The sequence below is a fragment of the Haliotis rubra genome, unplaced genomic scaffold (genome assembly GCF_003918875.1).
Source record: "Haliotis rubra isolate DU_JTF1 unplaced genomic scaffold, ASM391887v1 Scf1670, whole genome shotgun sequence".
NCBI lineage: Eukaryota > Metazoa > Mollusca > Gastropoda > Lepetellida > Haliotidae > Haliotis > Haliotis rubra.
In genome coordinates this window covers 16,751-88,839 of record NW_025765637.1, presented here as the reverse complement: position 1 = coordinate 88,839, position 72,089 = coordinate 16,751, and the positions used below count along the sequence as shown (strand labels likewise).

Below are 72,089 nucleotides of genomic sequence, written 5' to 3'. Positions count from 1 at the left end.
ACTATAATCCAATCACTAATACGAAATTTACACTGAGGATATGATAACAAAACAGACTCTGTTATGTATTGTGATTATCTCTACTTCTTTGTTCACAGTTCTGCACCATGGCCAATGAAAACATGTAAGATGACTTTTAAAACACTCTATTCACGATCATCGTTAAATTGTTGCATTTAATACAAAATAAATTGTGTAAAGATGTGTGTGCTAAGATGATATTATATTTAGGTTACATGACCAGTCAAACTAAATTTTCATGAGACATCAGGGTTGTTTCTGTATAGTTAGTATGTTTATTTTCTTACTTTGCAGACTGAAAAAATTACTTGAAAAAAGTGAGTGAGGTGCAGGAACAAGTCAGGCAAAATACGCTCATCCTAAAGAGCCTTCATGCCAAGCAAAGTGCGGTCTTGTCTCCAGATCTTGTACGGGAGAACTTTCATCTCCCAATGAGAACTGGGGATGATTTCGCACAGGTTGAAGAAAAGCTCTCTGAAAGGGAGAGTGAAGCAATACTGGTAAGTAAATGTTTAGTTGGGTTTTTTTGTAGCTCTTTCAAAACATTGGTAGGCTCAGGGGAAGTACGGACGTAATACATTTTATGATAATGTTACAGTCAATAGTACACTTATGCAAGTTAATCTAAACAAATTAGTTTTCTTGAATAGATTGGGTTTGTTTTGTTATGAGCATTTGGGCATGGAATTGTTAATATCAAATAAATTCCTGAAATATGTAGTATCCTGTATGTAGTATTTCAGTGTCCTTAAATATTTAGAATGTTTTGTTTTATCCACGAAATGTTTCAGGTTATGATCAATCCAGGTATTTGAATACCTTGCACTGTCTGCTTCTTGTGTATGTGTAGTTCGATTATATGCATCTATCCCATATTCACCTAATGTTTCCTGTGCACTTGGTGAAAGGTGGCGGGGTTATGGTCCATTTCGCTTTTCTTATACTCTTTCTTAGAGTGCTTGTGGTTGCTTTTCTAACACTTTGAAATAATAAATACTAAAGACTGAGTTTGTTTGCAATAGTTTACATTTCTTGAAATTGGCATGAAGACAGATATAACTTGTTAGTGTTTCTCAAGATTTCGATGATGTGCTCACATCAATCTGGGGCCGTATTTATAAAAATTCTTAGAATTGTTAAGAATTCTTAAATGAAGGAAATTCTTAGAATTCCATGATATTTACACTTTAGTGTTAAGAATTTCTTAAGTCACATTTATAAAACATTTTACATATACAGATTTATTTATAAACACATTTTTGGATTAAAATTACTTGATTTACCTACCTTTTCAATAAATGTTTTTGCCAGGAAGCTCCTCTTCCGGTAACCGAACGTAAACAAACTGAACTCGGTTCGGTCTGCTATTCAACTCTTCTTAAATGTCAGCGCAAACGCCGCCATCGACATTTCATGAGCTATTAATAACCTCAGGGAATTCCCGGATTTCCCTTGGCAACAGCACTAAGTATTTTCTTAAGACTGTACTCCCATTCTTAGTTAAAAGTTATTCTTAGACCCTATATGAATAATTCTTAAGATTTACTTTTAGCTAAGATTTTTTTTTTGTAGATCTTAGAGCAAAACTAAGAATTTTCTTAGGACCAGGGGCCTATTTATAAAAATTCTATGTTTGCATATAAATGTCATGGGTTTTTGTAAAGTGAAAGATTTGTCAATTAACCACATTTCACTCAAAGTGAAAAAGTTTTTGTTTTGCATCCAAAAAGCATAGTCACCAAGCCATAACCATATACTTGAATAATAATGTGTAGCACTGATACAATGCCGTGACTTGAGTGTCATGTTTTACATCAGTTTAAGTGACTTTATTGCTATACACACATTAATTTGTAGTGTTTTTAATATAGGTCCGTCATATTGGTAGTTTGGGTGGAATCACGGCCAGAGAGGTTGTAGACAGAATAATGTCTACCCTCTTTACTCCAAGCCTGGCAGCTTCCTTTAATTGGAAAGGGAGGGGACACAAGATGGGACTTGCCAACACTTCGCTGGCAAGAATCATCAAAGGTATTGACTAGATGAAAAGGAACTGAGCCTAAATCTTTTGATGTCAGTGTTGCGAAAGCAGTAGTGCTATGACCTCATTTCTGAAGAGGCCAAGGCAGGGATGGAAATAACCCATTGCCTGACGTCAGAGTCCAGTGTTTTTTCTGTCGAGCACGCAGATATGTGTATCATGCTGTACTTGACTTTCCAGTGTTACTTATGCTGTTTATTTAAGAAATCAACAAGAAAATAGGCCTGTATAGTGGAAAAGTTATCAGGGCAAGTGATTTTACATGTGCAACTGTGCCGGAGTACACTAGCAATTTTAAATTTATTTCCACCCCTGGTATAGTTTAGTGCCCAAAGATTAATATTTTCCGTTTGAAGTTAATGAAGAATGATATTGGATGATAAATAGATTCTCTATGTATTCAAGAAAATCTTTCATAAGGGTTTCTAGTTGTCTTGTATAACAGTGTCTTGTCTGTTTATATAAGTTTATTTTTTTCATTCAGATGCATCAAAGATTTCCGGCTGCACGGAATCAGCTACTGAAATCCATATTAAGAACTGGCTGAAGTATGCATCAGACAAGGCTGGAGGGCACAAGAAGCGTGCAGACAAGCAAAAAGGTACATATTTCTCAGCCTTTGTATAGCTTTTGCACCCTGCAGTGAGATCAGTGACCAGGCAGTACATCGGATGTGTAGTTCGATTATATGCAAATTGAAATTGAATAATTCACCAAATATCATTTCTTAATAGTCATCATAAGAGAAAGCATTCAAATCAAATTGTGTTTAACTTCCCAAATTTCTACTGTAAACCTGACTCTACAGAAGTTACTTAATACAATTTCAAGCTGCTTACGCTTTTCAAAATCTTATTTTGATAGTATACCATAACATGTCTCTCTGTTTTTCAGAGAAAGAGAGGGAACTCAAGGCAAAAAAAACAGGCACTGTCCCAGCTGATGGACACTTCTGATGATGATGATGATGATGATGATGATAATAATGCTGTGATTTAAAGAAATTTGTGTAAACATGTTTTACTTTTGTTGTCAATCATCAAAAGACAAACTGAAATACAGTGGCTGAGTGATGCTGATATTCTTTGTAATTCTTTGGTTTGCTACACAAGATACTGAGCAAACTCAAGAAGGGTAGCTTGTCCAGCAAAAGTTGTAATCTGACCAATCAAAGATATACTTTTTTATAACATACAAATGTTATCTAAGCTAGTATCATTTCCTGTACAGTGTTCATGCGGACAACCCCAAGACATACAAGCTTCCTCAGATCTTGTGTAGCTTAACCTTGGGAGCCAGTCTAAGATCTGCTTTTAATGAGATTGTGGAGAGAATCTACGTACAAGTGTTGTAATAAACAAGCACAAACGTTACAGGAGTGGATAAGTGAAATATGTACAGTATAGTGCCATAAGTTAACAAAGGTGACATTTCCATGTTAATTTGGTGTAGCATAAATAATTTTAATGAATTTAATTTTCATAGAATCTTCATAAAACTTTGCATGTTTGTGAGGAATCATCTGAGTTTTCCGTTTCAATTTCGATTGACAATAATGCAACAAAACATATGCATTGTTGTATATAATCATTTAACATGGCTGTCTATGGGGCATGGCCTTTACAAAACGTACATATATGTTGGTAAATATGATGTCATTGAATAACTACTTGTCAGATAATTGAATTGAAATTATGCTCTTTGGGCTGGGATGATTTCAAATCTACCTGCAAATATTCACATTGATCCAACCTGAATTGAATTCATAAAATTATTTATGCTACACCAAATTAACATGTAATTATATGGAAATTACATGACTGTTCCCTCACTTATGGCACGATTCTGTATGTGTGTGGGGATTACAGGTGATGCTCTTGCTATTTGATAGGTTGGCCCAACGTTGGGACATCAGTGGAATAATGTCATATTGCCAACGTTGGCCCAACATATTATGAGTGCGACGTTGAGCCAACGTTGGACAGCTGGACAAAAAGACATTGGCCCAACGGTGGATTCTGACGTTGGCCCAACTTATTGCAATGGTTGGTCCAACGTTGGCTCAACGACGTTGTGCTATCTGGGTGGAAGCGTGATCCTTCACCCTGGCAAATTGATGTTTTTACAGTAGATTGGGGCACAGAAATATTTTATGCTTTTCCCCCATTTTGCCTTGTCAGCAAATGCGAGCAGAAAATTAAACAAGATACAGCTACTGGTATTATCATTGCACCTACTCTGACCAGGTTTACTACTCTTCTTTCACTTCTTATTGACAGACCAAGGGAGATAACCCAAGTCAGGAGGAAGCTTTCTCTACCTTGGGATTACAAAGCTCAACCGCAGATGAGCAACCTAAGACCTGCAGTCTTCCTGGTATCAGGTATGTCTGAAAGAACAGCGGCATTCAGCAGACGTTGCCGAAGTACTGTGGAATTCCTGGAAACCAAGCAGTAGAAAGCAATACAAAACGTATTGGGACAGATGGGACTCATTTTGTAGTCAGAGACAGACTAGTTCAGTTCACACCTCTATAGGGAAGTGTTAGACTTTTTGTTTATGTTATATTTGGAGGGACCAAGTTATAGTTCTCTGAACTATGCCTGAAGTGCTTTGTCAGCTTTTGATCTCACCGATACTAAGGGCATTGGAGACCACCCCTTGGTGACTAGATTTTTCAAGGGCATTTTCCTGTCCAGACCGGTTAAACCAAGATATTTGGGATGTGAGACCTGTTCTTAATTTTCTTTGACAACTTTCGCCTGTTAGAAAGTTGACACTAAAGAAGCTTTCGGTGAAATTAGTTTTACATTGGTGACTTCCCAGAAGGTTCAGACTCTTTCATTTCACAAGACTTACCTGTAAGTTGAAGTTTGATTGGAATTCTATCAGCCAGACAGTAGTGATAAGGGGTAACATGCCCGCCCGGAGTTCCCTCCCATGAATTTTACACATGGGGGACCAATCTGTCAAAACTTTCCTTTTAAGTCTGGTCTAGGCATGCGCAGTTTGCAATCTCATGTTACCCCCTTATCACTACTGACTGGCTGGTAGAATTCCAATCAAACTTCAACTTACAGGTAAGTCTTGTTTAATTATTAAATTATATATAATCTTTGTTTAACACATCCTGCACTACAGACAGTTGAGAGCATATATAAATGTCTGTAGTGTAGGTTCTTTTATTGTTTCAAGTCGCAAAGGAACTAATTTGTTTTCAGTTACACAATATTCCGCAAATCTGAGTGTTAAAGAGTCGCTTTGTAATCACTATCACACTAAATTGAGTTGTTGAAGGAGATGATGGACTTTGTGACACACAACCATTAAAGACTACAAACAAAGCAGTCGTGGTTGATGGGGAGCATAGGGAACTGCTCGCATACTGATTTAACATTAGATTAGCCGGGAAAACTGAACGAAAGTCTACCCCGGTATTTGAAATATTATCATTGTTTCTTACTCTTTAGAAACTTTTCACAATTTTTACAAATTACGACTGAAAACCTTGTCATGCTGTCTACTTTTCATGTGAAACCCACATGAAACATGACCCCATTTACATGAATATTGATGGTAATTATACTGCTTTAGCAATAACAACTGTGAATCTATGTATATCTCACTGTGTATTTTACTATGCATTTAACTATGTATTTTGCAAACAGTTACCAGGTCATTTGGCTCAGGTTGCAGTTGATGACACTTCTTGAGGGGAGACCGAAGACACTGGGGAAGCAAATTTTGTAGAACCATGACCAGTACACAAGTTATGACACAATTAATAAAATGGCCAAAGGACACAGATTATAGAAAAATTGCTGATGCAGCATCTGTACGAGCTGGGTTTCCAGGCGTAATTGGCATGCTGGATGGATCTTACATACCAATTCCAGGACCCAGCTTCTTCAGAGATTCCTACATATGCAGGAAAGGTTTCCCAGCAATGAACCTGCAGGGTGTGTGTGACGGCAGCTTAAGTTCATCGATGTCTATTGTGCATATCCTGGATCAGCACACAATTCAAGGGTCTACCGAACAGCCCGCTGTGTCATTACTTAGAATATAATCCGTTACCGAAATGTACCACCTACTTGGCAATTCTGCTTATGCTCTGTCCAAGTCCTTGCTTGTCCCATTCAGAGACAATGGACATCTGACAGCAATTGAAAAAACATTCAACAATGCACACAGTTCAACGCGTGTGGACATTGAAAGATGCTTTGGACTTTTGAAAGGGAAGTTCAGAAAACTCAAATACTTAGACATGAAAAATGTTCGGGGAAATGCCTGAAGTAATTATCACATGCTGCATTTTGCAAAATTTTATTTTGACCTGAGAATCCTTTGAGGAAAGTGACATTGACACTGAAGACATTGATGCAGTAGAAACTGAAGAACAATCAGAAAGGGATCCTCAAGAACTTAAATCTGGATGTTCGAAATCTAAGTGTATGTTTATTTTGTGAGGTATGCGCTGTTTGCTTTGAGGCAGAAGAGTTGCCTCCCTTGAGTGTTGGGGCAGACAAAACTCGGACACGGACACAAGCACATGGGCGGCTCGGCGCTAAACCTCATACAGGTATCACAATGTATTAATGAATTGCATGTTTGCACGGGAAAAACAGAAACGAAACAACATCATTGTATTTCCTGCAAATAAACTCTTGAAATAATTCTTTTTTGTTCTTTCACGAACAAAAAGTTTTTCCCCGACATTACAGAAGTGATTCAACTTTCGTGCATTCAAAATGGCGACCAGCAAGGCGGATGTTGTTGAGAGTGGTGAAGTTTATGAACATGACAATAAACACAGTGCTTCTGATAGTGGGAAAATGCAGAATTTGAAGTTTGTAAGGTGCGGCTGTGCTGCTCGTTTGACAACTTTAGTGAACTCTGCTAAACTGTATCTTGAGAATGAGTGTGGCGCTCCCATGTTGGTGAAGGCTAAAGAAGACATTGAACATGCTTTGAATTCACTTGAAATTTCTCAGGATAGATATATGAAGTCCTTACATGCAGAGGAGGATTATTCAGTGGCTGTTAACTGGTATGCGGACAGGAAATCACTTGCTTGTCAGTGTTTACAGCAGATAGATAATTACCTTCAGCATGGCACAGAAACTGCTGCTACTTCTTCATCAAAATCATCACAAACATACAAGTCTGATATAACTAAGAAAGCCCAACAACCAAAACATGATATTCTGGTGACAAGTACTGAAGCTGATGTGCATGAACATTCTAGTCAAAAGGGTCAATCAGATAACAGGCTTGATGGTAGAACACATTCTAGTAGGAGTAGGACACAACACAGTACCACCACAGAGGCACAACAGAAACTAATACTACAAACTGAGCAGGCAAAGCTCAAAGCACAACATATCCGACAAGCAGCAGAACTTGAAATTCAGCGTACTAGACAGAAAATCAGACATGACACAGAGAAGGCGGATCTGGGAGGTAAAGCTATTGCAGGATATGCTTGAATCAACAAGTTGTCATTCTCGATAAAGTATGGGATCTTCAAACAAACCTCAATATGTGAGACAGTGGTTGAATACTGTAAACAGTTCTCAGAACTTGGACACTGACATTAATGTGAGTGAAATACACACAGGACATCAGAGGATGTCAAGTAATATTGTGTTACCAACAGAATTATGCATGTCATGTTCTCAGCCTGCTGTATCTGTGACACAACTTGTAAGAAATACTACTCAATCTACTGGAAGGCAACTCCATGAGATGTCAGGTCATGTCCTTCCCACACAAACAATCTTATCTCACTCTACCACAACAGGACAAGTCTCTACAAGTGTGTTGAACCCACTAGCACCAAGCTTTTCTGGTCATGTGCAATTTACAACTCCAACATTATCGAATACAAATGCTAGGGCAGTAGATAGCGGGATACCTCCACAAGCAGCATCTCACAGCCCTCCAAATGTTCGACCCAGGTATTATCAGTATTCTCAAGAGAATGAACCCATTGATGCATGGATAGATAAACTCATTCCAGGACAGGAGACTAATCTCGTTACTCAGCATGGAATATCTCATTCTGATCAGTTGACACAAACTCTTATACATGTTGAAAGTGAGCGTGACTTACCAAAGGTAGATTTGCCTGTGTTCAATGGAGCAACATTGGTATGGCCTCGATTTATTGAACAATTCTATTCCCAAGTACATTGCAGACCTGGCATATCGGATACAAGGCGGATGGATTTATTACAATCGCATTTGAAGGGTGAAGCATCTCATCATGTGCAGGGTCTTGGTTACAGTGGTAAGAACTTTGCCTTGGTGTTGCATGAGTTAAAGAACGCTTTTGGTCACAGAGTGAGAATTGCTCGTGCTTTCTTGAACGAAGTGGTAACAGGACCTGTAATTTCAGCTTGTGATTCTGCTGCCCTCCGACATTTTTATGTGACCATCAGAGATTGTATCACAACTCTACAGCAACTCAAGCACATGTCTGACTTAGGAAGTTGTGATATTCTGCTAAAAGCTGCTAGAAGACTTCCAGCAGACAAGGTGACGCGGTGGAATGAACATGTGAAATCAGTTATGAAAACAAGGAAACTGACATTGATGGATCTTCAGCAGTGGCTGCGGGATCGTGTAGAAGCTGATTTCAACCCTTATGCCGTCTCTCATGGTAGCAAAAGACATGGTAATAATTCCAATAGGAATGAACAATCTGGCCTTTCACATACTCAACAGGAGAAAACAAGTGGAAGGAAGAGCACGCTGTATGCAGCAGTAAGTCGACAAACATCACCAAAACAGTCAAGTACCATATATGGTAGTGAAACTCAAGCACAGACAGGTAAACAAACTCAAATCAAGATTCAGGAGGACCTTTTAACTCATAATCAGCCATGGATTCAAACACAGACTGAAACACAAGTGATAATGCCATGTGCATTGTGTAGCGATGCACACTATTTATACAGATGTCCACTCTATGCAAACAAGACTGTTAATGAACGTCGACAGTTAATAAGGGATAGGAAATTGTGTTACAACTGCCTCAAACCCAATAATGTTGCATCGAAATGCTTTTCATCTGTGCGCTGTAGAGAAAATGGATGTGGTCAGCGACACACCACATCTCTTCTTCATGTGAACTCTGATAATACACACACAAATCACAACATACAGTCATCACCTGATGCAACTCGTGTGTATTTCCAGTTGGTTCCAATCTTTGCCTTTGGTGCGAATGGAAGGATTATTCGGACAGTTGCATTGCTCGACTCTGCAAGTGACATCTCTCTCATTAGTGACAAACTTGCCAAGGATCTTGGTCTTCAAGAAGGTAAACATTCACTGACTGTAAAAACTCTCAATTCCGTGGTGGAACAAACTGGACGCTAGGTTACCCTCAATATCAAGGCTGTTGATGACTATGATACAGCATGTCTTCATGTCAAAGAAGCATGGACAGTAACTTCAGATGCAATATGCTGTCCTCCACAGCATGTGCAATCTGAGTGGGAACATATAAGAGATTTGAGCATCTCAAATATCGAATCATCTGAAGTACAGTTGTTAATAGGACTTAATGTTCCGGAAGCACATTTACAAACTGATATTGTTTCAGGCCCCGATAACCAGCCACATGCAGTACGGACAGCACTCGGTTGGTCACTCATGGGTGTTTCTGGAGATGAGAGTGAAAACAAAATACTCAAGCTCAGGTTCATTTCACTGTCACCCAAACCAAGTGTTTGCATGATCAGATTGAAAATTTCTGGTTGACAGAGTCATTTGAAATAACATCGCGACAGTAAGCCGCCCATCATCGACTGAAGACAGAAGAGCCCAGCCTATTCTTGATTCAACCACATGTCTGATTGATGGACACTACCAAGTTGGAATGCTGTGGAAGCATGATGGTTTAACTTTTGCCAAATAATTTCACAACCGCGGAGAGAAGATTTAGGTCATTAGCTGTTACTTTTGTAATGCGATAGCGCTTACTTTGCTATTCTATATAGTGATACCTTGAATGGCTATATTGCTAAAGGACATGCACACAAGTTGACTGAAGAGGAAGCTATGTCAGTCTCTCCACTGACTTGGTACATTCCTCATCATGGGGTGACAAATATCAACAAACCAGGGAGAGTTAGGGTGGTATTTGATGCTGCTGCAACACACTTGGACACATCGCTAAATGATAACTTGATGACAGGGCCAGACCTGTTGAATAATTTGTTTGGAGTGCTGGTTCGATTCAGGCAGTTTGCGGTGGGCCTCACGGCTGATATAGAAAGAATGTTTCACCAGGTGAAAGTGCCAACTAGTGATTCGGACTCACCATGTTGTTCGAATTACGCTCTGAAGCGCACCGCTATGGACAACGCTGGACGGTTCAGTGACAAAACAGTTCAAACCGTCACTACAAAAATGACTTGGTTTCCTGAAACCTGGAAACCATCCGTATACTGGGTAATTTGGGAATCCAGTTGGTTTCCATTCACTGAAACTGAGTAACTGAGTTTCCAACTAGATTCCATTTTGGATTCTTTGATTTTTGCATTTCTGTAAATGGAAACCAACAAGAAACTAAGGTTAGAGGTTTCTTGTTGGTTTCCATTCCTGGAATTTGCAATTGAAGTTTTCATTAAATGGAAACCAACATAAAACCAGAATGTGTAGTTTCATGTTGGTTTCCTGTGCACTGTTTTGAACTGAGTCACTTAAAATTTGCAAGTATTTGGCATGAAGTTGTCCATCGTGGCATTTCATATGATGGGGAATTTTGAAAATCTAAATAGATGGATGATATTCTACGATGAGTAACAATTTTCACTGAAGTAATGAAAAATCTTAAACGTCAAAAAGTGAAATTTGAGGGGAAAATCGGTTTAATTATGTTTGCTTTAGAATGTAAAAGAGAATAAGCATTTAGGAAGTTAAGTATAATGTAATTCAAACAATTGTCAATCCGGTACATACATTACGGATTTCTCAATAACTAGAATATCAGTAAATTGTACTATGAATAGAGGTAGTGAGTAATGTTTACCATTAAAAGCATTTAAAGTTAGTATGCTTTGACAGTGAGTTCAAGTATTTGTCAAACAATCAGTGTCATGTCATTTGTATGTCGGGGTCTGTGTGTCGGCTTCCTTGGGGTTGTCTCGATCTTAACGGGCACCTATTATCAAAATTAAATTGCTGTTGAAGTAATGAGTCGGTAATCCGTGGGCACGCGCGAACTGGTGACATTTTATAAAAGCAATGGTTTTATGTACTGAAGTGGTCATTTTCGTCTTTTTTTGTCTTGAAATCACAACCAAATTGGGTCAGATAATGTTTTCATACCTGCCAATCGAAAAGGGATTAGGTATTTGTTATTACCCACAATGCCCCTACACACAATTGCCGCCATTTGATCTCATGAGAAGTTGTTTTGAAAGTGGGCCAAAGTGTCTCCCGTTATTCACACAACAAGGAACCCAGCACAATGAATTATTCCTTCGCTTGCCCATGTTGTCTGAATCAAGAAAATGGCAATGCGAGTTACACTAGAAGCTTTGGAGGCTCGGGTACGTGAAGACTTGAAGACAGGAGCAGTCGTCAATCACGGAGGGAGAAAGGGAACATTCCACGACTATGTCAGGTACAGTGTAAATTTCTTGAATTAAGCAATAGTTTATGTTATGTGTAACGTTTAATGTACATAAGGAGCTAAGACAATAAATATGAAATTACAATTTTAGAATTGATGGAACTTGATAAGCAATTGCGTGTCGAAATGTTGGCAAGAGATATGGCTTCCTTTACTTAGTCAACTCAAGAACTCGATTGTGATTTCGATCAGTCACATACGACTAAATGGTTCATTATCGTAATATATGAAATATTATCTTTGCAAGAACAAAATGAACCACAAATATATCCAGCAATGCCCCGACTCAAGATAACTTCCAAACGTATTTAGAAGTATTCGAATATTATTGCAAGGAACCCAATGATTGGAAGTACTATCTTAAAGTTTGTTATTGAAAATTGCATTTGATATTTGTACCACTGAAAAAAATACAGTGGGGGATAGTGAGTCATTTTGCCTTTATAAGAATTCTCTGACCAGATTTGGTGCATGGTTAGAGTGAAGTTTAAAATTCTTTGTCTAGTTTTTAGAGTTACAAGACAGCCTATGACCAAAAAAAATCGACAATATTTTTCAGCCAACTTTTAGACGATATTTATCATGATACTATAATGCTGTTGAGTGGATAAATTGTCAACACAATATTTTGGGAAACTGTTCTTTAAAAGGTTTTCAAGTCAGTATAGGATAGATTACTGATGAATGAGGTAATTTCAGTCAATCATCTGATGTAAACAATTTTACACTTAGAATGTCAAGATATTTAACTCTGAATGAAGAGATGTAGATTTTGTTAGGTCCACAAAAGATGTAGTTTGTAAAGAAAGTTGGATATATAGAACGTTTAATAGGATATGTTGGGGATACATTGATGTACATTGCCAACCTAAAATTATATGAAATTGTTAATTTTGCTATTATCTTTTGATATTAGCATATCTACCCTTTGCAAATTTGTATTTATTCTTTATTTTCATGCCTTATTGTTATCAAGAGTACAATATCACTTAGAAAGTTCCTGATTTTCCCTTTAATTTCTACATTTCCAGCATTCCATTGGGGCAGTGTTGGAAAAACTGAAGATGACTAACTCATCTTGACCTGCAACAGGTATGTGTAATCCAAACCCTTCAGTAAATGATGTACATAAAATTATCCAAATAATGTAAAAAAAAATAAGAAGAAAAATACATAAAAATGACACAACCACTATTTTCGTAACTTCCAACTGGAAATATTTTCCACTTATACACATCTCCTTTCAGAAGCAGTTTGGCGGTTTTGAACGAACAAGAGAGGGTTCATTCACCTAGAAGACAAAGAAGTGGAAAAGCAGAGGCCTTTGTCTGCAAAGAACAACAAAAGATTCAGATGTGTAAGTAAATTCTAATCGTTCTCAATTCTAATGTTACGCAGGTTATAATTTAAGGAAAACCTTATTTGAAAAAAAAAATCAAGTTAATGTAATTTCTTGAAAATGTACACTGATATTCCAAAGAACTTTCAAATAAACACTGTTTAATACGTGAAATGTATAATTAAAATTATATGCAGCTTGAAGAGTTATAAATAGTACATAGTAAAGCGCCAATGTACATTATGTTTTGGTCTGGACATATTTCACCTTGCACACATCAATTAACAATTTATTAATAACAGCCCACTAAATAGTAGCTGCAAACACATTGTCAATAGCAATATGAGATATTAGTTATGGAGGTCCGCCTATGACCCCATTCAATTTGTTGTCTGCTAGAATGACCCCACATTATTTTTTAAACCCAAAAATTTCTTTTCACATTATTTTCAAAATAATGGATAATTCGTAGTTCTATACATATAATATCAAAGCATAATGTATGTAACATTCAGAAAATAAGTTATAGCTTTCAAGTTTCACCTGCTAATTTCTCGGAAAATTAGGCAATGATAGTATGAATTTAGTGTGCATTCCTAAGAGATGTTATTAATTCAATGTCAAAGTTTTCTATAAGTCACAACTGCTATTTAGTGAAAGAAAATCTTTGTCAGTCATCAAATGTCCAACCCAAGCTAAGGAAATATGTCCTTCTCTCACTTGTCTCTCTACTCTTACAAATTTCATTAAATTCTTCTGCGATTGAAACTTTTATCACTTTTCAGGTCAAATGATCAGTTTTGATTTATTGAACTTAGTGCTTATTGGACAGTGATTACAGTTTATTTTTCCACAAGCTTAAGGAACATTGGACAGTTTTCCTTTCTCCAACTAGCGATATTGTTGTCGAATGCTTGTTTGTACTGATTGTTTATTGTTTTCTAACTTTCAGAAGCTGGAAAGCAGGAAGAAGGTCCTGACAACGATTGACTGGCCGGAGAAGAAGCAGAAAGTTCTTCCTCTCTTCGGGAAAGAGTTAACATTTCTCAAATTGGAAAACCAAATAATATGGATTCATCTACATTGATCTGTTTAGGAAAAACATTCCATACTCACTGCTATTTATTCCCTTATTGCTTTCAATTATTTATGCATTTTGAAAATTCAGTTTTTATTAATGTGAACATTCCAAATATCATTTGTTTAACAGCAAATTGTTGAATGTAAATAAACCTATCATGATTTTGTGTTTTATTCTGTTATTTGTCATCCTGACGGTTTTACCAGTGTGCAATTGTATAAAATACCCCATTTGGTATGTGTGTTGCATGAAACACAACCTCTTTTTCTGGACGAGCGGGTAAGGGGCCGGCACAACAGATTCAGTTTCACGGAAACCAGGTTATAAGCTGGGAACTTGGTTGGAAACAACAATAAACTAAGCACCAGCAGGAGTCTCCATGGACGAGTGGGTCAAGTCCCGACATGGATACCATCCAGATACTGGTGCAAAATGTAGTTTCAGTTTTAATGGAAACTAGGTTATAACTTGGAAACTAGGTTGAAACACACAACAAACCAAAACATGGAAACCAGGTTGAAACCTACAATAAACGGAAACATGGAAACCAATTTGAAACCTACAATAAACGAAAACATGGAAACCAGGTTGAAACCAACAATAAACAAATAAAAATGGAAACCGGGTTGAAACCTACAGTAAACGAAAAAATGGAAACCAGGTTGAAACCTACAGTAAACGAAAACACTGAAACCAGCTGGATCTGGCTTGGAGGAGTGGGTAATGAATCGCACTGGAAACCATCCGGAAATGGTGCAAAATTCAGTTTCAGTTTTCATGGAAACCACAATGAAACTATAGGAAACTACATGGAAACCAACTGGAAATGGTGGTTTCCATGTCGTTTCTTTTCAGTTTCAGTGTTCCGGAAACCAACTTATTTTTGTAGTGCGTACTTCAAGACTTCTATGCCGATGATTTAGTAAAGTGGTGGAAACACCATCTGAAGGGATAAACTTATCAACTGAATTAACCCAACTAATGACTCTAGGAGGTTTCCATCTACACAAGTGGATGTCAAATTCAGTTGACGTGCTTGACATGATTGCGGATAGTGAAAGGGCTTCTGGGTGTGTAAACTTGGACTTAAATCAAATGCCCATTCAGCGAGCTCTAGGTCTCAAATGGAATGTTGCTAAAGACACCTTTGTATTTGATCCCAACCCAAAGAAGCCGTTCTTTCTAAACGAGGAGTTGTGAGCATTGTCAGTTCAATCTTTGACCCTTGTGGGTTTCTATCTCCTTTCACATTTAGAGCAAAGTGTCTAATTCAAGAACTTTGGCGCCAAAGGTTTGATTGGGATGACCCACTGCCCACTGACCTAGCATTTTCATTGAAAGAATGGTTCTCTGAACTGCACCTATTGACCTCCTTTTGAAGTACCAAGACATCATCCAAATCTTACCAGATCGGTTGAACAAGTTGAACTGCACTTTTTCTCTGACGCTTCAGAACACGGGTTTGGTGCTGTATATACGATATGCACCAACATCGCAGAACATTAAATGCTCCTTTATGGCAGTTAAAACTCATGTGGCTCCATTACAACCTGCACTTACAATACCGAAGCTGAAACTACAGGGAGCAGTGTTAGCTGTGCGGCTATATTTAGCATTGAGAGATGAACTCACTGTGCCTGTGGGTGGTGGTTATGTTCGAAATCAATGTGTATGTTTATTTTGTGCGTTATGCGCTGTTTGCTTTGAGGCAGAAGAGTTGCAGAATCTCATACAGGTATCACAATGTATTAATGAATCGCATGTTTGCACGGGAAAAACAGAAACGAAACAGAACATCATTGTATTTCCTGCAAATAAACTCTTGAAATAATTCTTTTTGTTCTTTACGAACACTGGATCTGAAAAGAGAATGGAAATTGCCCATCTCTTGGTGTAAACAAGATATATAGGTTTCTTTGACAAGATGATGATTATGAAGGTCAGTTTTTCAGGAAATACATAGGAAATATAATCAGTGTCTAATGTAAAGACAAGGGCCTTAGATTATGTAGTTTTCATTTCAATTATGTCTTTTATACCACATGTAACTACTGAAACACAAAGAAAATGCAAAACAATCTTGACTGATATTGTTTTGCGTTTTCATCGTGTTTCAGTGTAGTTAGACAGTGATTCAGTGATTGTAGCACTCTGATAATCAACTGTTGAAATGGCTGAAAGTCTTAACCAAAATTAGGAATAAAAACTAGGCTAGTAATCCAGACGACTTTGGCTAAACAAAGTTTTGTGTTACCAATAACCCAGAACTTTTATTTACATATGTAATCAAATATCCCGAACAGATGTTTTAGTAAATCTCCTTTCCTGTAGCAATTGCTGTAACTGTATCTTTCCACTGTACTCACCAAGTGAGCAAATTGTATATTTATTAAACAATCATGCAGTAATAAAGCCTGACCGGTTTGCTCTCAGCAATGTATAAAGGTCGCAGTTTCCCTACATTGTAGATAGATTATCTCCAAATATTTTACTTCTTGGTATTTATATCATTTCGTGTGATATATCCCCTTCTTGGTGACATCAGCCTCTGGTCGTTTTTTACTTTAAATGTATATGTATATATGTGACTGAGTGAGAGTGATGTATATGTTAATATTGTAACCATAACTGTATTTTAGTGTCTCATAGGCCAAAATGGACAGACATATCGTGTACATTCCAATAGTATGATAAATGTCCTTACATGTACAAATGCATGACACGTTAATAAATTAATCTTCTTCTCTTGTTACTACCAGCCATGTAATAATCAAAACAATGTTCCATGCCATAAAAATAAAGTTCTTATTAATAATCTAATCTTCTTCTCTTGTTACTACCTGCCATGTAATAATCAAAACAATGTTCCATGCCATAAAAATAAAGTTCTTATTCTGAAATCAATTGTTTCCATCCATTCAATCAAATATTTACATTAATTGCCTTCTTGATGATATGACCTAATCACTATCACGGGAATGCTTTTATGACACTTCTCAAGGGAAGACTGAAGACACCGAGGAAACTGCCAAGGAAAGATCAACAAATCCAAACGATTCAAGCAAACAGTTACCAAGTCATTTGGCTCCGGTTGCAGTTGATGACACTTCTTGAGGGGAGACTGAAGACACTTGGGAAACTGCCAAGGAAAGATCAACAAATCCAAACGATTCAAGCAAACAGTTACCAGCTCATTTGGCTCCAGTTGCAGTTGATGACACTTCTTGAGAGGAGACTGAAGACACTGGGGAATCTATGTATATCTCACTATGTATTTTAATATGTTGTTTAACTATGTATTTGCTTGTTATACAAAATGTTTATTCCTAATTAATTCTTCATTCCACCCTTACATTATGAAATATTTATTGCCTATTGCTGTGTACTACAAAAAGGAATGCTTTTATGACACTTCTCAAGGGAAGACTGAAGACAGCAAGGAAACTGCCAAGGAAAGATCAAGCAAACAGTTACCAGTTCATTTGGCTCCAGTTGCAGTTGATGACACTTCTTGAGGGGAGACTGAAGACACTGGGGAAAGTATGACAAACCATTTTACTGTCTCGCAAAACATTCCAAGTTACCAAGACACCTGGTAAGCAAGCATGAAGAAGAAGACGATGTAGCAAAGTATCTTGCTACTAATAACAAAGTCGAAAGAAACAGAATCTAGGAAGTCACCTTCATAACACAGAGGTGACTACAAGGGGCTCAGGAGAAATAATAGTAGCCTAAAGATCAACTGGAAATACAACTGGGAGTGATTATGTTCCCTGTGAAAATTATCTGGGTTACTACGTCAAGAAAGAGCTTTAGCAACACGCTAAACGACGTGGCCTTGCTCCATCACAAACAAAACATAAACGGGTACTTCAAAGAACATGTTTATTGTTACCAGCCCCAGAGAGTTCATTAGGAGCATTCTTCACAATATTCAGCAAAATGAGGGCAGACAGCATTGGTCTCTGTTGTAAAGGTGACCTTTTGATTCGAAAATTTGGAGAAAGACTTTTTCTGAAACATGGACGTGACAATGACCAGTTTGCTTTTATCTGAAATAAGAAAGTAAGATTCTTTATGTATAACAACTTCTTTATTGTATATGATGCAACGTTTCGGTATGGATTCTTATACTGTTGTCAAGCAAGAGTGAAATACACTGGCATACACTAAACAAACTGGGGAGAATCTAAGAGGTGAGGTGAGGTGAAACCACTACACGCTCTAACCACTATACCACTGAGGCAGTCGGAGAATCTAAGAGCAACTGTCGGGCCATCAGGTGCAGACTTGCAAAGTTTCATCAATCCAGGTTTGTTCCAACAGGTTGTTACTTCAGCAAGACAAATAGCTCCATCACTAGCCAAGAGAGTAGGAGGGAGGTCACTGAAGACTTGTGCAGGCATTGTAAAAAGAGACGCCATGATTTTACAAGATGAATACTTAAAGCAGCAGGCCCATGATTTCCTGGATCTAATCGAAATGGAATGGCCTTATGAAGTCAGCACCCATGCTAAAAGGACACTGAATGAAAGAATCAGAAACAAGGTCAAGTTTGTACCTTTAGTCAAAGACATGACAGTGTTATCAGCACACCTCAGGTCACTTGGCAACAAGGCAGCAGCTACCTTACACCAAGCTGACGATGTCAATGCATGGCAGATCCTCAACAAAGCTTCATTGGCATGGGTGATTTTATTTAATCGGAGAAGACAGTGCGAGGCATTGAAGTTACAAATTGAGGATTTTAAGAAGTCTCACACACCAAGGAGATGCAATGGAAGGTGTCTACCCACTTGAGAAGGACTTTTGTCACAAACTACAGAGGGTGGAGATCATAGGTAAGTGAGGAAGGTCTGTTCTGATGATCATGACATCAGAAGTAACAAGTTGGATCAATCTCTTGTTAGCCAAGAGAGACATAGCTGCCGTCCACCATGAAAACACACATGTGTTTGCAAGATTCCACTATAGTTTCCTTGGCCATATTCGAGGGTTGGACAAACAGCGAGAAGTCAGTCAACAATGTGGCGTAGAGGAGCCAGAACTTGTTTAGTCAACAAAACACAGGAAACAAATTGGGACTTTATCACAGATTCTAAATCTCAGAGACCACGAACTGGACATCCTGGCTAACTTGGATGATGGGAGGACAGAAGTGTATCTCTACAAAATGGGTCTGTACCATGAAAGAGACAGACGATGGGCCAGAAGAGAAAAGCCAGACTAGTAGCGAGAGGTTTTGAGTGGCTGTCATCAACAATTCAAGAGGACTCGCCAACATGTGCTAGTCACTCAGGATAGTTTACTCCATTATGGTTAACAGTAAGGGGTCTCCACAGTCAATGGACATTAAAACTGACATCCGGTTTCACCGCGAGTATTACCAGCTTCCTGATGAAACGTTACAGGTGGTCAAAGTTTCAAAACTGCTTGCAACACTTGAACAAGGCCAACAGAGAGGGAGAAAATTGGATGAAAATCAGAAATTGAAGTGTATTTACAAGAAGGCTATATATAATTGCCATTATGTGAAGAAACTTATATGTAGATAGTAGATTGTAACATATATCTGATCTAAAATCTATATTCACCAAGATTATTGTTGTAGTTATCACAGAACAGACATTTTGTGACAGAGTACATACTGAGATGAACATTTATTACAAAACAATATATTTTACATTTTTGTTGATAAGTGAACAATAATTTATGATTACTGATCATTTCACTCACTATCAGTGACAATGCAGCTCATTTACTGAAAATCAAATTGGCACGTTTCTGCATTTATTTATTACCTTAATTACCTATATTATCTTATGTATTCTCCGGGTTGGTATTATGCAACACGTGGAATACATGTCTGTAGATTTGTCTGCAATGAATAATGTATATCCTTTTATATTTCACAGGTTCTTCAAGAATGGTCAAACGACCCTGGTCGAAAAGAGAGAAAGCTGCCGTTCTCAAACATTTTGAGAGAAACATCATTTTGAAGAAACTTCCCAGAAAATGGGAGATTGACCAGTGCCTATCACAGGAACCGTGTCTGAGAAAGCGTACGTGGCGTTGGCGAAAGGTCAAAGACTTTGTTAGGAACCATACTTTGGCACAGAAAGTTCTTTAACAAACAAATATACACGTGACAGTGTACCTGTTGGTGTTAACTCTTCACATGACGTAAAATCTGCATCTACAGCCCTTGCAGACTCGATTTTTGCAGCTATTGTTGGACGAGAAGTCACAAGAACTGGTAACGATAAATACACACAAGGTGTTGTTTCACTACATGAGACTTCCTTTTGGAATCTCCTCAAGTTCAGCGATTTGGCAGAGCAATCATGAACTATGTGCTGATTTCTGGAAAAGGCGATAATGAACACCTTTCAAACATTGACAAGGTTCTACAAGTTTGGACTGAGAGTCAAGATCAAAAAGTGTCACTTCATAAAGGATTCAGTGGTATACATGGGTATGAGAATATCAGCTAAAGGAGTCCAACCTACCAAAGAAAAGGTAGAAGCTATCAAGACTGACTGAGTTTGGTTTTACGCTGCTTTTAGCAATATTCCAGCTACATCACAGCGGGGGACACCAGAAATTGGCTTCACACGTCGTGCCCATGTGGGGATTCGAACACGGGTCTTCGGCATGACGAGCCAACGCTTTAACCATTAGGCTACCCCACCGCCCAGCTATCAAGAAAGCTCCAGTTCCACAAAACACGAATGAACTTCGATGATGGGTGGGAATGCTAAACGTCCAGGCAAAGTTTATCCCAAACATTTACTCTGACCAATAACTGCCGTCAACAAACACGAATGGCTAAGGACACCTTGACAAATAGCCACTCACTATTAATTTTTGACAAAAGCAGTTCAGAAATAACCTACAGACTAAGATTCTCTATCTTAATGGATCATAAACCTCTGCAAAGGACACTGGGACTAAAGACAGCTATATCTGGGATTACACTTTCTTAGTAAAGTACAGATTCTGGTACTGTTTTGATTTGATTCCCATCCAGGATTTGAACCACACCCTCAGAGTCAGGCACCTAATTGTTGCGACAATGGGAATCAAACCAAAAATGTACTAGAATGTGTACTTCAGTAAGAAAGTGCAATCCCAAATTTAAGATATGTTACATTTGACCACTTTTTAAATGGCATTGTGTATTCATAGTTATCAGCGAGGTGAATAAGAAAAGAAGAGAAGGGTTTAAACCCGACGTTGGTGCACCATACAAAAGACTTTGCACAGAGAAAGAGAAAACAACCAAGAACCTATTTGGTGATGATCTGGCAAAGAAAATTAAGGACATCTCCGGCAATACCAACAAACAAATTCACAAAGAAGAAATACCACAGAGAGAAAATCAATCCGTGCCAACATGGCAACAATCGGGTTCATCTTGGACAAGGGCACCCATCAGGTGGTAATCGTGGCACAGGTGGGTAGAAAAAATTCAGAGGTTGGAACATCTGACCTTATCCTACCTACAGAAAAGGAAAGGGCCCTACGTTTTTTACCGGGAAAGGAGGGGGAGAGGAAATATCAACAGTAGACTGTCAACCCCTCACGTTCAATTCGGCATCACAGGTGAGCACTAATCTCAGGCTTGTGCATACTCCCAGTAATTTTGTGGATGGTAAAATATGTGATTATCCAGATACTAGTATGTGAAAATGATAACTTCTGACAGATGGATTATATCCTCAATATGGGGAGCTCACATAGAATTCACTTCCCCCTGGTACAAGTGCATGTTCCTACACCAAATCTGTTCAACAAATATGAAAGGGAAAAGATTAGTGTTCAATTGAGTCACATGTTAAAGGCAGGGGTCATTGAAAAATGTGATCATCAATGTGGAGAATTCAGTTCAAACATTTTTATGCGGGACAAGAAAAATGGTTCTGTGAGAATTATCCTTAGCCTTAAACATATGAACAAGAATGATAAGCACCATTTTAAGATGGAAACATTAAAATCAACATTGTATTTGGTGCGGAAGAACTGTTTTTTCCCATCAGTGGATTTAAAGGATGAATATTACACCATCCCTGTGAATGTGTCTGATAGAAAATATCTTCGGTTTGTTTGGGATAATGAACTTTATCAGTATACCTGTTTTCCTAATGGATTAAGCTCAGCACGCCAGATGTTTACGAAGATTCTAAAACTTGTGTTTTCTCATTTAAGGAAGCTTGGTTATGCAAATACCACTTACACTGATGATTCGTTGTTAAGGGGAGAAACTGATCATGTGTAAAGACAATGTGCATCACACTGTTCATCTGATTGACTCATTAGGATTTACTATTCAACCTGACAAATCAGTGCTATATCCAATAGGAAATATCCTACTTAGGATTAACCATAAACAGTGTAGCTATGACAATTAATCACCAGTATGATTCTTTCCATACAATCCCTACCAAAGGGCTTGTGTAAAAATAATTCTAGATTCATCGAATCTCAAATTCAAACAAACATTTTGTCTGTGTCCACTGCAGGACAATGTCTCTCTTGTCAGTCCTTGTTTGTTATACTTCTTTGAGTGGCATTCTAGAAGTTGAGGAATGAGGAAAAACATTTATGGACATGCAACTTCTTTTTTCTGTATAGGCGACATTTCGACATTGATTCTTATGTCGTTGTTGTGTCACCACTTGCTTGATGAAAACTACATTAGAATCTATGTCGAAATGTTGCCTATACAAAATAAAGAAGTTGTATGTCCCCCCCCAAAAAATTGTCCTCATTCTTGTTTGTCATAAATTAGCAAATCTGGACAAAATTGTGAGGCATGATCCTTGCTGTCAAACTACCCAGAGTATCCACAGGACTAACAATGTCGGCTAAGTAGGAGTGAGTGAGTGAGTAAGTTTAGTTTTACTCCACACTCAGCAATATTCAAGCTATTCCAGTCGGTAAATAATCAAGACTGGACCAGACATCCTGTGATCAACAGCATGATCATCCATCTACACAACTGGGATAGGATGACCACCTGATGCTGTTCGCAGCCTCTTACGACAAGCATGGGTTACTGAAGATCATTTCTAACCCGGATCTTCACAGATCACGTGGGAAGGAAGTAGGAAGTATCACATGTATGACTTTGACATAAAGGACATAAAGCAGTTGATAAGAAACATATAAACATGTCATGCCAATAGGCATTGCAAACAATGGTAAGGCCAGACCAAGTTTATTTCTTGTTTAACGGATCCGCCGGTCATATTTTTTTCAAGAATAAGAAAAAAATATATATATATATATCCCCCACCCCCACCCCCCTTAATGTTTTTATTGGCCAAAAATGTAAACTTACAAGAAATAAAATCACCAGTCAAAGTAATATTCCTTCTATATACTAAAAGTATTTTACTTTTGGCAATTTATAAAGTGTATATGGGGCAAAATACAATCTTTAAAAAAATGTAAAACTTTTTTCCCTCCTGCCTTTAGGTTTTCTGAGGACAAAAATCTGTAAAACAAGAAATAAAATTGGTCTGGCCTAAAGTAAGTATGACTCAGAAACAAACAATGATATGACAGTGTTATACAACAAGCTAAATGCTGACCTAATCTCTGACTAATCTCATCCAAATTCAACAACAATACTTCAATAAACTTTGAGAAAATGGAAGCACAAACTGTATGTGCTTTGTTTGCTATTTGTCTATCTTGTGTCATGTGATAAAAGAATTCTTCAAGGCAATATGGAAAACATGTCCTTGAACATATAATTCCTAATTGTCACTGTGACGGTGACTGGTATGGTAGGTTGTGCTTAGTAGCCCTGTTACTAAGTTGCTGCTAAATGAAATTATCTTACCTCACACATGAATGTTGATTTCTGATTGGTTGAGCACTCTTCTATTATTTTCAACAACGCCATACAAGCGAGTAACATTTTCTATGTTACCTGCTGGGAATGCCGAACTGTGGGTTTGGTACTTCGAGTTATCTCAAATAATTGAGTCACATATGATGTACGGGAACTGACGATGTTTTGCGAATGCAAATCAGTGAAAGGGAGATAACTCTAAATTTGTTTTCTTGTCATCTGCTAGATTCTATGTCATCTGAAAATCTAGTATTGGCTAATTGCCTAACTCTGGTACTCCCTATTATGATCTGATACCCGTGTTTCAAACAGTTCAAAATTAACATTGAGGTGTTCGGTAAGATAAATACTTTGTTCACTGGTCCCTCTGGGCCCAAGGGTGTCGATGTACCCCTCATGACCAGTGAACAACTGATAAGACCTGCTCTGAATGTCTACAGTGTAAGTCTTGCTGGTTGCAAAGTAATACTGTTACGTTCTTAAGAGTAATGAGATTTGTGAATCTTTTTTCACACACCTCACGCCCTGACCCCCTGTCCCCATCGCACAGGTCAGCCTGCTCCTGGTCAGTCCTCCGCTGCCCATGGCTACTGACTGTCTGGTCAGTATTCCGGGTCCAGTTTCTTTCATTGGTTACATGACTACTTGTAGGAAATTTTTATGTCATTGTGAGTTTCTGAGCAACGAACTCACCTTGAGCATGCAGGTACCTTAGTAATTCATGTTCCATCTTGTTTGATGCAGCTTTATGTATCTTCTGATGTTCGGTCAAGGACAGAGAATCACCCAAATCCTTATTACAGGTGTAACAGTAAAAGGTGACCACTTTACCCCTGCTTTCACCTTCAGGATCTATCCAGTTTCTTCGCTGCTGAAAATCACTGGTTACTTGAGGTGCTTCACCAGCATCTCTTACCTCAGTCACCACATGGGTAGCTTCATGGGAGGACAGTGAAGCTGTCTCACTAAACCTCTCACCACATTTAAAACAGGGAAATGGCTTCACAGATGACAGATCAGGAGCATGTGCAACAGTTTCATGTGACCTCAGTGCATGAGCTGTCTCAAATATTTCTGGGCACTCATTACATCGAAATGGTTTGATGTCAACAGGATCAGTGACTTGTCCATTGGAATAATTTTCCAGGGTGGTTCTACCACAGACTTGGGGCTCCACTGAACTAAGTGGTTCATGTGTTATCATGTGGTTATTTAAAGTCACCACATCATCAAAGAGTTTGCCACACTGTTGACAGACACTAGGTTTAATATCCACAGGTTCTTGTACTGCTTGACTAGTGGTTGATTCATGATTTTCAGTGTGCTCTTTCAGTGTCACCTTATCTTTAAAACGTTCCCCACAAATTTTACAAGGAAAAGTTTCAACAATGCAGTGATCACGCATGTGTTTGTTCAGTGACTTCAGATAGACAAAACCTCGACCACACACAGTACATCTCACCGGCTCTCCTCTCAGTTTGCCTTTTGCTTTGGTCACAGGCGATTCTGATGCCCTTCTTGGTAGTGGACCTGTTGACCTTGGCAATGGTTCTGGTGTACGTGACAATGGTTCTGGTGTCTGTGGCAATGGTTCTGGTGTCTGTGGCAGTGGTTCTGGAGTCCGTGACAGGGGTTCTGATGTCTTTTGCAGCAGCGGTCCTGGTGACTTTGGCAGTGGTTCTATAGTCTCTTCCATCTGTGTTCCTTGAGTGTTTTCTGGTGGTGTATAATTTGGTGCAATCTCCTGAGAACTCAAAAGCATCTTCTTCAGCTTCTTCTTTGGGGGATTCAAATGCTTTTTCATGTGCTTACGTAATGATTTGAGTAAGACAAATGTCTTCCTACAGACAGTACACTTGAATGGTTTCAGTCTTTTCTGCTGGGTCGATTCTGTATTCGTATGTAATTTCATGTGAGTGTTTAGAAACTGTACATTGTCACTGACAAGTCCACAGGCTGGACATTTAAACATTTTCTCCTTCAAGTTGGACACAGTTTGTGCTTTTCTCTTTCTGAAGAGTTTAGAGCGAAGCTTACTTATTACAGCCAAACTTGTGCTGGTCCTATTGCTGTATTGAACATCTGAGACAGGAGGTGGGGGATCTGAAACACGATTAGGACCACCACCAGAAGACGTCTCCAAGTCTTCATGCTCTGTCTTCACTTGAACACATTCATCTGGCACCTGAGTGTTCTCTTGAGAAGATTCTCCAGTTATTACAGGTACCAAAGCCACACATTTCAAACCACATTCTTCACTACTGCTTACTGAGCTGAGAGACGAAGCCTCAGGATGTAGAGACATGTGTGAACGGAAATGTTTTAAGTAGGAAAACTCTTTGAGACAAAATGGACACTTTAAACATGTCTTTGTCTTTCCGTTCTTTATCTTCTCTGGTATGCCCTGACCGTTATCAAGGTTAACCTGACCCGATGTGAGCAGCAGACTATCATAATGTATCTCCATATGCCTGTTCAATGTCTTTTGATGCTGGAAGGCTTTGCTGCACAAATGACAGGAGTAGGGCTTCTCTCCAGAATGGGTCCGCATATGGATCCTTAGACTGCCCTGCAGTAGGAACGCCTTGGAACAGACGGAACACACATGATTCTTCCTTCCGGAGTGTGTGATCATGTGCTTCTTCAGAGATGTTGGACGAGGAAAGCACTTCCCACATTCTGGACAATTATGGAGTCTCTCTTTTGTATGCTGCTGGCGTTTATGTGCACCCATGTTACTGGCAGATGTGAACCTTTTCTCACAAAACGGGCATTTAAATGGTTTTTCTCCCGTGTGTGACAACATATGTTTGGTCAAACTGACTGACACTGGGAAAGATTTCTCACAGATCGAACACTTGTACGGTCGCTCTGTGCTATGTTGTGTAGCCATATGTCTTTTCAGTTCAGCCTTAAAAACATACTCCTTGTCACACTGATCGCATTTAAAGGTCTTAGCTTCATGATTTCGCATATGTCTCTTCAATGTAACTACTGACGCAAAATTCTTGTGGCAAACACCACATTCATATGGTTTAATTTCTGCATGCTTTTCCATGTGCATCTTCCAGCTGTCTATCTGTGTGAAAGCCTTGCCACAGACTTGACAGTTATAGGGCTTCACTCCGGTGTGACCACTCATGTGACGCTTCAGTTGATCATGACGCAAAAAACTCTCCCCACAGACTGTACACTGATAAGGTCGTTCTCCAGTATGAATCCGCTTATGCATCTTCAGGGTGTTGGAATGAGTAAACGTCCGCAGGCAGACATCGCATTTGAATGGCTTTTCGCCAGTATGAAGTCTCATATGTGTCGTCAGATTCACATAATATCCAAACATTTTATGACAGACTGAGCACTCGAATGGCTTCTCCCCAGTGTGTGTACGCATGTGTGTTGTCAGGTTGATCAACTGATTGAACATCTTCTTACACACATCACACTCAAATGTCTTACCCTCTTGACCTTTCTGTTTACATTTGCCAGACACTGTCTGACCACTGTCCACCCATCCATTCCGACCAGATCTGTTAGTTCTGGACTGAGATATTTTCCCATCAGGAGCATCTACGATGAAGTCAGGATCAGAACTGGTGTTGTCCGTTTCATCACAGTCTTGAGTGTAGTCGATGTCAGAGTTATCTACCCTGACATCAGATTCTCCATCTTCTTCTGGACTCTCCATCCTAACCAGTCACTTTTCTACACAACCAGCTGTGGCTGAATTATCTATAAACATTACCGAATCATCCTGCAGTGCGGTGTCCTGATTACAAAAGTCAGTGGAAGGGGAACTCTTGAATGTTCATCGTAGTATTTGAAAATGAAAACATTTCCACTATAATTCTGCCATTCTCAACTTGCAGAAGGTCCTTAACAAGCTATCCTGAACATAAACATCTCATCTTGATGTGATTGATCATTGTCTTGCTTGAAGAGACGGCATTAAGTCCATGTTCTGAAACAGAAATCATTGAATATTTACATGGCACTATCGTTTAATGAAAGATTGTGCATGTGATGTGTTGACACAACACAACAAACAGACACACTGGGGCTGGCTGAAAACATTAATAATCGGAGATATAGTTGATAGGAAAACTTATTAATGATTGTTAGTCAGAGTCAGTCAGTCAGTTAGTCAGAGTCAGTCAGTCAATGATTCAGTCAGAGAGTCAGTCACGGTCAGAGAGTCAGTCAGTCAGTTAGTCAGAGTCAGTCAGTCAATGATTCAGTCAGAGAGTCAGTCACAGTCAGAGAGTCAGTCCAGTCAGTCACAGTCAGTCAGTCAATGATTCAGAGAGTCAGTCACGGTCAGAGAGTCACTCACGGTCAGAATCAGTCAGTCAGTCAAAGAGTCAGTCCAGTCAGTCAATGACTCAGTCAGAGAGTCAGTCAGTCAGTCAGTCAGAGTCAGTCAGTCACGGTCAGAGTCAGTCACATTCAGGAAATGACTCAGAGAGTCAGTCACAGTCAGTCAGTCAATGATTCAGAGAGTCAGTCACGGTCAGAGAGTCACTCACGGTCAGAATCAGTCAGTCAGTCAAAGAGTCAGTCAGTCAGTCAGTCAGTCAGTCAGTCAGTCAGAGTCAGGAAGTCAGAGAGTCAGTCAGTCACAGTCAGTCAGTCACAGTCAGTCAAAGTCAAAGAATCAGTCAGTCACAGTCAGTCAGTCAGTCAAAGTCAGAGAGTCAGTCCAGTCAGTTAGTCACAGTCAGTCAGTCAATTACTCAGAGAGTCAGTGAGTGAGTCACAGTCAGTCAAAGTAAAAAAATCAGTCAGTCACAGTCAGTCAGTCAGTCAAAGTCAGAGAGTCAGTCAGTCAAAGAGACAGTCCAGTCAATTAGTCACAGTCAGTCAGTCAATGACTCAGAAAGTCAGTGAGTGAGTCACAGTCAGTAATACAATGTTTGGTTGCATGGATCCTGCATGCCAGTGAAAGAATTGATTAAGTTTTTCTTAGCTGCTGTACTTTATATTAATATAGACATGAGTTATATACAGCATCAAAGTTTTCAAATGAAATAATTTTGATGAAAGATGTTACAGTGTGGGACTTGATATATTGTTTAAGATACATATTTCTTACAAGTGAATAACGATCACATAAAAGCAATATATGAAATTCATCTTCAACATAAGATCTTCCCCTTTCTATACAATATTTACATAGTTGTTCAGTGTATGGGACATTTGTGTATCTCCCAAAATCGACTGCTGGTTTAAACCTACTACATCTGAAACGAATGATGCATAGTCTTGGATGTACAGGGATAGGAAGTGTGAGAAACTTTTCTACATTTAACAGAGATTTAAAATGCTTGCAATAGAAGGAATCAGACTGTTGACAGAACTACAACGTGATTGCTGAAGGTTGTCAAGTAATCTTTGTTTAAAAAGCTGAACACATATCTTCACATATTCATCCACACATATCCAAATAAAAGTCAAAGCAGAATACTTTTAATACATACCAAACATTGTCTGTTTTAACAGACTATGGCCTTTTTACTGAATAAACTGTCTAAAATGGGAATATAATACCAGGGCTCCAGATAATTTTTCAACATCAGGAGAATGTACTCCTTATATTTTCAATAAAGGAGTTCTGGAAAAACTTAAGAGTACTGAATGGAATTTAATGGAGTATCAGTAATCTTGTGTTTCGTTTCATATATGCACCACATCACTGCTACTCTTGTGTAAACAGGTCAATAAACAATAAAACAATACTTTTTCAGATAAATACGTCTGTAAATGATTCTAAGACCGTACACCATCACTGTGGTGCGTATCTGCTATGTTTTCTGAATTATTTCCTACCGTATCGTGTGTATTTTTTATCCGTACATACGCCGATATACGACCTTTATCTGGAGCCCTGTAATACACAGGATAATCATGAAAATCAAGTATGTGTGAAATGTTCTGAATGTGAATTTTCATGATTATACCTTAGCATTTTTAAGCGAGTGAGTGAGTTGGATTTTTTGCCAGTTTTAGCAATACTCTAGCAATATCACGGCGGGGGACTCCAGAAATGTCTTCACACATTGTATCCATGTGGGGAATAGAACCCAGGTCTTCAGCATGAGTGAGTGAGTTTAGTTTTACTCTAGCAATATCATGGCGGGGACTCAGCAATATTCCAGCTTTAAGGCGGCGGTCTGTAAATAATCGCGCCTGGACAAGACAATCCAGTGATCAACAGCATGAGCATCAATCTGTACAATTGGGAACCGATGACATGTGTCAACCAAGTCAGCGAACCTGACCACCCGATCCCGTAAGTCGCCTCTTACGACAAGCATGGGTTACTGAAGATCAATATTCTAACCCGGACCTTCACGGGTGGTTAATATATAGAGTGAGTGAGCGAGTGAGTTTTAGTGTTACGCCACTTTCAGCAATATTCCAGCAATATCACGGCGGGGGGACACTTGACACCAATTTAAATAACAATATCACACAAGTACAACACCAAGAACATGTACTTGTTATGCTCATGCTCATATGAATGCTCATAATATGAACCAGACAATCCAGTGATCAACATGATGAGCGTCGATCTACGGACCTCCACAGGTGTATTCCGCATGATGAGTCAACGCTTTAACCACCAGGCTACACCACTCCAGCAAAATTCAACAGGGTGCTGATGTGGGACACAGCTCATTGTAAAACAACTAAAGACTGTCAATAAAAGATGCACCAAATTTTTGTTACAAAAAATTAATCTAATAATAAACTAAAATGTTTGGACCTTTCCTTTTCACCGAATAGTGCTGCATGCATGTAATTTTAGTAAAAGTGGTAAAAAACTAGATCTAATGACACTTAAATATTAACATACATGTGCAAAAACAAATAGCAGTTATGAAACAAAATCGAATGTCAGTTTACAGATGTGAGTGATGGAATTAGATATGGGTGTGGTGATAACAAAGCTAGAAACAAACCCAGTGTTCTGGGTCCCGTTCCTCAAAGCGATCGTAGAGCTACGATGATCGTAACTCCCATACTTTAACATAGACTTACGACAGTCATAGCGCTGCGATCGCTTTGAGGAACGGGGCCCTGGCTAATCAGGATCAGAATCCATGAGCCTGTCACCCAAGGGAGACAACTGTAAAGGTGCAGGTGCTACTATTATAGTGAGTGAGTGAGTGAGTTTAATTTAAGTCATGGTAGCATTATTTCAGCCTTATTGTGAATGGATCAAGTTATACAGTAATAGGATAAAACAGGAAAACAATTCATTTCAAATTAAAACCTGTCAACAAAGGGAAGAAAAAACCCAGATGATCGCAGAGATTTAAAGCTAGCATTTAAAGGCACATTGTCACTTATGTTCGACAATATTTTGGCCTATATTATATATATTGGGGCATATGCACACATTTGAGCGTCCTATTGATGCAATAAAAGTCTTATTATCCCTTACTACTTGCATGAAATCAATACTTGAAACTTCAAAGCGAACAGCTTCCAAACAGAGAACACTTGCCAAATATGGAATTTAATCAATTGCTCCATACATCATAAAGTGTCACATGCGGTATTGTCGGTGTTTGCCAAACTGGTTTAAGTCACAAGTTGTCCATAGCATATTCCTAAAGAAAGCTCAAATGGACATAACTCTATGGGGTTCGCTTGAAATAATGTTCGGCCGGTAGACGGTGCAAGATTCAACTTAATGAAACGTTGCATTAATCCGTTTGAACATTTTAATTCAATATTGTAATCTAAATACGTAATTTTGGGGGGAATAAATTATATGGTAGCTTCCCTGAGGGCTGATAGTTAGTATTGTTGACAGAAATGCATTATTTCTTTTTGGACATCTGTGGTGTGATATAGTGCCTTTAGCTATAAAATATAACATCATATATAACAATACAATATAAAAACAGGCTATAGATCATTAGCAACTGAAGGTAGATCACCATGCTAGGGACCATGGGGACTTACAGTACGGTGGGATAGCCTAATGGTTAAAGTATCACGCCGTAATATTGCTGGAATATTGCTAAAAGCATTTCTTTTTATTATATATGCCCTATTACATGTTACACTGTTGACATTTTTTTGTTAGGGATGCATATTTTTTCTCTTGTCACAATATGGCCGATGTGAAGATAGCTTACTCACTCACTCAAAGGTAGAGCATCTATGGTCTCATGATGCTTTAGTTCAGTCAGACTTTACAGCCAATACTGTTTTAACCTATTTGACAAAAACTTTGAATTATTTCAGATCAATAACACAAGGACTGCAAACTGGTATGTGTCTCCTCTATAACCATTAACCTCAGGCCAAAAAAAAATATATGTGTGTTTACAGTTTCTCAACCCGCCCCATCACAAACTTCCCGACCCTATAAACTTTTTTTTTTCGTTTTTTTAAAAGACAGCGAAACATTTTGCTATTCCAACAGTATGTACTCCCCAATGTTGGGGGCGACCATATGTGACCTGTGCTCACTTACTCTTGTTTGTCATAAATGTTGAATTTAGAAAGTGTTGATGCTTCAGTTATAAAAAATTTTAACTGGTCTCCCGGCTTTTCTTTCAAGATTGGTCCCTGATATTACATAAATATGTGATTTTATGAAAAATATGCGAGTACATTTAAAAAAGAAATGTAAGAAAAAAAGATAAACCCTACCTACCGACCCTGTTTTATAATTTCATTTTACCCAAAACACACATATTTTTGCCATTGCTTTTCATAACTAATGAATCACATTTCTGTGGTAGATTCTGTGTCATGACGCAAATAAATTACATACAGAACAAGGAATCTATGGTTATATGATGGTTTTGTTTATTTTTAGACTTCAGACAACACTGTTTTTACCTATTTGACAAAAAAATTGATCTATTTCAGATCAAATACGCAGGGACTGCATAAACTAATTATCAACTGGTGCGAGTCTCTCAGACAAAATCTTACTGGTGTGGTTTCAATATCATATGAATCATTGATTGAATCTGGGTTGAATGCTCAGCACAATGTTGCAGTTACATCCCAACACAGGGCTCCAGATAAGGGCCGTATCGACGTAAGTACGGATAAAAAATATGCACATACAGTAGGAAATAATTTTGAAAAACGTAGCAGATACGCACCACAGCAATGGTGTACGAATCATTTACAGACGTATTTATATAAAAAAGTATTGTATTATTGTTTATTGACCTGTTTACACAAGAGTAGCAATGTTGTGGTGCATATACGAAACGAAACACAAGAATACTGATTACTAATTTCCATTCAGTACTCTAAATGTACTCTTAAGTTTTTCCAGTACTCCTATATTGAAAATATAAGGAGTACGTACTCCTGATGTTGAAAAATTATCTGGAGCCCTGCCAACATGTCAAGTTGATATAAAAGCAAGAAGTGATGAAGATCTTTGATGTTCAAACATTGGTGAATCCAACAAAAGAGAATAACAATGGACATTTTAGTAAAAGCCTAAAACTGTAAATGTGTGAGAATATTGTTTATAAATCTTCATGATTACCTACACAATGTGTTTGTACGTAAACAAACAAAAAGTAAATCATTTTGTCATGAGTAAAATAAGTAAAAGAGAATTAATGTTTACAAGCATAAATGCATATATTTTGTATGTAAATGTATATTTCTGATGACAGGAAAAATGGATAACAAGAATACAAAACGAACCTGACATTATGAAACCTAGTTCATTTGAATAAACTCGTATTCCAGCCAAGGTCGAGCACACCTTGGTATAGTGCAAAGTCGGCTAGTTATATGCTGGACTATATGAAACCGGAATTCATGTCCAGTTTAATATTTCACCTGTTGTTTTCAAGCCATAGGCGATTTGGGTAATCGAGAAGAATGCTGTTCCACATTAACAGATTGATAGGTGTGACTGTCAGTACCAAAGATATAAACATGGAAAATGATATCGCCATGATCTGTCATACAGACCCAAACACAAACATATCCAAGAAAGCCCATGCAAGTTTAGATTATGTAGCAAGTCTTGATGTCCACAGTTTCTGAATATGAAGAAAGTCTGTGGGCTCCTTTTAGGAGATAAACGTCATGTGTTGGCCAATTTCCGGGTGTTATTGAGTACTTGAAGCGCGGGAATTCATTTGGAACTGACGGCGGTATTTTAGGTGGGTTTTTTGTATTATGAACTGTCTTGTTTAGTCTCATAGCTCCTTTTCATTATATTTTATTTTTTTCATTATGAACTGTTTTTTTCTGTAAAGTATGTTCATTTCAGAGACTAGTTGTTAACCTATATCGCCCTTACACTGTTTACACGTGTTAACCTCGGTTATGCCAGAAGAACTGAACGCTCAGAACCGAAGTGTCAAACTGTTATCCGTTTTGAAAGCAATTTAGACCCTGCCTCTACAGTGTTTGCCGATCGAGCAGGGAATGTTGCACTACATCGTTTGATGTAGAACTTCATGTACATATCAACCTGACATACCTGTAAACTGGACGAAACCAACCGACAATAACATTCAGAGATATGATCCAATGCCACCGAAGCAGCGGTTCGCCAATTTTTAGCTAAGGGAGGTCACTCTACTTTAACAACAGTTTACTTCATTTCATTCGGAAATTCTCGGGTATTCCGATAGTGGTGTTCACAGCGCCAGGACGAACCGCAGAGGTTTTCCAAACAGGTCACCTCTACAGAACGCCATAGTCCTGTATATGTTTTTGTATTTAATTGGTTTTGTTCTGTTTTTTTTTTGTTGTTGCTTATTTTGTTGTTGCTTTTATTTATTTATTTATTTATTTTGTTTTTTGGGGGTGGGGGTTGTTTCAGAAGTTTTGGTGTTTTATCGATATTGAACTTACTGCGTACTTTATATATTGCTACATACAATAATTTTATGTTCATGCACACGAGGCATGTACATGAGTGAGTGAGTGAGTGAGTTTATGTTTACGCCGCACTCAGTAATATTCCAGCTACATGGCGGCGGTCTTTAATAATCGAGCCTGGACCAGCCAATCCAGTGATCAACACCATGAGCATCGATCTATGCAATTGGGATGCGATGACGTGTGTCAACCAAGTCAGCGAGCCTGACTATCCGATCCCGTTAGTCGCCTCCTACGACAAACATGGGCTACTGAAGATCAATTCTTACCCGGATCTTCACGAGTCACATGTACATGAAATGATAATAAAATAATAAGTAGATGACACACTAGAGCCTAGAGGCACCATCCCTCTCTCTGAGATGTTTGTTTTGAAAAGGTTGATTTACACATGCAAATAGGTCATACAGACACTGGGTGGTGGGGTAGCCCAGTGGTTAGAGTGAGTGAGGTATTACGTTGCTTTTACGCCGCTTTTAGCAATATTCCAGCAATATCACGGCGGGGACACCAGAAATGGGCTTCTGACACATTGTACCCATGTGGGGCTAATCGATCCTTTAGCCACTAGGCTATCATGATATTACAGTAATATTGCTAAGAGCGGCGTAAAAATATACTCACTCACATGGGCGTTGGAGGAACTTATCATGAATTACAATGACAAGGCATTTCGCATTGGCGACAGAGCAGTTACCATGTATAAAAATGAAATCACCGTATTCAGATATTTTGATGAAATGATAGGACACTTTGATTAGTGAAATGGATTAAAACATTAAAAAATATGTTTTGCAGAAAAAACACACAGAGAAATATGATGCTCGTTAAATAAAAAACAGAAAGTCAAACAGAAAAATTGATGTCATTAGGATTTAAAATCAACACATATATATTTGGTTTAATGTTTCCACTATAGACGACATAATAATGCGTAGATTAGTTAATATACGTTTGAATTGAACCGTTGGATGTGTTGGGGCCCAGTGTTGCAGCAAGGGAGAATGCATCCCTTTTCTCGAGCACGGTACTTCTACGATTGTGTAACGGGAACACTCCGACGGATAAATTTGAACTATGTCGGTGTCTTATCACAGCATTGGTCACAAAGAGGTAATACTCCCTTATCAACAACATTTGTGTAGGCATTACGTGGCCAGTGACCAAGACAAAGTCTAAAAAAAAATAGTCAAAACAACTTCATCACGTTTCTCACGACAAGATCACAGATGATGTGGAGTCATTTCTGTTCGACAAGCTTTCCAAGACAATATCATCTTGGAGTTATTTCCCTTTGTTGGTCGTCTGTTCGTCAGCTCGACAAGCTTTCCCGTGACAATGTCTTTCAAACACGGCAAAATGCATCACATTCACTTGAAATACATACATTTTTTTTCAATTTGATGTTGTGGTGTGTATGTAACATGCATGGTATTATACCATACAGTAGACCCCAGGTCGTCTGGTCTGATATGAGGGTCACCGGTTGATTTTGGGCATGAAATGAAAACTGCCATTTACTACTAACCTAGGTAAAGTATACAGATTCGCTGACTCGATATTTCTGAGTCGATATCTCTGTCGTTGAACAGTTTAAACAATTTTTACAATGATTCCCTTATTAAATGTGTGCACTGAAATATGTCACTTCGTATTTTATATTTTGTACTGCTATGAAGTCCTGTTGGTCATGCAAGGACATTGAAATAAATGAATGTCATAAATACGGTATTTCATGACATTGTTTTAAATTACATTTGTGACGTCATTCCATTGTCTGCTCGCTCCATTACTTTTCAGGAATGGAGCGATGTGTACCAGTTTCAAATTAAAGCCTTCATTTTGACATTTAATTTTGATAACAGAAATGTTCCCAATACTTTGAATGTAATCGAACATAATATTTCATCTCTTTCCATTCCTTAAAATAATGTAATATCTCAAGTCACATCTCCATTCCTTAAAAATAATGTGCCTCGGCTCCATTATTTTTAAGGAATGCAGAGTTACTCCAACATTACCCTCTACGTATTCAGCTCGTTCCTGTTGTCATGTAGGATTTCAGGTTTTGCGAATGGCGCGTGCTACGGGTAGGGCATGCTATCCCTTCCCGCGAACACCTGGTGTCATCACTGAATTTCAGTGATCCATTCATATAATCTTCACATATATTTTCCCGTTACACCAAACGGTATTTGTTTCTGAGTCAAGACTTTGTATTCTTTTGAGTTATAGTTAAAGTAACCGACTAGACGCTGAACCTGATTCCCTGATTCCTTTCAAGAACCACTTATAACCCGCAATCCGCAATCCCAGCGGAACAGTTTCCATGAAAACCACGCAAATATTGCCTCTTTAGCTACTCCTACTGTTTCTATTAAGTCTTACCCATTTCGCAGTCTAACAAGGTGTACAAGTGACAACATTTTGCAATGTAAGTTCCAATTCACACTCTGACAATACAGACTGATCATTGCTGCCAGAGGCACTGGTGAATATTTTAGAGTAAAGTTTGGGTTGAATACATCAGTAAAACGCTTTGAGCAATCAACTGTGAGTGAGTTTAGTTTTACGTCGCACTCAGCAATATTCCAGCTATATGGCGTCGGTCTGTAAATAATCGAGTCTGGACCAGACAATCCAGTGATCAACAGCATGAGCATCGATCTGCGCAATTGGGAACCGATGACATGTGTCAACCAAGCCAGCGAGCCTGACCACCCGATACGGCTGCAATCAATAAATTCAATGCAATTTAAACGAGTGCAGATTCAACACGCTTTTATGTACGCGTCGTGGGAATTTGTTTGCATCGTTGTAAGCAGTCACAGGTTTCGAGGATTTCTTAGTGACAGATTCATTCGTAATATCTTTATATCTGTTGGACCCTTACTGCAGTAATAACTTGGAAATAACGCCAGAAGAGCGACAGTTTTCAAATTTGCACTGGACGTAAAAAGCTGATTGTATGTGTCTTCACGTTAATAGGTCGGACATGACTTCGTGTGCAACACTTCATCAAAATATCCAACATGTTATGCCCCAAAGTCGAGTAATGAACAACCCACCACCAACTACCAGGAGGTCTGGTACCACAGATTATACCGCGGACAAGTCGCATCTGCCGATGCAGTTACTGGGTTGACGCAACTTGACTGGTGCGCTAATATCTTAATAGTCATGACAGAATGTCGTAATTCGCAAGTCCTAGACATGTGTAGTAGGTATATTTTTGTGTTAATTACGCTACTGCTGCGTCATTACTTTTGGACTTGCCAAGGAATGGTGCTCCGGACGAGCTGTCGATATTCTAACACTAACGTCTTCATAGATGGTATTCAGTGAAAAATAGTTATGATCTGTTGAAATACCATGAAAATATTGCTGAGGTTAATCAGAACAGAAGAAAAGCTGATGATCAGAGGGCATGTTGGATGTCCTGAATATTACGGTCCCTACAAACATATATGATGAACATTGTATGGTTTCTGGCGACCAACACGCGGCACCAAGTAACAGTGACTCTGTCGTCGACGGACGAGTGTATTATCATCAAGATTCCTCGGTGTCGGGAAGATACTGTAAATAACGACCTCCCCATTGACATCACACGCCCTGATAAGGATCCATACAGTCCACGTCAAGCCTCAGTGTCTCTCGGCTTCAACGCCAACGCAGTTGGCAGCAACATGACCACCACCGGCTTGTTGGCGGTACTTCTGCTGACCATTGCTCCGTGTGCAGTGGACAGTAATTGCACAGCAGGTATAGATGAGTGTGACTGGTATCCGTGGGCATCGTGGGGAGGCTGCACCGAGACATGTGGCGGGAATGGTCGCCAGACCAGGAACAGGGGCATCTGCTGCGAGGCTGATCTGGAGTATGCAGAGTGCGTCACGAAATGTAAGGTGCCCTACTCGGATGGACAAATGAGTCAAGACTGTGGGGCAACTTGCTTCAATGGTGGAACCTTTGATGGCATGATCTGCATGTGCGCCGGTGGTTTTAACGGAAAGTGTTGCGAAAACGGTAAGTATTTAACATCAGTGAGTGAATCTAGTTTTACGCCGCATTCAGCCGCACTCGCCGAATATTCCAGCTATATGGCGTCGGTCTGTAAACAATCGAGTCTGGGCCAGACTCAAGTGATCAACAGCATGAGCATAGATCTACGATGACATGTCTTGACCAAGTCAGCGAGCCTGACCACCCGATCTCGATAGTCGCCTATTACAAAAAGCATGGGTTACTGAAGATCAATTCTAACCCGGACGTTTATCATACATATCCGGGCTACAACTGATTCTAAGCATGTTTCGCAAGTGGACACTAACGATCGGTTGGTCAGACTCCGATAGTCAATGCATGGCACAATATCCGAACGGCATAGTTAGATGCTCATTATGTCAGTCACATGTTGGTATTGTCGAGACACGAATATTGACGGTCTGTCGCCATACAGTTTTAATATTGCTTGGTACGGCGTCAATGACACACGTGATCTGTAACTGTGGCACTATTCAATTTGGCCAACCAGGGTTTAGACATCAGTTGTGAATGTAATTCTAAACCGATAGAGCCACTTGTATATGTAGCTACTCTCGAGTTAATTGGACAAACTAAAGAAAGTTCCTTGTAAAGTGAAACTGGTACGTTGTGTAGAAAATTAGAAGTTATAATGATATAGGATCATGAAAAAAACTATCTGAAAGTAGTCGTTAATATGACTTTCACTTTTCATATATGACATATTAGTACGAAATGACACCATAGATTTAGCCAGGTCGCCTTTTCATCATTCGGGGAAATAATTACGTGTATCTTCAGTTGCGTCCAACGGCCATGGGAACGCCAGACACTGTTGATTATTGTTTCGAATCCCGGGTCCACGCGATTATGTTTCCAAATTTGTTAGTACCATATCCGTGCTCGTGGGTTTCACTTAAGGTGTAAATGTCTAACACCTGCGTCACTTCAGGTTGTCCTCCTGAAGCTGTGACACATCTCGGCTGCTGTTAAAAGTGGCGTAGAACCAAGTTCACTTATTAACTATAGATATACGTTGTCAAGATTCTGTTGAGGGGCGGTGAGGTAGGCTAGTGGTTAAAGCTTTCGCTCGTCAAGCGGGTTCAATGCCCCACATGGGTGTAATGTGTGAAACCCATTTCTGAGTGAGTGAGTGAGTTAAAATTTACAGTCACATCGGCAATATTGCAGCCATATCGTGACGAGGATTTGAATAATAAACAAAGTCGCAATAATTTAGGTCAAGTTATAAAACCCCGTCAACGACGGACAGTAAAATAACTAGAGGATCACAGATATAGAGACCATGGGGACTTACAGTACATTCCTGCATGGACACAAGCTGGATTTGCACCATCCCTTCAGCCGTTAGCAATTCAGTCAAATCTAGCCATACATTAAAATGACACACATTCTAAGGTGGTAAGAATAAATTTACCTTGAATGTTTCGGGACTTACGTACCCTCTCAGGAGGACAATAATTTTACAGTAAAGCCCATTTCTGGTCTTCACCGCCGTGTTTTGCGGTGAAAACTAAACTCAGTCACTCAAGATTCTGTTGATACCGTTGTGCGCGGTGGGCGAGCTGGCAAATGGGCCAGGGTAGTGATCCAGGGAGCTTGAGGTGGCGGGATCGAGCCCACCTGTAACCGGGTGTAAAAACCTTGGAGTCAACTTTGTGTGCAGACTCTTTCAGTGTTGTCACAACCCCTAGTGTACAGTACACAACCCTGTGCACTGAAAAGAACCCACGAATCCGCTGGTATATGACCAGATGGTGGCCACATGAATACGTGCAAACACCTAGTTGCGGGTACAGCAACGAGTAGTGTACTTGGACAAAATACTGTGACAATTTGTCCCAGTCCACCCAGCTGTGAATGGGTACCTCGTTAGGATGAGAAAACTACAACAGCTCGGTGCGCCTAGTGGCTGCAAGTGTTGCATACTCCAGAGGGAGTTGAGATTAATAACACGATGTGCCGTTGAGATTGACATCCAATGATCGAGGGAAGAAATACCAGCGCCTTGAGCAAGCACTAGTTGCCTAGATATGTGCGCTATATAAATACGTATAATAATAATTAAAGTTTCGTGTTGGCCAAGTCATTTAAACCACCTTAAGTCCGTGTCCTGTGCACAGTTGCATCCCCGAGAGATACCAAAAACCTGTGATTACAAGTTCGAATCCTATATTCTTCCTAATCGTTCGTAAGCTCCATTGCAATACAAAAATGCTAATGTCTGACTGCACAAAGAACGCTTGTTTGTTTGTTTTTTAAATGAAGTGTCAGTTAATATGTTTTCGGTGTTTACCACAGTGGTAACCTCATCAACAACATCGACAACAACAACAACCACTCAGCTTCCAGTTCCGGAAAGAGGTATTATGTACTGTTATAGATACTGTTAAATACATGTTGGGGATTTTTCATTTTGGGGTGATATTCTTAAAACTACGTTGTGTGATTGTATGCGGATTTAGAAAATGATTATGCAATTCACAGTGTTATGAATTTCGTGCAATCGTTTTTCATCATGTGTACCTGATCTTGGTTGGGGGCAAATTTAAAATTTGCAGTGAAGCTTGTCAGTGTTTTGCTGTATATGCCAGTGATGAAAAACAGACAGAAAGTATGTTATTGTCATAAACTCCGTTAGACGTTTCATTTTACACTCTTTCGCACAAAGAAATCTGCGTGTAATTGGAATCATCCAAGGCACGTTATTCCAGTGTCCCCACTAAGGTAAAGTCCGGGCTGGTTTTTGGTCGTAGGTCTCTTTCCATCACCTTCCTGACATGTTCAAGATGGGAAAGATCTCGAGAAACAGGCGTCACAGCACGTCTTGCATTGAATCAAATGACATACCATTGGGCGGGTAAAGCAGTGTAAAGTCCTCAGCCTTGCCACAAATTGGTCGCACCATGGAATTGTCCTAGCTGTTAATGTAGTTCATAAAGCAGTTTGGCCCGAGCATGGCCCGAGCAAGACCCGAGCATGCCATGCCCCAACGGAATGTGGTTGTCTCATTGATGCAACAAGATACAAGGTGTATTCATAATTTTTGAACCATTTCCTTTTCATGAACTTTAAATGAACAGCGGTAACACACACACACACACACACACACACACACACTCTCTCTCTCTCTCTCTCTCTCTCTCTCTCTCTCTCTCTCTCTCTCTCTCTCTCTCTCTCTCTCTCTTCAAAATTACATATAAAATGACCACTATGGCTCTGACAGGTACGGTCTGCCAGTGTGTCTTTAATCGCATCATTGTGTTCCCTCGGATGTCTGGTTAGGGTAGGTCCAGTCAGCACGCTTTTCGTACGGCGGAGCCAGATGTTAGGAACGATGACGAATAGAATGTCAGCGTCGTTAAACAACATTCTCTCATCATGCCCTGTTTTAGGTTTGATACGTCTATTTATATCTTCAGGAGAACACCACATCGTTAAGTACATACCCTTCCCAATGTCATGTTGGCATGTTGCGTACCTTGGATGTTGAGGTATTTCCAATAATATGCTTCAATATCGTGACAACATTATTTAAAGTATGACTTTTTTCTTGACAGTATGCCAAGATCGCTTTTGGCGTAATGGAATCATCAAAGACGACCATGTTGTTTCCTCATCGAATGATAAAGGGAAAACATCAGCAATGGCCAACTCTGATTGTAAACGTACGTACAAAAGGATGTAATAGACACAAGCTCATATTTCATTAAGACAACATACATATCGTTTAAAAACGAACGTAGTTTCAGATGGTGAGATTGTAATTTAATCTATGTTGAGTTTACATGGAAATAACTAAAATTGTTTTGACCGAATTTGTATTCGAAAATTCCCGAATTATGTTTTGCTTGCAAACACCTGTTATCATCACTGTTTGATAGTGATTCATTAACACACCTACGTACTGAATCCCCTAGAAGTCGCTTGGCCCCTTGCTTTGGACGGAGAACTGAAAAGAAAACGTATCACGCGATAAAACACTTCACCGCCCCTACACTCCCCTTCACCGCCACCAGCATAGTAACCTTACGGTTGTTCCTTAACCATTATCATCGATTAATGTTGACAAAGCACAAACCATCATCCATATGTATGGATACCAAAAATTATGTTTCCAGACAGGCCGTGTGGGTGGTGTCCGGACCCAAATCTTCCCGTCCAAGACCAGTACATCGAGGTGACTTTTGACAAACCTTGGGTGATCCAGGCCATTGAAATACAGCCACCAGAGGGCACTGATCCAACCTCCGTGGTGCGCAACTACATGACAAACTATACCTTCCAATACCAGCCCATAGGGGGAACAAAGCTCGTCACATATGGCACAGAACACTCAGGACCTATAGTAAGAGTATTTTATAAACATCTATAGGGTGAGTGAGGGAGTGGCTTTAGTTTTACGCCGCACTCAGCAATATTCCAGCTATATGGCGGCGGTATGTAAATAATCGAGTCTGGACCAGACAATCCAGTGATCAACAGCATGAGCATCGATCTGCGCAATTAGGAACCGATGACATGTGTCAACCAAGTCAGCGAGCCTGACCACCCGATCCCGTTGGTCGCCTCTTACGACAAGCATGGGTTACTGAAGGTTCATTCTAACCCGGACCTTCACGGGTCACATCTATAGGGCAACATGTTGGTCACATATGTGACAGAGTATTATTGCCTTCTAGGTAGAATGTTTTCTTTACGATCCGAACTGGACAAAGCTCGTTACATATGGGACATCATTTTTGCGCTCTAGTTCGATTTTTTTCTCTACGATCAGAATTAGACAAAGCTCGTCACATATGGGACAGAACATGCTGAACCTGTCGTAAGAACAATTTGAAACGATCTAAGTGGACAAAGTTCTTCACGTAATGAACAGAGCATCCTTGTCCTCTAGTAAGAATATTCAATAATGATCCAAAGGGAACAGGACCGCCTCCGTGGTGTAATGGTTAGAGCGTCCGCCTGGAGAGCGGAAGGTCGTGGGTTCGATGCCCGACCGCGTCATACCAAAAGACGTTTAAATATGGTACTTGTTGGTCCCTGCCTGGCGCTCGGCATTAATGGGTACAACAAGGACTGGTCGGCTAGGAGTCAGTATAATGTGTCTGAGTGGGGTATTCATGCTTCACTGCGGCGTGGTATCCCAGTGGGCTAGCACTATAAAACCAGCTTAAGTCTGGGCTAGTACAAGCAGCCGCACCTACACATACACACGCATGCACGTCGTCATATGAGCGAAATATTCTCAAGCACGACGTTAAACCCAATTTCACCTCACCTCACCTCCAAAGGGAACAAAGCTCATCACACATGTCAAAGAACCATTTGGACCCGAAGTAACACGATTTAGTAACGATCTAAAGGTAGCAAAGTTACATGTAGCAAAGTACCCAATAGAAGTTGTCTTTAGCAACCCATGCTGGCGTAAGAGGCGGCTAACGGGATCGGGTGATCAGACTCATGATTTTGTTGACATCATGGTTGTCATCGCATCCCAATTACGTATATCGATGCTCATGATGTTAATCACTGGATTGTCTGGTCCAGACGCTGTCCAGATTGGTTGCTGCCATACAGCTGGAATATTGTCGAGTACGGCTTTGTACAACAAACAAACATGTAGCAAAGAGCATTCTGGCCCTACAGTAAGAATATTAAGCGACGATCCAAAAAACGAACAGGTATTGAACAGAGCATTCTGGACCAAAAGTAAAAATATAGTTTCGAGTTCAGCACGAAAACAGATTTGAACACGGCTGAGCCATCATGTTATGACATCGTACCCAGGAAAGTATATAACCTCGGAACTGTTCATGGAGTCACAGAACCCTTCTCAACCTTGCCATCCTTGCATCATCCTCGTCATGGGATGAGCAGAGGTGTACGCACTCACCCTCACATCTTAAGAGATAGAGTTATCCAATGATAAGGTGTCTTTTCAAGTCATTTTTAAATGCCATGAGCTTGAGATAAACATGCCTAAATGTATTTCAAATGTTGTTTTAATGATGGTGAGAGTGAAATGTTTGATAATACTTATGATATATCCTTTTTCTGGCAGTACATGCTTGGTGTACGTGGAAACAGTGTCACCGTTGTGTCAACTCTGACTGAGATACAGCGACCGGTGTCAGAGCGCATCCGGATATCAGTGGTCGACGCGGAACATCACGCCTGCTTTAGATTTGAAATCTTCGGTTGTGAAAGTATGTATGACGTATTATGTTATCACTAGCTCGGACATTTTTAACTTCACATATTATTCAAATATTGCAGTAATATCCACTCAGTTAGTTAAGCTTACTTTGTATGTTAAATGTTCATCGTAATTGTATTTGCAAAATTGAACATAAAAACATATTACACATATACATAAACTAAAACTCTCATACGAAATTACAATTCAAATGTCATGTCATTTACCCAAAGCATATTACTATTGCTGCGGCTACTTCTATATCTGCTACTACTACTACTACTACTACTACTACTACTGCTGCTACTACTACTACTACTACTGCTAATACAGTAATTTGAATTTTTATTGCTGTAATAAAAAAAACCAGTTTATTTTCATAAACATTTCAGTTTAACCTTCTAGTCTAACGGGTGTCGGCATCATCATATTGAAAACATTAGCTTAGCTATTAGAAATTGCGACACTGTTGTATCATATAAATCAAATGTGAACCTATTTATATGGAATAAAGAAGTTATTAAGTGCACTTAATCACAATTTATTTAGAATAAATATTTAAAATATGACGCATCATGTCAATGTGGCCATGGATGTGAGAATGTTTTTCATTTCTCCCTTGAATGTCCATTGTATACTACTCAAAGACATAAACTGTTACAATCTTTAGAAAGTATTGTTAAAATTAGAACACTGGTTGGTATTAATCGTATCTTACATGGCAATGCAGGTGTCTCATTTACTGCAAATCAGAATGTTTTCAAATATGTACATATCTATATCTCTCCAACAAAACGTTTTCTCAGTTAACTATATATACATATGCTTATTGGGAGGGGGCTTTTCTATCAATAAACACAATCAATTTTATATTCGATAGGTGTTTTTGACCATTTAATCACAACAAATTAATTAACCTCAAACTTCTAGTTCGAACCTGTTTCTGTCACCCTGCTCAATTATTCCATTATACTCGTAGGTGTACTGTCAATTGGGTGTCTGTCAAATGGGGGTCTGTCAATTGGGAGATAACCGTTCAAATGTGCGAATGTTAAAGGTCACATGCAACGTAAAACACAACTTTGCAGATTCTGATACCTTTCGGTATGGACTTACGAAACAAATCATCCAAAATGCAAATTCAACTTATAAAGTTAAAAAATAACGCGATGAAAAAAACCCGCGCGAAATCGGAGTTCAAACGATTCACTAATTTCCCTCCGACTTTTCGGGGAAAAACTGGTTTCAACAGCTGGGCTGCGCTCATAGCACGTGCGCAGTGAAATAGGTTCGCGCAACTTGGAAGCGGGCTGTCCGGTGAATACTCGGTGAAGGCTTTGGTGTGAGCTATTTTCCTAATGTTTTGTTGATATCTCACAGGCGCGAGCTTTTTATATGTTATGACAGTAAATAAACTGTTTATATAATTTCATTTGTCTATTTCACCACACGTTCTTCTTACCGAGTCACTTTCTCAGTTCGATACTTAAAAGCAATGTCATTATTTGGCGTTGACAGAATGTTTAACTGTGATATAGATATGTCGTTGTCACAGACAAAACTCAATGTCTTGTTTTATTGACACCTGTGTGTCTGCCTGCCTGTCTGCTAATGACAATATTCAATACACAGCTGCTATCACTGACCACATGCAATTTGAACTTAACACCAATCAGGCTATACACCATAAACAAAATGCATTGATTTTTGGCCCGAGTTCGGTCTCTGTCACATTATGTAATTACACAGACAGGCAGGTGTGATACTTGAACACATGACATGTTATGATGTCTGTTGATTGCAAAATGTTATACACAAAAAAATGAGCATGTATTTACAAAACCCAACATCTCTATATATACACACACAATGAGCCGTGAGGGCATCTGCAAATGAACCAGCCGTTACACTTGAGTGCACACCCACCCGCTCTGACTGGGTTCGGTATCCCGGCTGCTTCGTTTCTTGGGAAGTAAACCCAAGTACACAATATTGCACTTTTGATTTGCGATTGTACGCTTATAATTTTGTTGATATGTTTTTTCATAACCAGCAATGTATATTATATGTCATGAATAAGTGATAATTGTGTTTTAATTATGTTTGATTTTTTTGGTTGCATGTGACCTTTAACTTTCGCGATTTGGTAAGCTGTGTTCTGATTGGTCAGTCCAAAAGGTTAACTAACGCGACCTTCTACTAGGTTTTGTTAGACTCAGTATAGCAGTGTAACGAATAATACTGAGCCTAAGTTTACTTAGACTGATACTACCGTTACTGATTCGCTGCAGATTGAACAGAAACATATTTTGAAATTTTCATAAGAAGGCACTGCATGTGGCATGTTCAGAATTGATCTTTAGGTTTTCACTGTGTATCATGTATAGTCGAGCCTCGCTTATCCGGACAAGTTTTCTCACATATTATGTAATATCTGAATCAGAGTATCAGAGATTTCTTATGGGTGTGGACAGGGTTTTTCGCTTTTATTGTTGTAGAAACAATGCTTACGCGATGAAGATTGCGTGACAGTACTGTTGGCGTCCAAGGACGTTTCACAGTGTCTCTTATGCTTTTGTCGGTTCACTTGAAATTGTGTTTAAAATATAAGAACACGTAGAGCTTCAATGTATGCATCGACAACATTAGGGACCGTTCATAATTTATGGCCAGGGGGGTGGGTGTGGGGGTGGGGGTGGTGGTGTGATGATGATTTTTATGGAGAAGCATGTACAATGTGAATGAACCCCCCTAAAATGTATGAACAAAATAAGTGACCCCCTGCATGTCATGTACAAAGTCAATGAAGCCCCCGCTCCCCTTCCCATTATTTCTAAGCATAATTTTAAACATATTTTTATGTACAAAATTGATGACCCCCTAATACGTGTGTACAAAATTGATGAATCCCTAGCTCCCCAGAACAAAATGGGTGACACCCCCCTTAAAATCATCATCATCCCCTTAGCCATAAATTATGAACGGTCCGTTACCGGGAAGTGAAAACAGATTGACGTTCAGGTGTTTGTTTTTGAGAAGACAGAACAAGTTGATACAGTCGCCATGGAAACGATCTAGAGGGGACAAAGTTCTTCCCATATTGAACAGAGTGTTCTTGTCCTCCATTAAGAATATTCAGTGACGATACAAATGTCACTACGTTCGTCACTTTTTGGGGGGCGGTGGGGTAGCCTAGTGGTTAAAGCGTTGGCTCGTCACACCATAGACCCGGGTTCGAATCCCACATGGGTACAATGTGTGAAGCCCATTTCTGGTGTCCCCCGCCGTGATGTTGCTGGAATATTGCTAAAAGCGGCGTAAAAAAACCCTGTCAGTCAGTCAGTCGTCACTTATGGGACACAGCATTCTTGTCTTATAGTAAAAATGTTGAATAACTATCAGAGAGGACAAGGCTCATCGCATATTAGACAGGGCATTCTGAACCAAAAGTAAAAATAATTTGAAACGATCTAAAGGGGACAGACTTCTTCACATAAGCAGTAAGAATATTCAGTAACGACCCAAAAGGAACAAAGTTCATCACACGTGGCAAAGAACCATTTGAGCCAGAAGTAACAAGATTTAGTATCGATCTAGAGGAGTCACATTCAGGCGTTTGTTTTTGAGAAGGCAGAACAAGTTACAGTGGCCATGGAAAGGATCCGACTTACCATTTCGTTGTTTGTTAGTATTTCTGAATAGAGTGATAGAAGAAATGTGTATCTTGAATTTTGTATGCATGCAATTACCAATCTGTTGAGCATTTATACAAATAGCTTTACTTAATCCCCCTCATCCTTTTCAGATCTGTGTGATTGCCAAAATGGGGGTTCATGTATATCTAAGAACACGTGCTTGTGCCCGCCTCCGTACTACGGACCTAACTGCACTTACATACGTACGTAGCCTTTCACCCTATGTGTAAACAACAGTGTAACAACCGCTAATATGAGGTGAGGTGAAATTGGGTTTTACGTCGTGCTTGAGAATATTTCGCTCATATGACTACGTGCATGCGTGTGTATGTGTAGGTGCGGCTGCTTGTACTAGCCCAGACTGAAGCTGGTTTTATAGTGCTAGCCCACTGAGATACCAATGCCGCAGTGAAGCATGAATACCCCACTCAGACACATTATACTGACTCCGAGCCCACCAGTCCTTGTTGTACCCATTAATGCCGAGCGCCAGGCAGGGACCAACAAGTACCATATTTTAACGTCTTTTGGTATGACGCGGTCGGGGATCGAACCCGCGACCTTCCGCTCTCCGGGCGGACGCTCTAACCACTACACCACGGAGGCGGTCCCGCTAATATGAATGAACATGGTGTGTCTATGCACTTTAAAATGCAACATATGTAAGTCCTACTCGATATATGTTAGTGTGGACTGTTAGTGTGGAAAATTTTATTGTATACATTATTTCCATGGCACATGGTACTTTTACAATTTATCTTTCACAATTTCAGATTTGCCTGAAGTCGGAGGTATGTGACAAAGTCCTGTGCCCCTTTTGAGTTCGAGAGTATGGCAAAGTCTTGAAATATCGACACGGTGCAATAATAATGTCCCTGTCGTTAAAGCGCCGTATTTGGCTTTGCAGTGTTGCACCCCTTATTTGTTAAGGATACAATGATCATATCTGAGCTATGACGAGATTATGATCAGTGGTGTTTCCGCACGATATCTGTGCTCGTATTTAGTGGTAAACTAAGATTTAATACAGTTCTTGTTTATTGTCCACGCTGAGGCTAAATCATAAGGCTCTGATTGTTTAACCGGTGCTCAAAACAACACGTGCACACGCATTCCAAAGTGTGCAAGGTCTGGACATACACTGACGACACATCAGACAGATGTGTTTGGAAAGCCCGAAAGGATGCAGATCTAAGACATTTGCCATTTTGATGAACCCACAGGTCGGTAGGATACCGACAAACTGACACAACATAATGACGTCGAAAAGGTAGTACAGCCCACAAGTTTTCTGGCACACCCGAGAAGATCCGTTTAGAATTGATCTTCAGTAACCCATGCTTGTCGTAAGAGGCGACTAAAGGGGTGGACAAGCTCACTGACTTAGTTGACACATGTCATCATATTCCAGATCGATGCTTAAGTTGTTGATCACTGGATTGTCTGGTCTAGACTCGATTATTTACAGACCGCCGCCATATAGCTGGAATATTGCTGAATGCGGCGTAAAACTAAACCCACTCACTCCTGGCACTCCCAAACCATACGCCCTTTAACAATGAATTGAGACGTCGTGAAGAAAGATCCTCTATACTAGTAAAGGATCAAACTCATAATCCTTGTTACCACAGGTTGTCTGAAACCCCTTGGTATGTGGAATAAGAAGATCAAAGACGACCAACTGATTGTGTCCTCCTCGGCCTCTGATCACGGGAAGGAGAAGGCCAGATACATCTGCTGCGCGGGTAGGTACTAGAACGTGGGGGGTTCCAGGTTCGAATAATTTCCCAGTTAACAGTGCTGTCGAAAGATGCGACTTAATGAATCAGGTTATCAGGCTAGGCAGCTTGGTTTTTCGCCTTTCTTCATACTCCGAGGACGGTGGCGAAAGCGTTCACTCGTCACGTTGCAAAACCCGGGTTCGATTCCCCACATGGGTACACTTCTGGTGTTGTTAAAAGCGGGGTAAAACTAAACTCACCCATTGTCTCTTCATACCCCGACGGTTTTAAAAGTTCATGATTATAACACTCACTGGGTTTTTCTTGTCTGGACTTGATTATTTGCAGGCCCATGCCATATAACCAGAATATTGTCGTGTTAACCATCAGAGAAATAGACATCACCGGAACGATTCGGTTTCATCTGAAGTGAAAAATGTCATGTGTTCATATCGTGCAATTTTACATATTGCAACACAGATTTCAGTGACATCGCAGCCTTTCAACGCAAACAATACAAATAAATTGAATAAGATTCCAACCCTCAGTAGAGATAATAGCAAATGACATTTTATGGACAGTATTCTCAGTCAGAAAGCACAAAACAATTCAGACATTTTGTAATTTATGAGGGGCGGTGGGGTGGCCTAATGGTTAGAGCGGCCTAGAACCATAGTCACTCACTCACTCTAATTTATGGATACACAATGCCGTTTAGAAGGTGGTCACGTGACAGGTTATTGTATCAAGACGTGAGCGTTAAGAAAGAATCAGTCTTGATTATCTGCTGAAACAGACAAAACAGCAGCGACAATATTATGAGTGAGTGAGTGAGTTCATATTTATCGTCACGAGAACAATGTCTTATTATATTATAAATACAATCAAAAATTAAAACTCTGCTGTCGAAGAACAAACAAAACTACTACTATATCACAGACATTAAAGGAAAACTAGCACGCTATCATAAAGCGATGTTTTTAAATACAACAATACAATATAAAAATGGGCTATGGGTTGCCAAGAACTGATGGTAGATCACCATGGGGACTTACAGAACCTTTGCTACCTGCATGCATCCCAGCAGGGTTTACATCATCCCCTCAGCTGTTGACAATTTAGACAAAGTTAGCCATTGATTTAAACGAACATATATACTACGATTAAAAATGTAGTTAGATTAAATATACTTAAGACAATATTATGAATGGATCAGAGGAAACCAGTAAGGGCACAATGTGTTAGCGAAAACAAAACCTGTTATGATTACTTAAATATTTCAACAAATGCAAGCAAATATCTTTATCACTTATTTAACACAAAGGCATGTTTTATATATTTTCTCCCTCAGGTGAAACGAATGGCGCTTGGTGTCCTGCTGCCAACGATACCAAGCCTTACTACGAGGTGCGACTTACCAAGCCCCACCTGGTTGCCATGATTATGTTCGAACAGCCTAATGTACAACACTACTGGGAGCTGCCAGATACTTTCATGAAGACCTTCACCTTGCAGTATCACAACATCTACAATGGAGCCATGGAAACCTACGTGGCGGTAGGATGTGTGTCTGAGTGAGTGAATTTAGTTTTACGCCACACTCAGCAATATTCCAGCTATATGGTGGTGGTTTGTAAATAATCGAGTCTGGACCATACAATCCAGTGATCAACAGCATGATCATCGATCTACACAACTGGATGCAAGTGAGTGAGCATGACCACCCGTTAGTTGCCTCTTACGACAAGCATGGGTTACTGAAGATCAATTCTTACCCGGATCTTCACAGGTATGCCTATTGAGAAATGTATACAAAATATTGATAAAATGTACCACTTCAATGTGCATGTACTTTAATAGAAGCACGTGGGAGCCACAGATGTTGTATTGTGAGTTTGAGGTGTATCGTATTCAATGTCAGGGTTTAAATTTCTGCACCCAAGATCCTGTCTCATGTACTTAGAGCTACGTGGGTCATGCCTGTCCTTTGTTACCTATCTGTGGTGCATATGTACAGTGCCATGCCAGTAATATTCGTACGATTCAAAATGGCTTTGGTACCTCCTGATCTCTTGGCGCAGATCAGGAGAGTGCCCGGGTTCTCCACCGGGAGCACAGCCCTTCTGACAGTCTGGGTAATGCAGAAGGCTGCAGTGTTGGGGAGCCTTCATATTCTCCGGAAAGTTCTTGGTGGGTTCGACTAGGCAGTGTTTTCTGGGAGAAGTCCCATTCGCTGTCTGGGCTGCGTGTAGAGGGGGCGAGGGCCCTGAGCTGATGCTGAGCCTTACCAGCCTGACTGTGCCAGGATCACCGAACCCTCTCTGCTGCATTTATCATCTTTAATCTGTAAAACATAATAATAATGTTTTCTGCTGAAGCCGGTAGCTGAACTGTGCTTAAAATACTACTTACAGTAGACATGGGAATCCTTCACCGGTAGGGTTTTTACATCACTTCTAAGTTCCTTCGATTTCCTTCCAATGATTACACGAACTACCGTATGCTTTCAACGAAACAGCAGACGACACTTTTGATGACGTCACGTGAAAGAGACGCGACAAAATGGACGCCATGGCAAATTTGAAGTGATCGTAAAAAAGTGACCGTTATAAACCGTTGTGAATCGTTATTCGTACGAATATAACTTGAACGGCACTGTATCTTAAGTCGTGATGTAACTAGCATTTTGACCATATCTCCCAAATCCAGAGGTACGATTTGAAAGATATTTCCATCGCAACAAATTTTAATGACATATTGGTCGTAAGGCACACACAATTCAGAAAACGATAAAGACCTTTTAACTTGACAGTTGTTCATAAGTAGGGTATCTTAAGTGGTCAATTCCATGAACCTTTTTTTTCTGAGATTTAGATTTAAGACCAACGCTTAGTCTCTCAAAGTAGGCAATTTTAATTTAAACGAACTATTCCATCAAAATTTAAAATATCATCGGTGGGATCGGAGATAAGGAAGCTGAGAAGTATCTAGACTTGCTTCATTAAGGGATTGGGGCGGTGGGGTAGCCTAGTGGTTAAAGCGTTGGCTCGTCACGCCGAAGACCCGGGTTCGAATCCCCACATGGGTACAATGTGTGAAGCCCATTTCTGGTGTCCCCCGCCGTGATGTTGCTGGAATATTGCTAAAAGCGGCGTAAAACCAAACTCAGTCAGTCAGTCATTAAGGGATTGTTGCATCACTGGACTGGACTGAAGATAAAACATCTGGATCAAAGTCTGTGAGCCAGACTTGTAAGATGTTTATTATACTGATGAGTTTTGCATTGTTTTCCTAGGGTGCTGATGCAATCTACAACGCAACAGTCAGCTACTCTCCTGTTCTGGACCCGTATTTACTCACCGATGTCATACGTATTTCCCCAGTCACTTGGGAGAAGGCCCCATGCTTCAGAATGGAGATAATTGGCTGTGACCCAGATGGTGAATATATTTTCAATGCAAATGAAAGCGACAAGCCCTCTCCATTTAAAAGTCTTTTGAACGAGTTCGACTATGTCACAATTATGTGTTCACTGACCACTGTTAGTGATGATACGAGGCTTTGGGGAAAAGGGTACACGCGTTACAAATACATACCAAGGCAAGTCAATTATCCACTTGAACATAGGTTGTATAGGAACAGACGTTTAAGGTATAAAAAAGGGAATGACACGAAACATACTTTTTGTCACTGATGCAGCCAATTTGGAAATGCCATGCACTTGTTTGCCATTGAATATTTTGAAAGCTCCACTGAAACATTGTAACCCAGATCAAAACATCTTTTGAGCGAGACCCAATGACGGTCTGTGCAATCGTCATGGAAAGAGCCTGCTCTGTTGTTCGCCAGTGTTGTGGCACCCAAGCCTGGATCAGCTCTAATACTTCATGACATAAAGTTGAGTGTATGTTGTTGAGTGAGTGAGTGAGTTGACATTTAACGTCACATAGGCAATATCTCTGCCATATCGTGACGAAAACAATTTATACAATAAACAGTGGAAACATTTTGAGGATTAAAACCTGTCGACGATTGACAGTAAAACTACTAGGGAATCACATATATATATATAAAACTAGCGAGCAGAGCTAAAACATTCCAATTAAAGAAGATAATACAGTATAATACACGGGCTATAGATCGCCAACAACTGAAGGTAGATCACCATACTAAGGACCATGGGGACTTACAGTACCTTTGCTACCTACATGGACCCTAGCTGGATTTACATCATCCCTTCAGCAGCCAGCCATTGTAGTCAAAATTTAGCCATAATTAAAATCACAAAAATGCAACGCTTAAAATCCTGGTAAGTTTGAAAATTACTTTGAGTGTTTTAGGACGTACGTACCCTCTCAGGAGGACAATAATTTTACAGTACTTTAACTCCCTTGAGGGTACAGCTACTAACAATCTGAGTTATAAATTTAAACTTCCAAACATAAAATATTTATCTATTTACAAATCAGTTAACAAATCTAATTCCTTTAAAAATGCAATAATTAAATGAGAACTTATATTATTAAAAAGATCCTTCATAGTTCGTGATTTGAAATAGTTATTCCTTGTGATTGAATATTCGACACAGTCAAGCAAGATATGCTTAATCGTGATTCTTTCATCACAAGGGATGCAAAACGGAGGATCTTCGCCTTTTAACAAATATTCATGAGTATAAGGCCAATAATCTGGACTGACAACCCAAATAGGTGTAAGAAATATATGGTTTTATTTCATGTAATTTGTTAATACCTACTTGGGTGTCCCACTTCTTTTGCATCAGATCACGGATGTAGGTTCTAATGCTAGCTTTGTAATCAGAGTATTGTATGTTGTTGAAGTCATCCCGCTTGTCATACAGTTCCTTTGATATTCTAATCTACCCTGACTTCAGTAAATACTGGCTTGTGATTGCTTAATCAAAGTCTTTCAGAGGTATATAATTCCGTTATATACCTCTGATTTTCAAACACAGTATGATTTTTTTAAATCATAATAACGCGGTTGTGGTGGAATGGAGATAGCTCTACGCGTTCGGTTTTAAATAAAATTTAGAGCTATTATAATTTCGTTGTATACCTCTGATGTTACAACACAGTATGTTTAACTGCATATTGTTAGGCTGAATCTTTCTGCATGGAACTTACTATGACAATGAAGGGGTGGTTTCCTATATTTTAGGTGGATAGATTATTATTTTCCTGGCAGGAATATGCTGTTTGAGAATTATTGACAATATCAGATCATCGATATAGGTGATGTTCAGTTTTATGTTCTTGTTTAAAAATTCCAGTTAATGTGCATAGTGGGACACATCCGCAAGACGAAGAGGAGCACACTTCGTGATTCTTCCTTGCCTATGGGTTCTTTGCCAATAACACACACGCACACACACGCACGCATACACACACGCGCACGCACGAAGGCACATTCTCGCATCACTTCTTTTCAAAACAATAGTCAAAATGTTTCATTTGGAACACATTTATTAAACTCCAAACTCAAACTGATAGGATCAATAGTACTGTTTAATACTTGCCTTCACTTCCTATAGTTGGGAAGCAGTGTAATGTAGCGTCGAGTGGTTATAGTGTTCAAGTCTCAACATGGGTACAAAATATTACTATCATGGTTGGAGTGCCTAACCGTGATATTGTTGGACTATTGAAAATTAGCAACTAAGACGAAAGTTTCTATATCATCACCTGAAGTCACGTACCTTTGCAGTGGTTTGTCAGAACAGGGGTCTTTGTGTGGGCATTGTTTCTGTTGTGTGTATGTTACAGTCAATGTCTACAATCAGGCAATGTGCACAATGACTGAAACAACCAGTCAATGTGTATATTGCCTGATTCTATCAGTCATTGTGTACATTGTCTACCATTCCCAGGCATTGTGTACATCGAACAGAACGAAACCCATGCTAATCTTGTCTTCTCAATAATCCCTGTTCAACTATCAGTCAATCTGTACCATAATTGGGTTAATTAATCAGGCAATGTACACAATGCCTGGAAAGTTTAGACATTGACTGTAACATGTACAACATTCATTCTTAACGGTTCCGTTTCCTTACAAGGATCTACTCAAACATGAAAAATGTATCTATCAGTTAATATGTTAAAAAATAAACAAATAATTACCACTCTTCCATGTTGTTTTGTGTGTCGTGTTTCAGAGGGTCCGGCAGGAGCTGTTCTTCCCGATTCAAATGTACTTGGCAGGAAAAGAAGAGAAATTAGGTACAGCCTAAAGAGACCACCTGCACACTGAGACACGTTGTCATGTGAAAAGCACTTGGCAAAGACAAGATGATCCGTCAATAGCCTGTTATGCTTTGATAAGCTCCATCTAATCAAATTCACGAAAATATATTGTAGTTGATGGCAATGTATAACATTTATGTTACACAACATTTGATGATGACGCTATAGACGCTCTGAGTGTACATTTCATCAATATTGTTATAGGCAACAAAATGAAATAAATGTTGACAGAATTTGGAATGTGTTAAATCCTTTTTGCATGTGGCTGATCACAACCGTCATGCAAACACTGTACCAGAATATGCAATACTTGTCTTAATTTCAAACAGTCGCATTGTGGACGATGCCAACAGTGATTACACTGGTGTCTGCAAGACTTTTCTTTCCAATGAGTATTGGCTACTTGTGCGCCAAAATACTTAAGTTTCCAGTGATAATTCTGTGTTATTTTCTCGTGTACGTGTACGTAATGTAGCCAAGATACAATGTAATTTAAACGAAATGTTTGGTACCTTTGATACTTTCGTTGGCGTTTTTTTCCCAGTCGTGGTAGATATTCTGGAGGGCTAGCAGTTTGTATACGGTATTCATTGTCGCATTTTTTCCAATGAGTCTTCAACCGACATATGTTTCACTCTAAAGGATAAGTTGTCTCCTTTTACCATCTCGCTGGTGTTTCTTTTACATATACAGTTCTTCGTGAAGAAAATGGTGTTGAGTATTTAGAACAACTGCTGATGCACCTCATTCATGACTACGGGGAAACACGTAAATCTATCATATGTGGTGACTTTAATGGTAGAACTGGGTGTAAACAGGTCTGTATTTTAAATGATGGTGTTGGTTATTTACCAACGGGTGATTTTAGTTGTGTCAGAAGGTCATCTGACACAAATGTGAACAACTTTAGTTGAAGTGAGTGAGTGAGATTTTAAGTCACATCGGCAATATTTCAGCCATATCGTGACTAAAAACAAGTTATAATTTCATAATAAAAACAGGTAAATTATAAAACCCTGTCAACGAAGGACAGTAAAATAACTAATTTTATCACAGATTTCACTTTAAAACTAGTAATGAACTATAAAACATACATGTATATATGAAGTTTTTGAAATGCATTTAGAAGTTGGACGAACATGAATACATGACACTTTTATGGATAACAACTTCTTTTTTATTCTTTACACGACGTTTCAGAGCTAATTCTTACTCCTTTATCAGGTGAAGGAGCAAGAATAAGCTCTGGAACGTCGTGTAAAGAATAAAAAAGAAGTTGTTATCCATAAAAGTGTCATGTATTCACTGTATATATGACAATACAATATAAAAACAGGTAATAGATTGCCAACTGCTGAAGGTAGATCACCATACGAGGGACCATGGGACTTTAGTTGAACTTTAGTTTGGACTTCCGTGATCTATGTGGGGTATTTATTCTCAATGGAGATCCAAAATATATAATTATGGTGATTTTACCTTTATCTCCAGCACCTGATTCAGTAGTGTTGATTATTGCATTGTGCCTACCGAGTTGTTTCCAACTATTTTAGATATGCGAGTTACACAGTACACAGAGTCGGATCATTTACCGATAGTGTGTAGCAGAGTCGTGCAAAAAGTATTCGTATTTCCATAAACTGAAATGTTAATTTGGTATAGCATAAATAATTTTCATGAATTTAATTTTTGTAAGATCCAAGTCACATTTTGCGCACTTGTGAGGCACCATCTTACCTACAATCACATAATTTCTGTTTAATTTTCCTTTGCTTATTTATCGAATGGCACCAATTTAATCAACAGTGTACAGTGCCGTAAACTACTTTAATAAGGCGGCCTATGAGATTGTGCATTGTGGAACCATACATAAGTTGATAAATGTGATGTGATTAGTGAAATAGTGGACGGAAAATTGAACGGAAATTATGTGCGCAGAGCAGAGATGATTTCAAATTTGCCTGTCAAATTTTACAAAGATCCATCCCAAACTCACTTCATGAAACTTATTTATGCTACACTGAAATAGCATGTAAGAATATGGAAATCACGTCAAGTGTCCGAATACGTTTTGCAGGGGTCTGGGGTCCAACACTAAATTCCCTTTCACTGACCTTAAACCTGCTATTCGACAATATGTAACAGATCACTGGCAGCAGGGTTGGATTGATAAGCTTCGAATAAGCTTCATTCCATTAATCCAAATATTGGACGGAATCCATTCACTGGAATAAATCGTCAAGATGAGGTTGTGATTGTGATACAATGTGTTTAATTCGCAATGGGGCCACATGCCCATGATACAGATATTGCATTACAGGTATGTGTGACATACAAAGAGCTTGAAATAATGGCTAACAATTATAACAATGTACGCTTACAAGAATAACAACGTTTCCAAAATACATGTATTAGAAATCTTATCTAAGAGGGACATCTTTAGAGAACATTTGTCTTTTCAAGGCTGCTAAAAAAGGAATTTACAGACATTTTTAAGATTACACCTTTGAGAAAAAAATCATGCTCGCATCTTGTCCGAAGTTGGATATTCACAGTAATATTTTGGAAGAAGTGTATATCTTAAATTATGATAAAATGGGCCCTTTAAACAAAAATGGTACTCGGATTCAATGCTCGGGACAATACAGAATTGACACAATCTTTCTGATGTAGGAATATTCCACTAATAGTCCATGATGTGAATTAATAAAATCGATGTGAACAACAAAATCGGATGAAATTAGTAATAAAAACTGTTCCTGTTACAGTTTCAAGTTTATTTGAGTAACTAAACTGATTATTAAGAGTTCTATAGAAATCCAACTTCGCTAAAGGCTCTTAATCTGCACTCCAGTATTGCTGCTAAATATCGATACATCTTTCCTTAGAGAAATAAATAGAACACTATTTCCTATACCTTGTTGTAGCCATACATCACCCAAACCATAACGGAATGATTGAACGTTTAAAGAGAGCCACTCAACCAAACCCTTTCACATGAGCGTAATTTATCGCCGTTGCGAAAGACCACAACTTTACTCCAGCAATATTGATTGAGAGATCCATTTATGACAAATTTCTGATTGTAAATTTAACCATTTTTGCAAACCAACGGTACTTATATCCGTAACTGCAATGTCGCTGGCAATGAGGTTGTGATTACACGATGTCGTATACACATTCCTCTTTACTGATATTCTAGTTCTTTGTAATATGCTTTGTTGACAGGGTTTTATAATTTAACTCTATGTATTATGAATGTATAACTTGTTATAGTCACGATATGGCTGAATCTCACTCACTCACTGACACTCGCTCACGAATCAGGCACCAATCGCTAGCGCAAAATGTCAGCCGTCTAACCAACTCAGCCAACGCAGTTTCCGCAAGATGGAATTCGGTCAAATGGTAGTTTAGACTACGGACTTTGTGCACCCTTCTGATAAGAATAAATTGGCATGGCTCTCAATTACGGCTCCCTACTGAGAAAGTGTAATACCAAATATAACATGTGTGACTTTTGACCACTGAATAGCATTGTGTAGTCATAGCTTTTGGTCGTGCCGTGCCAATTTACACTTTGGTCCAGACTACCAGTTGTCCGACTTCCATTTTATAGAATCAGAGGTGGCTGAGAGGGTTAGATGGGTGACTAATTAGTCTTGATTAACTGCTGAAACAGTTCGTGACAATATTATGAAAAGATCAGAGACAATCAGTTAGTGCAGAATGTGTTCGCGAAAAGAGAAACATAAATGCACAACAAATATCTTTATCACTTCTTTAACACAAAGGCATGTTTTATATATACTGAACATCATTGAAAACGCACCAGTCTAAAATTGTCCATATTTTCATCAAGATGGATTTCAGCATGACAATGATTAATGAATATAACTAACATGAAGTCGAAGGGCATGTCCAGTTGAAAAAAGTGCTTTAGAAACAAATTCCTGTCCACAGTATGACTCTTAATTCCAAAATGCATCAACATGCAGGCACGCCACGAAAAAAGCGCGTTTTGTACTCTTGAATGTGATACTTAACTTATATATTAGTGATTTTCAACATTATTTCTTTCAGTGTATTGTAAAACGAAAGACATTTCCCGTACGTAGTACTGTACGTCCTATGGTCCCTAGTATGGTGATCTATTTTAACTTGTTGCAATGTCTAGACTGTTATTATATTGACTTCGATAGTTAAAATGTTTTAGATGTTTATACAAGTTTTACATTTGTATCAGTGATATTCTAGTTCTTTGAACTGTGCTTTGATGGCAGGGTTATATAATTCAACTTTATGTATTATGAATATATAACTTGTTTTAGTATTGATATGGCTGAATCTTACACTCACTGACACTTGCTCACGAGTCAGGCACCTTATCGCCAGCATAAAATCTCAGCCGTCTAACCCACTCCAGCCATCGCTTTTCCGAAAGATGGAAGTGGGTCGAATGGTAGTTTAGACCACGGACTGTGTGCACTCTTCTGATAAGTGTAAATTGGCACTGCTCCCAATTTCGGCTCCCATACTGGAAAAGTGTAACCCGAAATATAACGTGTGACTTTTGGCCACTTTCTGAATGGCATTGTGTATTCATAGTTTTCGGTCATGCCGTGCCAATTTACACTTGGTCTAGTTTACCAGTTGTCCGACTTCTATTTCTATGGAAGCCGAGGTGGCTGAGTGGGTTAGACGGATGACTAATCAGCCTTGATTAACCGCTGAAACAGCAGTGACAATATTATGAATAGATCAGAGAAAATAAGTGAGGGCACAATGTGTTCGCGAAAAGAAAAGTATAAATGCACAGCAAATACCTTTATCACTTATTTAACACAAAGGCACGTTTTCTATATTTTGTCCTTCAGGTGAAACGAATGGTGCCTGCTGTCTTGCTGCCAACGATACCAAGCTTTGTTAGGAGGTACGACATTCCAAGCCCCACCTGGTGGCCATTCTAATGTACATTCAACAGCCGAATGTACAACACTACTCGGAGCTGCCAATTACTTTCATTCAGACCTTCACCTTGCAGTATCACAACGTCTACAATGGCACCATGGAAAGTACATGGTGACATGGTGGTAGGATGTCTTTATGAGAAATGTGTACCAGATATTGATAAAACCTAGGCAGTTTAATGGGCATGTCATCTTGTAGAAGAATGCGAGATCCACAGGTGTTGTATTGTGAGTTTGAAGTTGGTGGTTTTAAATTCAGGACTGACCTTCCTCTTTTCTACATGCAAGATCATGTTTCATGTACTTATTGATTTTTGTCCGTTTTATGCAACAGCTGAATTGATGGTGTAAATCCAGCTAGGGTGCATGCAGGGAGCAAATGTCCCCATGGTCCATAGCATGGTGATCTACCTTCAGTTGCTGTGATACATAGCCTGTTGTACTACATACTAGGGACCATGGGGACTTCCAGTGCTTTTGCTACTTGCATGGACCCTAGTTGGATTTACACCATCCCTGTTAGCGTTTGTAGACAAATCTAGCCATACATTGAAATAACATGTATTCCATGATTAAAGAATGTGGTAGGTTTGAATTTACTGTTTGGACTGTTTTGGGACTGATCCTCTCAGGACAATAATTGTACAGTACTTTTAACCCCTTCTTCGTGGATACAGCCACTAACAATTTCAGTTACTAATCCAAACTACATCTAAAAGTACATCTTTTACAAAATATATTAATTAAAATTTGTCAATCAATTCTGTCCATGTTAAATATTCAATGGCAATCAACATTATAAAAAGACAGCTAGGTGTGCGAGGTGCAAGTGTGAAATTGAAATTGCACTACACACGCTTGTTGATTACCTGTCTGTCCTCCCAGCAAGTGGTCCCACTCGTAAGAAATAGCGAAAAGTGACAACAAAATAATGATCGTTTGTTATTCGGGTGTCCAAAATTATGATACTAATCATTTCTGTCGATTTCATTGGACTGTGCACAATTTGGTTTTGTTGCAATTATTAGAATATGTGTTAGTGAGCAATTCATCGGTCGAAAATGAAATCAAACGGACTATAGGAACTCTCATGAGTGCCACCACAACGGTAGCAAACAGTAGTCTTTGCATGACAAGACTTAGCGCCATGTTCATATCTTTGGCATTTGTAACATCTGAGTAGATTAGGTATGTATACGTCTACTGCAATGTGGAAATAGCCAGCTTCATTAGACGTTGGAATGGCTGGACAGTTAAATGTAAACATGTACGTATATGATTTTATTATATTGTTTTCTTGCTTTTTGGTGACACGCTTTACAGCTGTAACACCATGACTTCTCAGTTCAGCTACAATTTCCCCCTCCACTCATGAGCGAAAGACACTTCGCCCGATCTTTAACAATTCCTCTACTTGAGTTCCGTGTTCCGTGCACCAAGACAACAACCTGAGTATTAACAAACTGCTTAAGACCAAGCAGATTGACAAATTGTTGCCTCCGTGCACATTTAAATAACAGTGAACCATTTCGGAGGCAGGTGGTATTTTTTACTTTTTACGCAGGCACCTTCAATACCCTTGGAGATAGCACAAGGGTTGAGTTTCAATGGAATACCGTCAGCAGAAGCAACAACGATAAACCTGGGCCAAGAATCAGATCTCACTGGTGATATTTCATCATCAGAGTCAACATGTCGACGTTTGTTTGGTTTTGAAGAACCGGATTGATTGTGGAGAGATGATAGGATAAATATATTCAGCATCTCTGCTCCCCACCGCCATCGAGTGTCAACAAGGACGACGTTACAGCGGAAGCTAGGCTGTAACACCAGGGCTACAGAGTTGCCATACTCCAGTAAATAAAGACATGAATAGCTATGATATCCAAAAGAACATGTGGCAGGCTGGTTCGGCCCATGTCACATTTTTCAAGAACCATAGAATTCAGAGGTCAATATCACCAGATTGGCCCATGAGCCACCACCTTCTGGCACTTATTATACTGATAACAAGATAAGCACAATATTCAGTGTAAACGTACAATATAAGCAAGATAATGTCAGCATGAACATTTCCATACTCAGGGCCTGAGCCACCGCCTTCTGGCATAGGACTCTAGGCACTTATTATACTGATAATAGAATAAGCACAATATTCAGTGTCGACGTACAATATAAGCAAAATAATGTCAACAAGAACACTTCCATGCTCAGGGCCTGGCTGACCAGCCGATTGATAGAATCGGGCCAATTCTACCACCCATCTTGGTGAAGTAAGGGGTGAAGTGCTGTGTTGGGCAAAGGAACGCTATTCCTGGAACCACTGCCCTCAACCACCAGACCATCGCCCTCCACCGACACAGGGTGCGCGCGCAACTCACGGCTAACAGGTTGCCCAATTCGATCGCATTTTATGACCAGCAATGGGGTGCTGTGGACACATTCTACCCGGATCCATGGGGCTTAATTTTAGATAAGGATAAAGATCTTTATCTTTACTGGTATTCATGAGTAGTGTATCTTAAGTGGTCTCACATAAAGTATACAATTTCGATTGAATCGAATTATTCCAGTAAAACAACCCCAGTGTGATCGGAACTTATGAAGCTGACCAAAATCCAGAAATGATTTATTAATGGCGGTTGCACCACTGGATTGGACTGAAGGTTAAATATCGTGTTTCTATATGTGTATTCTACTGATTGTTCACTCGAATAGAGCTTGCATAGGAAGAGATGTTTAAAGTCAGCCATTTAAGACGATTTGTTACTTTTGAATGCATATATATTTGACATTTCATTGGTACGAATTTGCAGCAAACGGACCATAGTTGCTCTTTTTGAGCAAATGTCCAACAATATCACGGTTAGCTACACCAACCATGATAATATCCTTTGTACCCATGGTGAGACATGAACAGTGGCCTTCGACATAACGAGTGAACTCTATAGCCTTTGGAACCACTACGATGCTCCCAACCTATTCGAATTGAAGGCAATTATTGAGCAATACTATAAATCCTATCAGTTAGAGTTTGGAGTAAGTGTGTTCCAAATGAAAACTATCATTTCGACAATTGTTTTGAAAGTACGCGATTTGCGAATCTGCCTACTTGCGCGCGCGTGCGTGTGTGTGGTGTGTTCGGGAAAGGACGTGTTGGCAAGGAAGAAGCACCAAGTATGCTCTTCTTGCTGATATGTCCCATTGTGCACATGAACTGGAAACATGGGAGAACCGGCCGTCCAGGCGTGACGTCAAGTCAGCAAGACAACCACATTCGGCTGACCCATATACGGATTCGTTTCCAGACTACTAGTTTGACTGCTTGTACCATTCCTGGCTTACGTCCAATCAGTTCCACCCTGTACGGAACCCACTGAGGAAACACAACATCCGGCCCCGACGACGTGCAGTACGTCCAGTTTTGCTCCAACGTCAGCAACATGAACGTCTCGCCTACTGCGGACAACATTTACCGTACAGAAGACGGGTTTGGGACGGTGATTTTATCTGGACAGTTCAGATGGCAGGGAAAGGGTGTACAGGCAGCGAGGTGAACGGTATGCTGACGTGTGCGTTGTTCAACTTTGACAGTTTGGTGGCGAGACCGTTATGGCATGGGGAGACATCACACCTCATGGTCAGGCACTACTTGTCATTGTCAATGTCACTGTGACAGGTCTGCGATACAGGGATGAGATCGTTGAGTCTCATGTGCAGGACAGAGATTCAGTTGTTGGCGATCTGTAGCCCGTGACTTATATTGTATTGTCTTCTTTAATTGGACTGTTTTAGCTTCGTTCGCTAGTGTTATATTATATCTGTGATTATCTAGTATTTTTTACTGTCCATCGTCGACAGGTTTTTAATCTTCAAAATATTTTCACTTTTATTGTATAAATTGTTTTCGTCACGAGATGGCTGATATATTGCCGATGTGACGTTAAATATTAACTCACTCACTCACTCAAGGACAGAGACGTAACTTCGTGTTGTGACAGATTTCCCGAGACAGCAGAATATTCCGGTACTCCCCTGGCCAACTGCTTTTCCGGACCTGTCCCCCCATCGAGTACGTTTGGTATGAAATGGAGCAACGTTTACGTCAAGCCCAGAATCAGCCATTGACGTTAGCTGAATTTGGACAAGCACTGGGTCAGACAATGAACAACATTCCCTAAGCTTTCTTCAATCGCTTTGCAGTGGTTTGAATGTTTGGAGTGCTCATGACACCGCATCTCTTCAAGGGCGTATCACGATGCCTAGTGTCATATCATACCTATTTCGGTATTACTCTGTCAACAGTTAAACAGTGATTAAGGAGCAATGAGTAATTTTTTATATAATTAATTATTCTGTTTCAACATAGATTCTGGTGTCGTTGATAGATTCAAAACGTCGTATATACACAATAAAGAAGTCCATAAAAATTGTCCTCATTCTTCATCTCCCCAACTTCTAGAATGCCGACCCGTGAAAATCCGGGGTAGAATAGGTCTTCATCAACCCATTCTTGTCATAAAAGGTGACTATGCTTGTCGTAAAAGGCGACTAACGGGATCGGGTGGTCAGGCTCGCTGACTTGGTTGCCACATGTCATCGGTTCCCAATTGCGCAGATCGATGCTCATGCTGTTGATCACTGGATTGTCTGGTCCAGACTCGATTATTTACAGACCGCCGCCATATAGCTGGAATATTGCTGAGTGCGGCGTAAAACTAAACTCACTCACTCACTCTAGAATGCCATTCAAAGAAATGATTAAGGAAAACACCACAGATCATGTCATGCAAAAAGATGCATTTCAAACGGCATAACATCAAATAATGCACGGTTACTTTATTCCAGTAGTATAATTATCTGAATAACAAGACCAAGAACATTCCCAGCATTGCTTTGAGAACAATTTACATACTCGCTTTGTATATTCCGCTAAATAACTACTGCAGAAAGAGTATGCTCTTATGGACATTTCTTTTGACAGACTTTTATTGCAGAAAAGCGGGTTGACAATACATGTGCGACTGTCACTTGCGATGGTCTGTTCTACATACACTGCATAGCCCCTTGTTACAACAGTCTTTAAAACACAAACATGTACATGATCATTTGTTAAACAACTTTTCCCCTTCATCATGACAAATGTCTGAAATTATAGTGACGATTTGGTTTGAACAACTGACCGAATATAGCTTGTACAGGAACAGATGTTTGAAGCCAGCCATTTATGACGATTTGTAGCTTTCGGATGCATATTTATTTGCCATTTAATTGATACGATTTTGTAGTAAACGGTTTTTGTTGGTTGGATTTGTTGGTGTTTAACGCCGCATCAAATTAACCTAATCAAATTAATGAAAATATGTTTAGTTCATGGCAATGTATAGCATTCATATTATTTTGGATAAGCACATATTTGACATGCGCCACAACATTTGATGATAATTTTATAGACGATATGAGAGTTCATTTCATCAATATCGTTACAGGCAACAAAATGAAATAAAACGTGAAGAATTTTGACCGTATTAAGTCCTTTTATGCAAATGTCTGACGACAACAAAAACGTCCTTGTGTAGGAACCGACCAACTGATAGACAGACAAAACATTGTCCCAGAATATCATAAACTTGACGTTCATAAATGAATCATGATCCCAAACAAACACATCGTTGAAAGGTGTCTTTACAATATATTTATAATTAAGTCTGATCGTGTTTATTATAAATAGAAACCACCCTGACCCCTGACACACACGCACGCACGCACGCACGCACGCACGCACGCACGCACGCACACTAATCACGACCAAATCATTCACTGTATTTCGTAAACGCTTTTCCACCTTTCTGTACCTAAATGTTTCCTGGCTTCAGCACCAACGACACAAGACAACAACTCACATTCAGTTCTCAGTGACACTAATAAATGTAAATTGTCCTTGACGATTCGACAGAAACTGATCTAAATATGCCGCAGGGACAAGGCCAAAAGCCAAGGATACATATACACACTAACATGACCATAAACGTTTCGTATTGCGCTAAGCGCATAAAAGAACATCACGTGTTAGAAAGGATACTGAGCAATCCAAGCTGTGACGTGTACATCTCGTGCTACATGGAAACTATAAATATGATAATACCCTCAACTCACCATTAAGCACCGCTTCGAACATCAGAAGATGATGACTACTGGAAAAGCAATGGTAGTATTCTTGAATATCTTTTTAATGTTAATTCTCATTTAATCATTGCATTTTTAATAGAAATAGGTTAATTTGGTTTTGTAAATAGATAAATGTTTTATACTTAGTTTAAATTATGGTCATTATTGTCCTTCTGTAGGGGTAGGTAAATCCCAAACATTCAAAGCAAATTAAGTTTACCTGATTCTTTAAATATGGTACATTTTATTATGGATAAAACCTTGACTACAATCTCCAGCGTCTGAAGCGATGATGTAAATTCAGCTATGGTCCATGCACTCAGCAAAAAAAAGTAGTCCCCATGACCCATAATATGGTGATGTACCTTTAGTGGCTGGCGATCTACATCCTTTATTGTAATAATATTAAATGTACTATGTAATGTTTGTGTTAAATAGAATATTTTAATATTTGAAATGTCGAGTATGGGAGAATATATGTTCTGTAAATCTTTTGCTAAGTTGTGTACAATCGTTAGCGGCTGAAGTGATGATGAAAATCCGGATTTTTTTCCACACACGTGGCAAAAGTCCCCATGGTCCCTTGTATTGTGATCTTTCTTTAGTTGTTGATGACGTATGGCCCGCTTTTATATTATATTGTTTTGATGAAAATACACTATTAGAGATAAAGGCAAGTTATAAATTCGATTTCTGTGATTTGCTAATGTTTGTTACTGTCCTCATCACATATTCATCACATATTTAGAACTTGTTTAAATCACGATATGGTTGAAATACTGCCGATGTGACTTTAACTTTTAAATCACTCGTTAAAATTGTAAGTTTTTAGACATAGATTGTGATTTTTATATTTTACAGATTTGCGATCAATAATATGCTATATGTTTAATATACCTCATCTTGTCACTATATACGTACTAATATTTGTATAGCGCCAATATCCAGCTCAGCTGCTCAAAGACGCATTGTCAATCTCAACGGCGCATCGTATTTTCAATCTCAACGCCCTGGGGATCATACAACTCTTGCAGCCACTAGGCGCACCGAGTTAATATGGCTTTCCCATCCTTACATGGTACCCATTCAGAGCTTGGTGGACTGGGACACATAGTCACAGTACTTTGTCCAAGGTGATTGCACGTATTCATGTGTCCACCATCTGGTCACTTATCAACGGAGTCGTGAGTTCTTTTAAGTGCGCAGGGTTGTGTACTGTACACTAGGGGTTGTGACAACACTGAAAGAGTTGACTCTTCACGCAAAGATAACTCCAAGCTATTTACACCCGGTCACAGGTGGGGTCGATCCGGGCTCCATAAGCAAGCTGGATCACTAGCCTGGCGCCTTAGTCAGCATGCCCCGTGTATGGCTGAAAATTAAAACTATCACGGGTATTTACGCGCATGCTCATGGAAGAAGGGCTTTGGAGACATACACACGATAAACCTGATCTTCACGAAGGCTGTTGTGTTGGAAACCGACAAAATACTTTCTTTAAGAGGCATTTTAGAAGTTGTTTTCCTCCGAAAAAATACCTTTCCTTAAATTCCGAGAAAACACGGGAAAACTGAAAAGATATTCCTAAATACAAGAGGCATCAGTTCATGGACAGATTCTGTGCACGAAACCTGAACGTTGTGTCCCTACAGAGGCAGCAAAATCTCGTGCATGTGTAAAGGCAGTGAATGGTAGCGTTTTTATATATTTTATATTGAGTCTTGCAATATTTTTACTCTTTGGTAGAATAATCATTTCTGACAACAGAGCCCACCACCCCTGTTCCTCTCTTAACGATTTATATGTTCCCATCAGATCGGGAGGCTTGCCTTAAAAGTGAAACTGAGAGCTTTATATTGGCTGCGCAAGATCAGTCAAATCCCTTTTGCAATCTCTATAATGTCAGTCTTAAAGAAAACATTAACATGAAATGTCCATTATGCAATGATTTCACAGAGACTGTCAACGCCTTGTCACTGGGTGGCCGTACTTGGCACAAACAACATATCTTGCACGACATGCTGTCATGGCGCGTTGCTTCTATTACCGTCCTCGACATGCCTGTCGCTTTGATGCCGTGGTCCATCCATGGCGCGACCATGAACATGAATAGGGCGTCATGGGAAATGATGCTTTTAAACTTGTTTGATATAGGCCAATATACAGCCAAGATAAATTCCTGCTAACAATCCTGATTTTGTCCTTTTAGATAAAGCCAGTGAAATTATTTATACAACTGAATTTTCTATCCCTTTTGCCAGGAAAAGCATGGCATATTTGAGGACCTAGCTTTTTAAATTTCTCGCTTACATCCAAAGTACACTGTCGTCAGGCTCATTGTTCTCAGTGCCCTTGTTGGGTACATCTTGATCTCTTGGTCGGTTTTTAAACTGGATCACATCTCTTCTAACCAGTCTGACTCTGCAAGGACCACCCACATTCTCTTCTGGAAACTGTTCCTTGTCTCTAAAGACCATTACTTCACTGCTTGAATTTTCACGTGGACACAGGTTATGTTCCTCCTTGGTTCTGCAAAGGTCGAACAATAATTCCCTTCCTATCACGAGCTTGAATAACAATATATAGTATTCAAAGGGTGTATTACAAATCCAGTGTCATCCTTCTGCACTTCTAATGATAGTACTTTAGATGGTGTAGAAATGTGAGTTAATAATTGAAGTCCCATCGGCAGTACTTCAGCCACGTTGTGACTGACGATAAAAGTAGATTCCATTCTTATGATAGCATCTAAATGATGAAGAAATGTGAGTTAATATTTGAAGTCCCATCGGCAGTACTTCAGCCACGTTGTGACTGACGATAAAAGTAGATTCCATTCTTATGATAGCATCTAAATGATGTAGAAATGTGAGTTAATATTTGAAGTCCCATCGGCAGTATTTCAGCCACATTGTGACTGACGAGAAAGCTAGAAATCATAAATTAAGATTTAACACCGGTATGCAATAAATTGTTAGTAAAACTAATTAAATATAAATCACCTATATATCAATTGTGCGAATTGCATGTACCAGTTGGAACGTAAAAACATCACCTTGACTATCAGAGTTAAAATAGTTGAAATTAACAAAAAAATACTGCAACTAAGAAGACGGAGGATTCTAGTGATTCCAACATGACTAGCTAACCATCATCTTTATTCTTGTTTCCTCCTTCAATCATAAGTATGTCACACATATGATTTTGGACAGTGCCAAGGAAATTGTTAGTAGGTAAAAAGAGAGAAGATTATTTCAACTTCTTGCAAACAGTCTTCAGCAACCCATGTTTGCCACAAAAGTCGACTATGCTTGTCGGGATCTGGTGGTCAGGCTCGCTGACTTTGTTGACACATGTCATCGGTTCCCGATTGCGCAGAAAGATGCTCGTGCTGTTGATCACTGGATTGTCTGGTCTAGACTCGATTATTTACAGACCGCCGCCATATATTGCTGAGTGCGCCGTAAAAAAATAAACTCACTCACCCTTCCAAACAAGATGTGATTCAGTTTAATATCACCTTATATATCACTGCAAGTAAGGTGGTGACACACATCCATGCAGCCTGTTTCACAGTCCCTGAACCACATTATTTCCCCTTCCGCCCAGCGTTTTCTGCAATGCTAAAGTCTGGATTTTTGTCAAGGTTCTGGGGGCACCCGAAACGCAACTTCCTCGTAGTTGGCACTGAATATTGTGCTTATTCTGTTATCAGTATAATAAGTGCCAAGAGTCCTATGCCAGAAGGCGGTGGCTCATTTGCCAATCTGGTGATATTGACCCCTGAATTCTGTTTCTTGAGAAATGTGTCATGGGCCGAACCATCCTGCCACAAATTCTTTTGGATATCATAGCTATTCATGTCTTTATTTACTGGAGTATGGCAACTCTGTAACCCTGGTGTTACAGCCTAGCTTCCGCTGTAACGCCGTCCTTGTTGACACTCGATGGCGGTGGGGAGCAGAGATGCTGAATATTTTTTACCCTATCATCTCTCCACAATCAATCTGGTTCTGTGCATAGAGTTTACTATTATTGCACTTTTTTACTATTGGGTCTTGGTTATTTGAATTTTCAATGTACAAATTATCAATATATTTCTTAGCTTAGAGTCCTATGCCAAAAGGCGGTGGCTCGTGG

General features: G+C 39.4%; 4 protein-coding genes across 6 annotated transcripts in view; 3 read left to right on the top strand and 1 right to left on the bottom strand.

Moving 5' to 3' along the window:
• The first annotated feature begins 335 nt into the window (after positions 1-335).
• On the top strand, positions 336-3,079 carry LOC124272206. 3 transcript variants are annotated; one of them, XM_046707360.1, is made up of 5 exons: positions 336-521; positions 813-828; positions 1,893-2,052; positions 2,547-2,663; positions 2,957-3,079. In XM_046707360.1, exons 3-5 carry the CDS (start codon positions 1,950-1,952, stop codon positions 3,016-3,018), a joined length of 282 nt encoding a protein of 93 aa, XP_046563316.1. In that variant the 5' UTR covers positions 336-521; positions 813-828; positions 1,893-1,949; the 3' UTR covers positions 3,019-3,079. The 3 variants fall into 3 exon arrangements, with proteins under 3 accessions (XP_046563316.1, XP_046563315.1, XP_046563317.1); XM_046707359.1 differs by lacking the exon at positions 813-828; XM_046707361.1 differs by lacking the exon at positions 1,893-2,052.
• A 21,572-nt stretch (positions 3,080-24,651) lies between these two features.
• Positions 24,652-27,927, bottom strand: LOC124272210 (zinc finger protein 91-like). Its single transcript, XM_046707364.1, has one exon. The coding sequence runs from the start codon at positions 27,679-27,681 to the stop codon at positions 24,652-24,654; it is 3,030 nt and encodes a 1,009-aa protein (XP_046563320.1). The 5' UTR covers positions 27,682-27,927.
• A 10,426-nt stretch (positions 27,928-38,353) lies between these two features.
• Positions 38,354-57,046, top strand: LOC124272204. The gene is made up of 11 exons (XM_046707357.1): positions 38,354-38,912; positions 41,232-41,294; positions 42,491-42,598; positions 43,052-43,278; positions 44,995-45,139; positions 48,935-49,027; positions 49,598-49,615; positions 50,456-50,569; positions 51,897-52,102; positions 53,841-53,985; positions 56,724-57,046. Exons 1-11 carry the CDS (start codon positions 38,354-38,356, stop codon positions 56,816-56,818), a joined length of 1,773 nt encoding a protein of 590 aa, XP_046563313.1. The 3' UTR covers positions 56,819-57,046.
• Positions 57,047-67,886: 10,840 nt separating this feature from the next.
• The window catches only part of LOC124272205 (fibropellin-1-like), a 15,827-nt gene continuing 11,624 nt past the window's right edge, over positions 67,887-72,089 (top strand). The window contains exon 1 of the mRNA XM_046707358.1: positions 67,887-67,989. Coding sequence (XP_046563314.1) covers positions 67,966-67,989 — 24 coding nt within the window. The 5' untranslated portion in view covers positions 67,887-67,965. The remainder of the gene's footprint in view (positions 67,990-72,089) is intronic.

Excerpts from the sequence above, each read along its gene's own strand:
- LOC124272206 (XM_046707359.1), top strand. The coding sequence starts at position 453 with ATGAGAACTGGGGATGATTTCGCACAGGTTGAAGAAAAGCTCTCTGAA. Across the intron at positions 522-1,892 it reads GGGAGAGTGAAGCAATACTG|GTCCGTCATATTGGTAGTTT; the intron begins GTAAGTAAATGT and ends TTTTTAATATAG. Across the intron at positions 2,053-2,546 it reads GCTGGCAAGAATCATCAAAG|ATGCATCAAAGATTTCCGGC; the intron begins GTATTGACTAGA and ends TTTTTCATTCAG.
- LOC124272210 (XM_046707364.1), bottom strand. The coding sequence starts at position 27,681 with ATGGAGAGTCCAGAAGAAGATGGAGAATCTGATGTCAGGGTAGATAAC.
- LOC124272204 (XM_046707357.1), top strand. The coding sequence starts at position 38,354 with ATGAACATTGTATGGTTTCTGGCGACCAACACGCGGCACCAAGTAACA. Across the intron at positions 42,599-43,051 it reads GGCCAACTCTGATTGTAAAC|ACAGGCCGTGTGGGTGGTGT; the intron begins GTACGTACAAAA and ends TTATGTTTCCAG. Across the intron at positions 50,570-51,896 it reads CAGATACATCTGCTGCGCGG|GTGAAACGAATGGCGCTTGG; the intron begins GTAGGTACTAGA and ends TTTCTCCCTCAG.